The sequence below is a fragment of the Sciurus vulgaris genome (assembly GCF_902686455.1).
Source record: "Sciurus vulgaris genome assembly, chromosome: 10".
Lineage (NCBI taxonomy): Eukaryota > Metazoa > Chordata > Mammalia > Rodentia > Sciuridae > Sciurus > Sciurus vulgaris.
This window is the reverse complement of record NC_136470.1, coordinates 142,761,995-142,812,949: the sequence shown is the minus strand read 5'-3', so window position 1 is coordinate 142,812,949 and position 50,955 is coordinate 142,761,995. Positions and strand designations below refer to the sequence as shown.

The 50,955-nt window shown below is 43.1% G+C and overlaps 1 protein-coding gene and 1 long non-coding RNA gene across 2 annotated transcripts; both read left to right on the top strand.

The window, feature by feature from the left end:
* The first annotated feature begins 8,250 nt into the window (after positions 1 to 8,250).
* SELENOT (selenoprotein T) lies at positions 8,251 to 27,438 on the top strand. Its single transcript, XM_079100981.1, has 6 exons — positions 8,251 to 8,467; positions 21,244 to 21,354; positions 22,101 to 22,227; positions 24,285 to 24,372; positions 26,088 to 26,241; positions 26,715 to 27,438. The coding sequence occupies exons 1-5, from the start codon at positions 8,331 to 8,333 to the stop codon at positions 26,210 to 26,212; spliced, it is 588 nt and encodes a 195-aa protein (XP_078957107.1). The 5' UTR covers positions 8,251 to 8,330; the 3' UTR covers positions 26,213 to 26,241; positions 26,715 to 27,438.
* A 7,248-nt stretch (positions 27,439 to 34,686) lies between these two features.
* On the top strand, positions 34,687 to 36,238 carry LOC306637843. Its single transcript, XR_013757289.1, has 2 exons — positions 34,687 to 35,703; positions 35,735 to 36,238. It is a non-coding gene; the product is annotated as an uncharacterized lncRNA (long non-coding RNA).
* The last annotated feature ends 14,717 nt before the right edge of the window (positions 36,239 to 50,955 follow it).

Below are 50,955 nucleotides of genomic sequence, written 5' to 3'. Positions count from 1 at the left end.
TGAGTGACCCGGTAAGCAACACCTGCTTCTGACTCAGGTTGGACTTGTAGTGTGGAGGAGAAATGTATTTTTTATTTTTAGGCCAATGAGATTTGGAGATTTTTTTTTATCCCCAGGCTAACAGCCCAGTGAGTCCAAATTTTGTTGCACATTACAATTACTTAGGAGCTTTCATGATTCCTCATGCTTGAGTCCCCCTTGCCAGTTCAGTAAGAATATCTAGGGTTCAAGAGAGATCTGTGCTTTTCAAAGATTCCCCAGTGGATTCAAGTGTGCTAGCAAAGTTTGAGAACCTGAGTCGGAGCCTGTGCTATTCAGATTCCTGCAGTGTTGGTGCATCCTGAAAAGAAGATAAGATCAAGTGACATCTTTTCTGTTGTGGGGTATGTTTGTCCCTAGAAAGTGTAAAATACACATACATTAAAGCCTGCCTTACGGATATGTTATTCACTGTACAGAAAGTTCCTGACTTAAGATGGTTCAGCTTAAAACTTTTCAACTTCATGATGGGTTTATTGGGACATAAACGTCTTTTCAACTTACTTTATTTTCCACTTAAAATGTTCATCAGGATATGCCCCAGTCATAATTCAAGGTACCTGTGTTCCAGTATTTCCTAGCATGTTTGATCTTCGTTTCCATCTGAAACCTCGGTCCTAGGGTGCAGCTAGGACTAGTGCTGTCTGCTTTTGGTGAGCCTGATCAGTTCCCTCTTGGCTCAGGTTTGAGCTGAGCATCCTCACTCCTCTGTTCCTCGTGCAGACGCACTGTGAGTGGGTCCAGGCAGCGTCCTGGCGGCCAGAGAGCAGCACCGTTGGTTGTTCAGAATGTTCTTTGTCCTCAGGGCACGTAAACATGAAGTAGGCATAGGAAAGGCCTTGGGGCGTGTCGTGGATGGAGTGTACACTCCCAAAGTTCACGTTAAAGCCCAGCCCCAATACGATGACCTTTGGAGGTGGGGCCTATTAGGGTTTAGATGTACTTTGTCCCCCAAAAGTTCAGGTGTGAGACAGTGCCAGAAAGTCTAGATTTGAGATGTCTGGGTGATGGGAGTCTTAACCCAATCAGCGCAGCAGCCACTGACGAGGAGTAGCTGGGTGGTGGCTGCAGGCAGGCAGGCAGGGGTGCCGAGGAGAGGCTCTTGGGCGTGCTCTTGGGTTCACATTCTGACCCTTGTTGGGGGTTCTCTCTCTGCTTCCTGCCTGTCATGTCCTGAGTCCTTTCTTCCACACCTTTCCACCATGGTGTCCTGCCTCACCTCTGGCCCAGAGCTGTGGAGTTGGCCATCTAAGGATCGACCCCTCTGGAACCATGAGCTCCAAATAAACTTCCTCCACTAAAGTTGTCTCCTCAGGTCTTTGGTCTCAGCAGCAAAAAGGCTGACTAACACAGGGCCTTGGGAGATAACGGGTTAGAAGAGGTCACGTGGTGGGTTGCTGCCTCCGCGACATCAGGAGGCTTCCTCTGCCCGTGAAGACACGGCAGGAAGGCGATGGATGATCTGCAGGCCCAGGGAGCCCCCACCAGAACCCAGAGCCAGAGCTCCGGTTTCCAGCCGCCAGACCTGTGAGAAAATAAATTCCCTTTGTTTACGTCGCCGAGTCTATGGTATTTTGTTATGGCAGATTTCATACAGGGTGTATGAATTTTAGAGAGTTTAAAGATCAAGGACAACCAATTAATCAGGATACAGTTCAGTGAGAACCTGAGATGTGGCATGTGTGTTATGGGTGCTCTGAAAAGAAGAAGAGTGGCTTTTGTTTAGGGCGTCAAGTTTGTCATGAGTGGCACCTAGAAAGACTGCTGTGCAGACCACCCTCCCCGTATGGAAGTGGTGGATACTCTGCAGTCCTGTTGCCCTCCCTTCGTATGTCCTGACATTTTGATTCTGCCAATCTAAAATGTACATGCGGGTAGAGTGATCACTGTTCAGGGGTGTCAGGCTCAGGACAGAAGGGGGTACCATGGAGCCTCTAGAAAGTGATGCTGTGAACAGGGCTCGGCAGACTACAGCCCTGTGCCAAATCCTGAGGAGATGTCCACTTTAAATGGTTGAAACATGAGGACCACCTAGTGGACTTGGGATCCAGTCTGTGAGGGGTTGGGGAACACAGCGGTGCATTCCAGAACGTGCTGTCCATGCTGCTCCTGCCACTGCACAGAGTCGCACGGTTGCAACAGATCGAGTTCTTGCCAAACATGACGCAGTTGCTCTCTGGTCCTTTATGGAAAAACACCCCATTGAAGAATGAAAAATAACGTGAAAATAATCATGGTCAGGTGTTGTGCTTCGCGAGGTCTCCACCCAGCCACCCTGAAGCGAGACTGCTGGGTCCACTGGAGTTCAAGTGCTCGGCTCACGGTGTGCTCTCCGTCACTTACCTCCTCCGCCGCTATCCCCTGGTCCTGCTACCACCCTGAGGCCATTGTTTTTACTTAATGGAGGCAAAATCAAGTTATTTAATGTCAAGTCATTGGTGACTGACTCTACAAAGCAGCCTTCTAATACCTATTCTTGTTTTTATTTATTTATTTATTTTTAATAAGGCAATGGAGCCAGTGTGGCCACATGCACCTGTAATCTCAGCAACTTGGGAGGCCCAGGCAGGAGGACTGAAAGTTCCAGGCTAGCAACTTAGTGATACCCTGTGTCAAAATTAAAAATAAACGAGGGGCTGGAGTTGTAGGTCAGTGGTAGAGCACTTGCCTAGCATGTGTGAGGTATTGGCTTCGATTCGTAGGGCCACATATAAATAAATAAATAAAGACAGGTCCATTGACAATTAAAAAAATATGAGTAAATAAAAATTTAAAATGGGCAGGGGGTGTAGCTAAATGATAGAGCATTTGCCTAGCCTTCTGGAGACCCTGGGTTCAATCCCAAATACTGAAAGAAAAAATTAAAATAAGGCAGTGGCCCCATTTGATTTAGGTACAGATTGTACCGTTTAAACATCGCACAAAAGATTAATGAAATCATGGGTCACCATCCTACTTCATAAAAACTTGTGCTAACTTTATTAAAACTGAATCGAATACTTCCTTAATTTGACACCTGACAAATAAATAAAAAAAAAAGGTTTGCACAAGTCCCAAGAACAGTTCTGACAGTTCTGTATCAGAAAGTATGATGTTTGTGTTGTGATCGAAAAACATGAAAGAAGTTAGATGTTGAGTTCTCCAAATATAAATTCTAAGGTGAGCACTTTATTCTCTGCTCCTCTGCTCTCGCCTGCAGATATAACCCATTAAGAGCCATAGTCCCATTCGGACCGTAGACATCCCTCCAGAGGCCAGGGTCCATCAGCGGCCGTGGTAGGATCATGATCATGCCTGTAGGGACAGTAGCCCTGGTGTCCATGAGGGTGGGTGTCAGCCCCGGGTTGCCGCGGTGTGAGGACCCGTGCACATCAGAGGCCTCCTGGCGGGTCCTGGGACAGGCAGGGGTCCTGTCAAACGTGGTGGGGTGACACGGGACCCTCACAGTTTCCAAACTCAATGCTTCCTTCTTTCTCCGAGGAGCTTCCTTTCCCTTTTTAGAACTTTGAGAAGGTCTGCCATCGAACACTCAGTCTAGTCTTGAGAAAGCGCCTGGCAGGACTCAGGAAGTAGTGCAGCACTTTGCTCTTCACAGGGAAGGTCCGTGCCGAGCAAATCCACGGCCAGTGCTGCTCTCCCTCCACTGGGTTCTGGGAGCTCTGGAGCCTCTCTGGGCCTTGCCAGCCCTTGCCTTTTCTTTGAGGTCCCAGATACATTGCATGGCACTTTTTGTCACATCACTGAGATCTGAGAAGAGAGAGGAAAATATATGTGCTTATTGTTTTACCTTAAATTGGAAGTCAAAAACGTATATTCCTAAAGGTTTTGTTTTTTTAAAAAAAATATTTTACTGAATTTGAAAATGAAAAGCATTATATTCACACGTCCTCATCTGGCCACTAGAGGGTTCCAAAGGTTGGAGTATAGGGAAATCAACCAGGAATTAGAAATCCTAGAGCATATCTGGAAAATCTGTTCATTCACTTAAAACCTGCTGTTTTAGCAGCAGGGCTACTGGCCTTTATTTCCTCGATGTCAGGATCCTTGTATCAGCCCCTTGCCCGCCACGCTTCCCCTGAGCTTGTTCTCTCAGTGATCTCGGGGTGGCTGCGTATGAATCATGTTCCAAGAACTTTTAAGTCAAGCATTTACAAAATGAAATGTGTTTTCCCACAGAGGGAATACTATCAATGGTCACTGCTGAGGTGGACCCTTGAAAACCTTCAACAGGTGCACTTTAAAAATCCATCTTAGAGAATGAAAAGATACAAAAAATGTAAAAGCTGGAACTGATGAAGGATACACATATATTTCATCCAAAATACACATATAGCTCTTAACACTCAATAGTAAGAAAAAAAGCCTCATTAAAAAATGGGCCAAAGTGGGAGACAGGAGGATCGCAAGCCAGCCTCAGCAACTTAGCAAGGCCCTAAGCAACTCAGTGAGACCCTGTCTCTAAATAAAATACAAAATAGGCTGGGGATGTGGCTCAGAGGTTGAGTGCCTGAGTTCAATCCCCAGTGCCCCTCCACCGCCCCGCCCCCGGAAAACAACAACATACCATCCAGCCCAGAATGGGGCTTTCTGGTAATTGCCCAAAGGAGTTGAAAACCTAGGTCCACACGAAAACCTGCACATGAATGTTTATAGCACCTTTATTCATAATTGCCAAAACCTGGAGGCAATAAGGATATCCTTCAGGCGAATAGATAAATAAATGTCCAGATGATGGAATAGTATTCTGTGCTAAAAAGAAATGAGCATCAAGCCAGGGGAAGACATAGAAGAAACTTGCTAGAAAGTGAAAGAAGTCAAGCTGAAAAGCTACATGCTACAATTCTATCTATGTGCCATTCTGGAAAAGGCAGGCCAGAGACAATGGAAAGATCAGTTGTTCCCAGGGACCATACAGGAGAGAAGGAGCACAGAGGACTTTTAGATATGGTGCTGTCATGCTAAATACATGTCATTTTACATTTGCCAAAACCCACAGATTATACAACACTGAGAATGAACCCAAATATAAACTTCGAATGTTAGGTCGTCACCAGAGAAATCAGCAGAAGAGGGACTCGAAGGACTCCTGGAGAAGGTGAGAGCTCAATTCAGGACAAGTGGAGCGCTCGACCTTCTGACACACTAACTTGAGCACGTATCAGAGGAGACACGGCGCTTCACTTAGAGCAGGCACACTTTCAAGGGAGAACGTGCGCTGCTCCAGGGGAGAGATCTCGGGATAAACCAAGAAACACACACTGAAGAAGTGAATGTGGGCCATTGAAGAGTGTCGCATCTGAGGTTCCCACTTCCTTTTGTTAAAGGAAGTCAGTGAGGGCTACCATGGAAGGCTCGCAGGAATGGCATCAGTCTGGTGACCACAAGATCGCTTATGGCTTGATCATACTTGGGCTGATATGGTCTCCATTATCTGATCAGTATACACTGGAAAGTCCCCTAAATTTTAGATTTTCTTAAATTGTCCACTGTTTGCTTGATCTCTTAGTGGGCTACTTAGCAGTGCATGAAGTAATTATAAGTAAGTGAAATTATGGTTACAAGATGTTCAGATGTCCCAGAAATTTGGGCGTGACAGGTCTGGGCTAGAGCCTGGCTTCAGGAGTGACAGGCTTGGAAAGGTAGGCAGAGCCTCAGGTTAAAACTAGTTTTCCTTGCCCTTTTTGCCATGCTGGGGATGAACCCAGGGCCTTGTGCTTGCAAAGCAAATCACTCTACTGACTGAGCTACCTCCCCAGCCTCCTTACCCTTTCTTTATGATTTCTTTCTATCTGTTTTTTTCTTTCTCCCACCTGGCCTTAGGGGATAATTATGTGTCACCGTGGGTCTGTCCATGGTAACTACCATTCTAGAAGGGATTATGATAATGGGGGGCTTTGATAGTGGGGCGCTATGCATGCATGGGGACAGTGGGCTTATAGGGAACGTGGGCCTTGAGCTCAATTTTGTTGTGAACCTGAAACTGCTAAAAGAATAAAAAGTCTAATGTTTAAAAATTAATGACAGAATTGTAAGCCAAAATAACTAACATGGTTTTTGGCAACATTATGAGAACTCAGATAACCGGGAGTGCAGCAGACCTTGAACGGTCAGCAAGTTTTCCATTCTTCCACCGTGGAGTCAATCAAACACACACTAAAGCGGCTCCTTTTCTGGGTAGAAAAATGGCCGCGGTTACAGATGGGCTGAGTATTACAGCTCAGGATAAAAGTGGTTTAGTTATTGGAGACTGAAGCAGGACATATTGGTTTCCATGGCCAGGAAAGAAGTTGTAAAAAGCCCCAAATTTACTGTCACTGGGAAAAGATGAGAACTCCGTGTTCACTCACTGCTTAGCTCCTTTCTTTGGGACGCACTGTTACCTGGAGCTTCGCCATTTGCTTTTCTTCCTCCAGGATTCATCCACAATGGGAAAGGGTGAAGTCTGAGGCCCAGGTTTCAGTGCCCCCTCCTACCCTCAGGACCCACTGTGGTTGGGAAGGGGTGGATGTCTGCCTTGGTGGGGCCGCTGGGGACGTCTGTCTCGGTGGGGCCGCTGAGGACGTCTGCCTTGGTGGGGCCACTGGGGACACACCTCGGTGGGGCCGCTGGGGACAGCTGTCTTGGTGGGGCCGCTGGGGACGCACCTTGGTGGGGCCGCTGGGGAAGTCTGTGTTGGTGGGGCCGCTGGGGACGTCTGTCTTGGTGTGGCAGCTGGGGACGCACCTTGGTGGGGCCGCTGGGCCAATGGGGACGTCTGTCCTGGTGGGGCCGCTGGGGACGTCTGTCTTGGTGGGGCCGCTGGGGACGTCTGTCTTGGTGGGGCCACTGGGGACGTCTGTCTTGGTGGGGCCGCTGGGGACATCTGCCTTGGTGGGTCCGCTGGGGACGTCTGTCTTGGTGGGGCTGCTGGGGACGCACCTTGGTTGGGCCGCTGGGGACGTCTGTCTTGGTGGGGCCGCTGGGGACGTCTGTCTTGGTGGGGCCGCTGGGGACGTCTGCCTTGGTGGGGCCACTGGGGACGTCTGCCTTGGTGGGGCCGCTGGGGACATCTGCCTTGGTGGGGCCGCTGGGGACGGCTGCCTTGGTGGGGCCGCTGGGGACGGCTGCCTTGGTGGGGCCGCTGGGGACGTCTGTCTTGGTGGGGCCGCTGGGGACGGCTGCCTTGGTGGGGCCGCTGGGGACGTCTGTCTTCGTGGGGCTGCTGGGGATGCACCTTGGTGGGGCCGCTGGGGACGTCTGCCTTGGTGGGGTCGCTGGGGACGGCTGCCTTGGTGGGGCCGCTGGGGACGGCTGCCTTGGTGGGGCCGCTGGGGACGGTTGTTTTGGTGGGGCCCTTGGGGACGGCTGCCTGGTGGGGCCGCTGGGGACGTCCGTCTTGGTGGGGCAGCTGGGGACGTCTGTCTTGATGGGGCCGCTGGGGACAGCTTGTCTTGGTGGGGCCGCTGGGGACGTCTGTCTTGGTGGGGCTGCTGGGGACGCACCTTGGTGGGGCCGCTGGGGACAGCTGTCTTGGTGGGGCCGCTGGGGACGGCTGGGAAGGCATGAAGGCTTGCCTTCTTTTCCTCGGCCCATTGCTACTGGAAAGGAGGTACTGGGAGAGGGTTAATGGTCGGCTCATTTCCCTCTCTTCTCCGGAGCCACCCCCATCTTGCCCTTTTCCCGGGCTGTCTTGTAGGAATGCTATCCTCAACCCTTCAAGCATAAGAAACTCGAACACGAATTCTTTTTGAAAGTTTGCTAGGTTTTTAGAAAAACCAGATCTAAATGAAAGAAAAAGCAAAAAATAAATTTTAGGAGGTTGCTAGGGTTGCGTTGGTGTTTTTAGATACTGGTTCCTTATCACAGAAGGAAATTACTGCTCCTGTCTTTCCCGGGGTCTGAATTTTCACTGTTGGAAAACCTAACAAGGAGCGAGGAAACCGGGAGAGGGAGTCTCCTAGGTCAGTCACTAAGCAGAACCTGACGCGGGTCAAGAAAGCAAGTAGGGGCAACAGGCAGGGAAGGGGCTGGAGAGCGAGGGCGCTCCCGTCCCGGGCGGCCGGCTGCAGGGCCCGCAGCCCGCCGCACCTGCCGCCCGCTTCCGCCTCTGCGCACGTCCAAGATGGTGCGGGGAGGCGGCCGCGCGGCCCCGCGCTCCCTCCCGGGGCGCAGGCGCCGGCGCGCAGGCGCGGGGCGGCCGCCCTCCCGCCCTCGGCGGACCGCGCCTGCGCCGTGGGGAGCCGCCGGCGGCTAGGCGCTGGGCCGGCCGCAGTCTGGGTCTGACGGCGGCCGGCGCGGCTGTCTCGTCTAAGATGAGGCTTCTGCTGCTTCTCCTGGTGGCGGCGTCGGCGGTGGCCCGGGGCGAGGCCTCGGCCAACCTGGGCGGCGTGCCCAGCAAGAGGTTAAAGATGCAGTACGCCACGGGGCCGCTGCTCAAGTTCCAGATCTGGTGAGTGGGCGCGCCGCCCCGCCGCGCTGCCGCCCGCGCCGCTCCCTAGGAGAGGCCCCGGCTTCGCGGCCTAGCTGCTGCGTCTTCCTGCGCCTTCCCGGCGCCCCGCCGCAGTCGGCCCGGCTGGACGCGCGGCCGGGCGCGGGTACTCGCAGCACAACCGCTCGCTCGCCTTTTGCGGGCTGGGAGGGTGGGCTGGGGCGGGAGGGCGCGACAAGGTTAAACGCCGCGGGGGACCAGCGCGGCCGGCGGCGTCACGCGGTGCCCACGCCGGGCGGCCGAGCCGGAGCGCCGGGCCTGCGGATGACAGCGGCGGGCGTGGGGCGGGCGGCGGCGGCCGGAGCCGTTGCTCCGGCGAGCGGGGCGTTCGCGCCCGCTCGGCGCCTTGGCCTCGGGCGGCGGTGCTCGGGGCCCGGCGCCGCCCCGCGCGCGGCGGTGCGGGTCCTCGGCGGAGCCTCGGGCCGGGCTCCGGAGGCGGCGTGCTCCCCGAAGGGCGTCCGCCGCGCCTCTCGGAACCCGGGTCCTCGGAACGCTGCCGCGGCCGCCGCCCGGTGCTGCGTCAGCCGGTGTGGCTTCGCCGTCGGAAACGACATCTTTGGATTAAGAAAAGTTTGCGACGTTTAAAGCGGAGTCAGGGAGCAACTGGGGAGACCCTGGGTGAAAACGCCCTTTCTTCCTGGTGACGAGGGCGAGAACCGAGCGGTCGCTGTGCGGCCCGAGCCGTCGGCGCCGGGTCTGGCGGGTCCGTCTACGAGTAAATCGTTAGGGCCGCTCGGAAGGCCCGCGTTGGGCGCCCCGCCCCTGCCGCCGCCTCCGCGCTCTCGCCCCGGACGCCTCTCTGGCCTGCTCCGCCCGAGTCCTCGCCGCGTGCCGCAGGCGCGTCTTCCCCGAGGGTGCTCTCGGCCGGTCATGAGAGCGCGCGAGCCGGTGCAGGGCGGGCGCAGCTGGGGACTGAGCCCAGGGCTCGGTGCTTGCTGGCAGGCTCGGTACCCCGGAGCTGCATCCCCAGCGCTTCCTAAGTCTTTAAGGTGGTCTCCCCAGTAGCTCGGGCTGACCTTGAGCCTGTTTTCCCCGTTTCCTCAGCCTTCTGAGTAGGGCGAGGGGCTCCTATTAAGCTTTTTAAAAAATTCACAACTTGAAACCTTGATGCTTAGTTTTTCTTTGATTTTTTTTAAAATATAACTTTTCTCTGACATGTAAGAAGAGTTTCTTTTGCTGTCACCCTGAACATGTTACATAACAAAAGTGCTTCCATTTTTTTTTTAATATACACATAGGAAGTCACTTGTATTATGTCCTACTGAATATAGATAAATTTAGCTGCTTGTTTGTTGCTTTTCCCCGCAAAGATTAATGTGTTTTTAATAGAGTGAATATTAGGTTTCTGGTTTTGATAGACTCTTGAACATTCATTTGCAAGTTTGGGAAAGTAGAGGGTGCTAATACAGTTGAGGATAAAATGCATGAAAAATGTTTTAGGTTTCATTTGAAATCTCAGTGCTATGAAATGCAGTTTTTCTTGACATTTATGAAAGAGCTACTTTTACTTTCAGTTGATTTTGTTTAGTGTTTAGTATTAATGTACTAATTAATTGTATTAGATATGTAACTATAGTTCAACATATCTGGTAATTATACTTTTATGATTCTGGAACAAAATAGCAATGCAGTGCACAATGAAATTGAACTGGAGAGGTCACGCTTGTGACAGCATTTCCTATTCTGTATTCATAAATGCTTTTTGAATAAATTGTTATTCAGTGCCCAAAGATTTCATGGTGAATGAGACAGGTGTGATACCTAATGACAGGTGTGATACCTAATTGCAAAAATGGTCCAGTAGTATTCTTTGTATCTGAGTTTTTGGCTTTTTTGTTTGTTGATGGAACAATAGAATTTGGGAATTTTTTTGGCATTGATATCACATTTGTGAAAAATTTGTTATGGTTATTTGAATTGTTAAGCATTGAAAGGAAGTTCTTGCTCCACACAGTGGTACACACCTGTAATTCTGGCTCCTTAGAAGGCAAAAGCAGAAGGATTGCAAATTTAAGGCCAGCCTGGGCAATTTAGAGAGGTCCTATCTCAAAATAAAATAGAAAGGGCTAGGATGTAGCTCAGTGGTAGTGCACTTGCCTACCATGTGTGAGGCCCATACGGAGCACCACATCTACATAAAAAACGTTCTCTAGTGGAGCTTAAACTTTCCTTGTTACACTTTGCTTGCTTTGCTTTTAATATGTGTATTCTGGTAGAAAGGGATGATATTTGGCACGTGTGTTTATTCTTTCCTCGTATGTGATCTAGCATTATCAAATCTGTAGTTTCTGCAGTTTAAAAAGATTACTGATTACAACCTTTCACAGTTAATATTTATTTGAACATTTGACAGTTGGATTACTGCTGAGAAAAGTAGATTTTTTTTTTTTTTTTTTTTTGTGGTACTGGAGATTGAACCCTTGTATGCACAAGGCAAACACTCTACCAACTGATCTATATCCCCAGCCCGAGAAGAGTAGGTTAAATGAAGTTAAGATTTCAAAACATAAGCAGAATATGGCAGAATTGTCAAATTTAATTATCCACTGCTGTAATTATAGGACAGCCAAGTTCTAACTGCAGTTTGGGTGGTATGAGAAAGACCTAGTTGAGATCCGGAAGCAGATTTTGAACTAAGATTCAAGTGGTAAGATTTATTTGGAATGAGCTTTGCAGGTAAGGGGAGTACTGTGCAGGGGCCCTGTAGTAGGAAAGAACATAGTTTACATGAGAGGCCTGGCCGACTTCAAGGAGCAAAGGCAAGGCCCTTGAGGGTTTGGCAGGCCCTCCATGGGAGAGACCAGTGAGCTTCTTTGTGGAAAGGCACGTGGGGGTTTTGGAGTTGTCAAGGCAGAGACGTGGAGCTTGGGTCAGAGCTGGTGGGGAGCACAAAGAAGGGTTGAGAGCTCTCTAGGAGATGAATTTAGCACCTGTGGGTGATGGATTCCAGTCAGCCTCTAGCTGTGGGCACCACCTCTGAGGGCTCCACATCGTGGACTCAGCCAGCCGTGGATGAGAAATGTCTGAGAGGGAAAGTGGCGTGTGTACTGAACACAGACGTTTTCCTTGTCGTTCCCTGGAAAGTGTAACTGTTGAGGGCATTTGTACTGTTAGGTGACTCCACGCATACAGTAGGGTGTGGTAGTTGTGTGCAAATACTGTACCATTTTCTTTAAGGGCCTTGTGTGTCCACAGATTCTGGCATAGGGGGGCGAGTCTTGGAACCAGTCCCCCATGGGTATTGGGGACTGTATGTGTACTTGGAGGTAAGGAGAGACATCCTGAAACGAGAACTGTCAAAGATGACCTCTGAGTTCAGCTATGATGGTGTGCCATTTCCCAGAATAGTAAACAGTGAGAACAGACAGAGTTCTATGGGTTGTGTGGCGATGAGAAAAGGAAGGGAGGAGTCCTGATTTGTGTTTATTTGCTTATTTCTTACAGGGCCTCACGCCTGCTGAGCAAATCTCACATTCCCAGTCCTTTAAATAATTGTTTTATTTTGAGACAGGGTCTTGCTCAGTAGCCCAGGTTGGTCTCAAACTTGAGTCCTCCTGCCTCAGCCTCCCTACTAGCTGGGATTACAACCGTGCACTACTGTACCTGGCTTTGGAATCCTGAACTTTGAAAACCAAAGACATAGTAGCCAGAGCAAAAACCCCACAAAGAAATGTTAATCATTCCAGAATACCTGTAGTAAGTGAAACTTAAAAAGTTAAATTAGCAGATGCTGTATTTCACTAAACCACAGATACAATGACTTGTTGGGTGCATCGTTATTTTATATATCACTTAGAAAGAAAATATACACCATTAATAGCATAGTAAGATAAATAAGATAAATCCTGTGGGTTTTTGTTGTTGTTGTTAATGTTGTTTTGTTTCTTGTTTTTGAGATGCTGACTATGGGAAAATATGCATCTTGGAATCAATGAAATGAAGTAGCCAGAAGTTGATGCATACAGCAGACTATTAGTAAAATGTCAGAGAAAAAATAAAATGGTGGGAGCTACACCTACTGATGGTTTAGATTTTTAAAATTCTGCAAGTTTATAATGATGGAACTTACCATTTTGTTTGTGTTTTGGGGTTTTTTTTTTTGCCATTTTTTTAAAGAACAGAAAGCTGCAACATTTAATTGAATATTGTGCACATAATAGTTGTCTCTCCTTAATAATAAATGAAGAACTTAGTTCAAAGCTTTTAGATGTAAGTAAAACATGACTGAATGATTTTAAAGGTTTTATATCCTCTTGCAGAAAATTGAAACATTAGATGACTGGTAGAAAATCAAGTCATATATATAATTTAAAAATCCAAGATAACCCTATACATTTTGACTGTCTTCTTGACCAGGAACTGCTCATTTACTGGACTAGCAGTTTGGAGACCAGGTTCTTGTTCTGTCTGCCCCTTATGCTCTGAGACCGTTTGGTGAATTAGTCATCTCATTAGCACTCAGCTTGTTCATCTGCATAATGAGAATGTTGGTTGCTTTCCATTTACCTCTAATACTCTCTGTTGCACTGTTAGAGGACTTAAAGGAAAAAAGTGATAGCACATGTATTTGTTTATCTTCATTTCTCTCTTTGTCAGTCAAGACCGTGGATGAGCCCTCAGGCTTCTCTGATGGTCACCTTCCCTGCGTTCCTAAAAGGGCAGTCATGTTTTCACATTTCTTATCATGATGGGTGCAGCCTGGAATTGATGAGGAAGGATTCCCCTTTTGTAGGTGAACCACTGATAATCAGTTCTTGTAGTGATAGTGACATACTCTAAATTTTTGATATGCCCCCCCTTTCCCATGCCACTTGTTTTCCCCCTTTTTTGTTCAATTTTTAGGAAGATGTGATTTTTTCACAATAAGGTTCGAAAGCCAGTTTTCTTGTAGGAGAGACAGACATACCAGTATTTATAGTAAAGAGAATAAGTATTCTAAATGAGATGTGAAATAGAAGACTAGGGGATAGAAGGAACCCTTATTCCGGGAGCCAGAGACTTTGCAGGGGAGCAGAGGCAGGAGTGGGGAACTCCAGGAGACAGAGAGAAAGGCTTTCACCAACTGAAAGCTACTGCAGATGAAGCTGACTTAGCCGTGGGGCAAAATGGAAGCATAAAGCACCCTGTACTGTGCAGCGTGTGTGTTTAGTAGTGTCTCCTTCAAAATAACACATGCTGTGCGATGTAATTTTACATAAGTTCATGATTGTAGCTTTTAAAAACCATGCCCCCATACTTAAACCTTTTCGTGTCTGTAAATGCAGATCTCCATCCACAGGCATAACATTTCACGGAATGAGTATGCCTTTATTTAACTAGTGCCTGACTGATTGGCATTTATGTTGGCCTGAATTTATGTTACTTTGTTGAGATAAATGTCCTTAAATACCTTTGTGTACTTACTCTGTTATTTCCATAGAATAAACCCATGGAAGTATAATGTGACTAAGTCAAAGGTATCACATTTTAAAATTTGACATACTTGGATTGGTTAAAACTTGTAGAACTTCATAAAGTGGGTTTTAAAATTTTTTATTTTGTTCTAAAATGACAATTGCTTTTTCTGCTTATTGGGTTTTCTTTGTGACCTAATGGTGGTCAACAGTTGCAAATGTTTGGTGGGCTCTCAGAAAGTTTTTTGTTTTTGTTTCTGATAGGATATGTAATCTGATCAGTATATTGTGATCCATTTATTACTATTCAGATTTTTTGTGATTTTTGTTTATTGGTCTCCTGTTACTGGTTTCAGTTTTCTGCCACATCATTTTCTCCTTAGGACCTCAAGATATGTTTTTCAAACTGTTTTTTTTGTAATAGTAGTAAAAATTTTAAACATTAAATTTACATCTTAACCTTTTGAAGGGCACTGTTGATTATCATTGAGTATCTTCACATTTTGTTGTGCAGCAAATCTAGAACTTTTTCATCTTGAGCACTTTGACCCTATCCCCAGTGAATACTAACTCCCCCTCTTCCGGATTCTGAACACTTTAGACACTTTGTGCATGGAATCATACAGTGTTTGTCCTTTTGTAACTGGCTTATTTTTTTAGTGTATTCTCAGATTTTATCTATGTTGTAGCAAATGGCAGGATTTCCCTGTTTTTAAGTCAACATAATATTCCATTGTATGTAGATAAGTAAATGCATTTTCTTTATCCATTTATCAGCTGATGGACATTTTATTTCACAGTAGTCAATAATGCTGTCATCAACATGGTGTGCAATATCTCTTCAAGATCCTGCTTTGGTGAATTTTTTTTGGATATATACCTACAAGTGGGATTGCCTGTGTCTTAGCCTGTTTTATGTTACTGAAGCAATACTTGAGACTTGTCGTTAACAAAGGAAGAAGTTTGTTTTGGTGAAGGTTCTGGAGGCTGGAAGTCTTAAGAGCTTGGCTCTGCATCTGGCGAAACCCATGCTGCTTCACCGGTGGCAGAAGGGCAAGTGAGCTCGGAAGAGGGAACACAGCCAGCTCTCTTCCAGAAAAATGAACCACTCTCAAGACTGGACCACTCTTAAAGTCCACCTCCCAACACTACCACAGTGACAGTCACATTTCAGCATGCCATTCGAAGGAAACAAATCATATTCAAACCACAGTGGCTGGATCATATGGTAACTCTATTTTTAAAATGTTTAGGCACCTCCATACTGTTCTCCATCATGGCTGCACCATTTTATATTGTCACCAACCACAAACAGGGATCCCAGTCCCTCTGCACCCTCACCAACACTTGTTATTTTCTGTTTTCCTGATGGTAGCCATCCTAGTGCATGTAAGTTCACAGTTCATTATGGTTTTGATTTGCTAGATCCTCAGAATGTTTTAATTCTGTTTTTTGGTTTTGAGTTTTCCTGCAGTCCTTCCACATCTCTTTTTTTCTCCTTATTACAGATTTTGATTGTTGCTCTTATTTTTAGTCTTTTGATTACACTTCTGCTCTTTAATTTTGTGACATTTTCTCATAAACCCTCAGGTTTTTTTCTTTTCACTCTGTCCTCAAGCAAGACAAGACAAAATGAGAAACATCTTCAGATATTATGAACTAACAAAACTATAGCTTTATTCTCCATTAGAATGTTACCAGTGGCAAAAATGCATAGATTTTTATCTTATGCTTGATGCTTATCTCTGGAGCTTAGAATATCTGTCAACAGTCAATTTAAAAAAAAAAAAAAAAAAAAAAGGTACGCTGTGTTGTAGGCTGCTGTGGTTGGCCCTGTGACAACCTATCCTTCCCAATTTATAAATTGCTTAAGTTCTTCCTGGGGAAGGAATTTTTTCTCTTTGCTCTGGAAAATATTATATATTTTTTCTAATGAATGGAGTTATGTAGCCACTCGATAAAGGTGACTTGATAAAGATACTCAATAAACAGTGATTTATCTGCATTTTGAAGGAATTGTCTCTTGTCAAATTCCTACATGTATTACATACAGTTTTTATCTTTTTTAGTACACTTAAAAATTAAGATATAATTCACATGCCATAAAATTTGCACCTGTTGCATTTTAGTAAGTTATTATATTAATGAGAAAATAACATTTATTGTGTTCCCTGTTCATTCATTGGCCAAACTAGGAAGCTCTTTTGGGTGCTTTGTTTATTGTTTTCCTCTTCCTTTTGTACTTTCACCTGTTGACTGTGGACTCATTTCAGGTGACAGTTGGGTACACTGCTGCAGCAGCCAGGACTTGGAACCTCTTCAAAGCCATTCGTTTTGTTCTGGTGGTGGGCACTGGAAAGGAAGTCAGTTGGTCTTGTAACACAGTTCCTTAACCTGATAAGCTGCCACCTCTTTACTGTTGTTTTTGCAATTCTTAAAAAAAAATAAAAAATAAAAAAAGAACATGTTCAGATCTGTGGTTTTCAGTCTTGGTCTGAAGTTTGTGAGAAATCTTGCTTGCATCTTTTTTGTTTTTTAAGTTATACGTGACAGTAGAATGTACTGTGGCAAAATATACATACATAAAAGTATAAACTTACTCTATTAGGCTCCCACTCTTATGGTTGTGCCTGATGTGGGATTACCCTGGTCATGCGTACAAATACAAGGCTAGTTAGGACCAATGAATTCTGCTGCCCTTCCTGATCCCCTTCCCCCAGCCGGAATCTTTAAAAAAGTTGTTGATCAGATTAGCTTATTCCATGCTCCTTGAGCATCTTGTTCATATTTCATTGCTTAAGACGCTAAGAACAGGTGATGCAACTCATGGTGTCTGTTACTACCTCATAGTGAACAGAGCAAGGAGAAGATCACATCTAAAAATGTAGTGGTCAGTTTTCAGTAACCAGGGAGCTGCTGGGGATGATCAGTGCTGTAGACAGAAACTAGTATTTATAAAGCATCTTTCTGATTTTCTTCGGGAAGTACAAAAAATATTAAGTGAAACCTTTGGAATACAAGTAGAAGAAACCTATTTGAATGAGGGTAGACAGTGCATTGGGAATGCATTTAAAGGCAGAAGCAATAGGGCCTCAGAGACTGAAATGGGAAACTCAGAAACCTGGGCAGGCTTTGTTCACACTTCTGATTCACATTTTTACTTTACTCAGTAAAATGTATACTTCTCTGAAGTTCAGCTGGATCTCCTCTTCTTAGTCTTATGGATAGGTTGACTCCTCCACCCAGCAGGTCTAGTGTTAAATGTCACTTAGCAGTCACATTTTAAAATCCACATTCTTTTTTTCTAGAAAAGAAGCTCTGGACCACCTTCTGAAGGGTGCCTTTCTGGAACATATGCTGTGGCAAGGGTTTGGTTTCATGTAAATGGGACCCAATCCTGTAGCAGGGTAGGGGCTGGGTGGGTATTGCTCATAAAAGGGGAGGGTGAGTTAGATAATGAAAACAGAAAATCACAGGTATTTACTTCATAGCAATCAACGTCTAAGATTTTGCTAATGGTATCTTTTTATTTTTCTGTAATGTTGGGGATTGAAACCAGAGCCTGTGATGCTAGTTGCATTCCACCTCTGCACCCCACACCCAGCCCCATATTTCCTTTACTGTGGGGCTGTGAGAGGTGGGCCTATGTGACCGGCTTGGTAAAAGTAGACATGTGACTTCGATTAGCAGCAGATGTAGTAGAGAGAAGTGAACTGGTTGGTACTGTGAATGAGGAGGCTATATGCATGGTGGACTTTTAAAAGCACAGGATCTGTTTGAAATATCATGGACAAGAGATTTTTCTCTGTTTCCCAAATTTCTTTTCTGTTGGTTACATATAGATCATTTAATATGTTTGCAAAATCTTTGGGAAAAGTGCTGTGTGGAAAATATTTTAACTCGAACAATCCAATAGTTGAGTCCTTGAAGTAAGTTATCTCTGGATTACTAGATTACTAGAAAGGGTTTTGCAAAGTGATGAGGCTTAAATTTAAGATTTCTTTTCAAGAATTAGGCAGCCATTGGTGCGTTTTTAGGATGTTCACACACCTACCAGTTGGAGATGCTGGGATCAGATGTGCTCACTGAGCTGGAGAGTGGGGTACCTAGAAAGAGCTGGGTTTGACATAGGTGGCATGGTGCTAGCTCTTTACCATAAGTGACTCTAACTTAGCATTTGCCACCTCAACAAGCCCTGGGTATGTTTTATTTTGGAAAACATCTGTTTGTAGTAGTGATTAGTGCTTTCAAGACAGAAAAATTACTTTGGGTGAAAACAGTTGTACTAGAAAAAAAGTTCCTTGGTTTTTCTTGACACACCTGAAGGCAAATGTAGAGGAACTGCGTGAGTGCTTGTCTGAAGCATGTCGGGGCAGTCTGTAAGCATTTCGTTTCTCAGAAATAGAGGAGTGCAAGTTTAAGGCCCTTTGGACTGTGAGATCGTGGGCCAGTTCTGTTTGGAATTTCGCACAAGGTCCGAAACTTAACTGGATTTGGGATTAGAAAAACAAAGGGTAAATTTAGGCTTTAAGCACATTGTGGGGAAAGTGGGTCACTGTTTCGAGTCTGACCAGTAGTGCGGCCTGCACTTAGACAGCCTCTCCAGCTGAGCCTCTTTCCTTCAGCTACTGCTGGGTTCACAACGTTGACTGTCCTGTGTGGAGAGTCTAAAATCCAGCTGTAGTCCAGTCCTGACACTAAGTGCAGCCTCCGTCAGGCATTCCATAGATAATTGAACAAGTGAAATCTTACATGAATATGTAACCTTGGAAAAGTTACTTGATCTCTCTGGGCTTCATTTTTTTCCCCTTTCATCTATGAAAAAGAAGTTTCAACTAAATTAGCCAGGCTCATTCTCAAATATTGCTTTAAAAGTTAAATACTAGGCTGGGGAGATAGCTCAGTAGAGTGCACAAGCATCACAATCCCCAATCCCCAGCATCACAAAAAAAAAAAAAAAGAAATTAAATACTTTGGTCTGAAGCTGTAGCTCAGTGGCAGAGTGCTTGCCTAGCGTATGTGAGGCACTGGGTTCCATCCTTAGCACTGCATAAAAAATAAACAAAATAAAGGCATGTTGTCCATCTACATCTGCAAAAGAAAAAAAAGTTAAATACTTCGGTGTACACCTGTAATTCCAGGGGCTTAGGAAGCTGAGATGGGAGGGTTGAAAGTTTGAGGCCAGCCTTAGCAACTTAGTGAGGCCTTAAACAATATGGTGAGAACCTGTCTCAAAATTTAAGAATAGAAAAGGACCTGAGGGTAAAGGCTCAGTGGTTAAGCACCCTTGGTACAAAAAAAAAAAAAAAAAAAAAGCTTAAATACTTTTATTTTAGATAATTAGTTTTATTATAGACACTGGTGCCAACTTGGGCATTGAAGTCAAATGGCATTTCTTGGTTTTAAGGTGGTTTGACTTATTATTTTTGTAATAGCTTCAGGACAAAAGTAACATTAGACTTTTCTTATAGACAGTTATGGCAAAATACTAATCCTAGGATGTAAGGTCTTTGCACCATCCTTACAACTCTTCTATAAATTTGGAATTTCATCAGATTAATAATATGAACTCTGAAAAGCTCCGAATGTTGATTGACAAGAATAAAAAAAGTAATAATAAAATACTAAACTAGATGGATGTTAAAAAAGGCATCTGGAAATTTGTAAGTTTGTTTAAATATTTAGCTATATAGAGGTTTATTCCTGAAAAAGTTTATATGTTTTAAAGATTTACTCTTGAAAATATCTTTTTTTTTTTTTTTTTTTTTTTCTTTTTGTGGTGCTGGGGATTGAACCCAGGACCTTGTGCTTGACAGGCAAGCACTCTACGAACTGAGCTATCTCCCCAGCCTGAAAATTTCATTCTAGGGCTGGGGAGATAGCTCAGCTGGTAGAGTGCTTGCCTCGCAAGCACAAGGCCCTGAGTTTGATCCCCAGTACTGCAAAAAAACAAAAAAACAAAAAAAAAAAAAAAAGAAAAGAAAATTTCATTCTAACAGTAAAGGAAATAAATATTTTCTCTAAAGAATGACTGTCAAATTCTCTCACTCTTTTTTGATGCTGGAGATTGAACTGAGGGGCCCTCTACCACTGAGCCACACCCCCAGCCTTATTTGTTTTGTGGTGCTGGGAATCCAATCCAGGGCTTTGCACAGGATAAGCCAGCACTCTGCTACTGAGCTACATCCCTGATCTCACCCTTTTTGTTTTATTTTGAGACAGGGTGTCACTAAGTTGCCAAGGCTGACCTCGAACTTGCTATCCTCTTGCCTCAGCTTCCGAGTTGCTGGGATTTGGAATTACAAGTGTGCACCACCACACCTAGCTTTTTTTTTTTTTTAAAGCAGGTTTTCTTAAGTAGGGATCTACTAATCTAACATTTATGCTGTTTCACCCTATCTCAGTGTAAACTCTGCTTTTCCTTTGGGTTGGTACTGGTGGTTACTGGGTTATTTTTCTTTGATTGACAAAGCTGGCACCTTGTTTTACTCTACTGTAGCTTAATTACTGACCGGGCTTCCTCTGTACCAGTGTTGACTTTGTTACTTTATGATATTTATTTTCCTTAGAACCTAGTGAACTTAAGTGCTGCACAATTTTGCCTGAATTTGCAAGCTCTTCTGTTGATCCTTTTCTCTAGATGTGCTCTTGGTGGCATATTCTATTCTTGTTGGGACAGCTGAAAGTAAGTCATTTAGAGACTGTCATGGAGAAGATTGGATGCCGTTGACATAATTTCCAGAGTCATGTCATATTGCTGAGAATTACCCTTTCAATCTTTGTTTTCCTTCACAAAGTAGATTTAAATTTTAGCGTCAGAAGGGATCTAATAGTCCAGTCTAAGTTCCTATAATGATCGTGCAAACTTACCCTGGTGGAGGCAGAGTGCAATGAAAACCCATTTCACATCTCACACCTTGATATTCTTTATAAGCTTCTTGCACCCCAGATTTGGAAGTTTCTATTTCAAATGAATGAGAATTGTTTTCATATCACTGATTTTTTTTTTTTAAAGGCCAAATCAGTGTGTGAGTTCAAGATATACTGAATATGTGTGTGTGAGAGAGAGAGAGAGAATATAGGTATTTGCTGTTGTCTTACAATAGCCCAAAGCCAAAAAGGTTGATATATATATATTTTTTATAATAGGGAAGCAGTTATTTGAGGGGAAATTTGTGAAATTTGTAAAAAGGAAGGAAACTCCCTGTATGCTTCATCTGGGTTATCATTAATTTGTGATTTTGAGAAACAAATTTAATGTCGGTAATAATTTTTAGCCTTTTTCTGACTGCAGAATTAATCTATGTATCTCAACCACTTATGGAAACACTTATTTTTCTGCAGTGTTTCCTGAGGTTACAGGCGGGTGTTTGAGGAGTACATGCGGGTTATTAGTCAGCGGTACCCAGACATCCGAATCGAAGGAGAGAATTACCTCCCTCAACCAATTTATAGGTAAGTAAATTTCAGTAACTTAAAAGGGAAACAATTTATTTGACTTCACAAGCTTCTGTGAACTATATCACTTACCTTTCTTGGTTATTATAATTTAACTGGTTACAGTAATATACAGAGAATGCTACTTTATAAATAGCAAGTTTGGCTCAAATATAGACTTTTTCTCTAAAAAGGAATGAGGTTGTTTCAGAGATGACAGTCCTTTTAAAGAGGTATTTTCTTATGTAGTTTTTTTTTTTTTTTTTTTTTTTTTTTTGCGGTGCTGAGGATCGAACCCATGGCCTTGTGCTTGCAAGACAAACACTCTACCAACTGAGCTATCTCCCCAGCCCTTCTTATGTAGTTTTAATGCAGAAATAGACTAAGAACTCCCTCTCCTCACTTGATGCTAGAGATGGAACCTATTTCAGGATTTTACACATTCTAAGCATGTTCTTTAACTCTGAATTTCCCCCAGATTACCAACATTTTAGAGGATCAGTGATACTAAGTTCTGTACTGTCTTAAAGTGATAGTATTGTTAAAGGCCAGTTTATATGATTTTTAAGTTTATTTTTGGATTGATTTAAAAGATTAAACATTTTGTTTTAAAACCGTATAATAAATTTTGGTTGCTTTTTCATGATTAGTAACTTTTTTAGATTTGGTATCTAGAAAATGTTTATATACATGTACTTGAATTAGGAAACTTTAAAGTAAATGAGAAATTATGGCTTCTGATGTGTTTTTTTTTCTTTTGATAGACACATAGCATCTTTCCTGTCAATCTTCAAACTAGTATTAATAGGCTTAATAATTGTTGGCAAGGATCCTTTTGCTTTCTTTGGCATGCAAGCTCCTAGCATCTGGCAGTGGGGCCAAGAGAATAAGGTAAGTAATTTAATAACTGTGGTTACTGTAGGTTCTTAGGTTTTCAGTTAAAAGATTTTAATGTATTTTTCTTTTTGACAGAAGGTACTTGTCATTTATTAACATATTAATGCGTATTATTTCAACTTATGTCATTTTATCTCTGGGCAAGTACTTAACTTCACTTGGCTTCAGTTTCCATTATGCCTTAAAAACAATATATTTAGGGCTGGGGAGATAGCTCAGTTGGTAGAGTGCTTGCCTCGCAAGCACAAGGCCCGGAGTTCGATCCCCAGGACCGCAAAAAAAAAAAAAAAAAAAAATTGTTTAAAAAAAAAACAATATATTTAAGGGTAATGGTTTTACCCTTTTATTTAGGGGGCATAAAGGGAGATATTATTTTACTAGAACCTGGGCAGAAAATAATCTTTAACCTGATTTTGATTACATCACTTAGGTCGTGTGATAGTCATCAAAATACAATATATATAATTGAACATTTATATCAACTGATATACCACTAGTGGATTGATCCAGATTAAAAAGTGTGATTCTGTTGATTGATTCTTATTAAAACTCCTTTTTCTTTTGAATTATTTGTTTTTTGACTTCCTGTTCATAGGGATCTGTTTGGCAAATTGCCAGAAAGAATAAATGTAAATACACTTAAGAATCTTGAGTTTCTTTGCTATTTCTCTTTTGCTTTGTAGTCTTATAGCAGATATTCTTGCTAGAGTATGTTTGCTTTCATCTGTTTTGCTTAAAGTTTTTTTTTTTTTTTCTGAATCATCTACCATCACCAGAAATGGGTCTAATTTTTATTTATCTCTTGTGGGTGTTGCTTAGATGCTTTCCTCAGGGGCAAGTTCTCTTGTGGAGCCCTCTGTCCAGTTTGTCCTTTAGCTCTAGGCTGAATTCCTTTACCAGACTCCTACACAGCTATCCTTCTCCTAGGGAACCACTTGCTTCCAGGAACAGGCAGGGATCTTAACAGAGTCCTCAAGTGTTGTCTCTAATTCAGGTGTGTCTGCCCTGTCATTATCAAAACATTAATTTGCAAAGGATTAAGAATGGGAAGTAGAGTACTTACTGCTGATAATGTTTTATGCTGTACTTAATTGATTCCAGATTGTCCTTTGTGCATTTTACCTCAATAGATATACACACCATTGTTGATATACTGTGGAAAAAGAAAACACTTACAAGCTGTAGCCGTTATGACAGTTCCTTGTGTTTTATTTCTATGAAAGTAGATTTATGTTCCCAAATGTTAGGAAATCAGAACCCACCTAACTCAAGTGGGGCAGGAGGGAAAGCTCTTTCTTGTCTGCAGTGGACATTTATTTTTCTGAAACAACTTGCTGTGAATTGGCATCCTCACTATATCCAATTTTTAGTTTAGTGATTTTGCTAAATTAAAACTCTTATGTGCATAAGAAAGAGCTTCTAGACTCTTGGGGGAGCATAGATTTGTCTTCTCACAGTGAATAACTAATCTGTCTGCTTTCTGTCCTGCGTTTTCCTTACTTTGACTTAAAATGATTTGTTTTATGGAAACATAAATGGTTGTCTTGGATGCTTGAAGTTACTGATCGTGGCATCACTAGTCTCTTGGGAATTCATATGTTGCATTATAAAAGTATCAAAATGAACCCTTCTTACACTGGCATTTTTTTGTTTAACTGGTTGTTATGCCACCTCTTAGGACTTCTGTGTACCGTGTGAACATCATGTGAGTTCTTCAGCATGTGGAGGACTGTGAATTGATGCTCCAGTTTCCCTGCTCTGTGGGTGTTACCTGAACCTACGGAATAGCAGAAGTAGTCGTGCAGAAACTTTTTTTTTTTTTTTTGTAGTGCTGAGGATCGAACCCAGGGCTTTGTGCATGCAAGGCAAACACTGTACCAGCTGAACTATATCCCCAGCCCCGTGCAGAAACTCTTAAAGCAGATTTTAAAAGAGCATTGAACAAATAAAGAATGAGACCATTTATTAAAAGGATCACTGTGTCCTAAGTTGTCACATTTTAACTTTGAATGACTTTGTTGCCTATCGTACTTAATTATATTTTCTTTTAGGTCTATGCATGCATGATGGTTTTCTTCTTGAGCAACATGATTGAGAACCAGTGTATGTCAACGGGGGCATTTGAGATAACTTTAAATGGTAAGTTTTGAATAGTTCGCACATTGTGCTAAACTTTAAGTGATTTCTAATGAGCAAGAACCTTTTTTGTTTTTCATAAGATAAACTTCTCTAATGTTCATGTAAAAGGAGTTTATTTGATAAAAACTGAAGATTCAGGAAACAATTTAGAAAATTTTATCTTATTCTGTCTTTACCTTTACTTGAAATTTTAGAATTTCTTGAAGAGTTGGCCCTCCTTTTATGTTAAGTTTCTGTCTGGTCCTCATCTAAAGTCTTTGGGATGATTCCTGAACCTGAAGCTCTAGAGAATTCTAAATCTGTCTCAGTGCTGTACTCAGGAATCTTAAACATGACCTGCTCCAGAGGAGACTCTTGATCATCCCTGCTTCCTGCGATTCCTGTATGCTGTTATTTGCTTTTCCTCGCGCGTGGTTGATCCTTTTAATGGCACCGTCATTTGTCTCCCGAGTTCCTGAAAACCTAGGATCATATCAGCTTCTCCTTTACTCCCTGTGTTTAGTGAATTACCAGGTCTTCTCAGTTGTGTCTTTTAAATGGCTCAGAAATCTGTGTTCATCTTTACTGCCATCATGCTAGTTCATGCTGCAATTAACTTGTTGCCCTCCCTCTTTAAATCAGGGGTTGGCAGATAGGGCCCATTAGCTAACAGTGGTGTTTATATTGTTAAGTAGTTTTAAAAAAAGAAAAAAACAAGAATGTTTTATGACATATGGAAATCATATGAAATTCAAAGTTGTGTTCATAACTAATGTTCTTAGTTTCATCAATGAAAAATGGTGGAAATTTGTTTTTTGTAGATTTACAATTACACCTATATAATACCCTTAATTTTGTTTCTTGGTCCATAAAGCTAAAATGTTTTCTATCTTGACTTTTTACAGAAAAAAATTGCCAATATCAGCTCTAAAAAGTAGAATTTCTTTTTTTTTTTTTTTAATGCCGATTTTATCTTGTCACTTGACTATCTCAAATTCACTAAATGGCTTTATTATTTTTCCCAAGATAAAGACCAAAATATTTAATATGACCAAAAGTCTCTGCACAATCTAGTCTAAGGGTCTGCAAACTGTGGATCTGTGTTTCATATTCTTTGCTGCCTGTTTTATAAATAAAGTTTTATCTGAACAGAGTTGTACCATTCTACATATCACCTAGAACTGTTTTCAGGCTACCATGAGAGTTGAAAAGCTATGACAGAAGCGATAGTCCTAGAGAAAATGGTTGATTTCCTGTCTCATTGAAGTTTGCTGGCCCCTGTCCAGCTCTTCCTCCCCTCCCGTCTTCCTCCTCCTCCTGCATTCCAGCTGCTCTGGCTCACTCCCTGTGCCAGGTTTCTTTCCAGTTTTGACACTTCTTTGTCCCAGGTTTCCTGCTCTCATGAAGCCTCACTCTTGTCCTGGTGACTTTTCTTCATTTCTAGATCTCAGGTTAAGTGGTATTACTTCTCTGACTGGCAGCAGTGGAACCCTGTGTTCGTGCCTCTCATTGCACTCTAGCACTTCCTAGTTCTACTTTTAGTACGCACTTTTGATTTTGTAGCTATTTAGATAGTTCTTGGTCTTTCCTCTTCCAGAGTGTAAACTCCCTAAGACAAGAAACTTTTGCTCACTTTCACATCCCCAGTTGTGTACATAGACGCTTGATAAATACTTATGGAATGAATGTCTTACAGAATCTTTAATTTTGGGGTTGGGTACCATTCCTTTTTCTAGACGTACCTGTGTGGTCTAAGCTGGAATCTGGTCATCTTCCATCCATGCAACAACTTGTTCAAATTCTTGACAATGAAATGAAGCTCAATGTGCATATGGATTCAATTCCACATCATCGGTCATAGCCCCACCTATCAGCACTGAAAACTCTTTTGTAAGTAGTTAAAAATATACTAGCTTTGTATGAGTTTCTGTTAATTCTTATCATGACTGTTAGTAGATATTACATGTATTATCCCTTAAGTTTCCGATTCAAGGTTCAACAGATTGATGTGTCCTTCATTAAAATTTATATCAAGGGAGTTTGAACCTGCCAGAGTAAGGCTGTTAATAATTTTATCTTGAAGGCCTTTATGATAGTTTTTAAACTCTCAACTGCTGATAGCCAGAATTGATATATTAGCGTATACATATCTCCTCTCCTTACCTTCAGATAATCATTGTCTAAGAGTATACATATTTCCTAGCATCTTCAAGATAGGAAACTTGTAAGCAAGTGTGAATATGGAGGATGAGTTTTAATTAATTTTTTCTCAGCAGAATTATTCTTGGTTCTTTTCTGAGCTTACTTTATAGAAGAGTTTTTGCAAGATGGTAATTGGAGTGTTCTTTCTGTATATTTTTCAGACATTAAGGGATCTTTGCAAGAGCAGCGTGACTGACACTATGAAGGCCTGTACTGAAGACAGCAAGCTGTTAGTACAGACCAGATGCTTTTTTGGCAGGCTCGTTGTACCTCTTGGAAAACCTCAGTGCAAGATAGTTCTTCAGTGCTGGCACATTCTGGCATTCTGCACATTCGTGGAGTGCAATAATGCTGTATAGCTCCCCCCACCCAGATTCACCAGTTAATAGTTTCTTTTTTTTAAAATGTAGACATTACTACTTGTAACTTTTTTCTTAGTCATATTTAAGAAGTAGGAAATTGAGTTACAATTTGATTTTTTTTTTTTTTTTTCTCCAGGGTGTCTGTTAAATCTTGTGTTTTTATATGAGTTGTCTTCTTTTTTTTTTTTTTTTTTAATTAAAGTCAATCTTTTAGGGAATACAGCTGAAGTTCCCAAATATTTATGAGTTTATCAGTCATCTCTAATTTGGTCATGTCCAATTTATATAATTTTCAAAATACTGCAGATTGTGAACAAGTTTATGGGGGCATCTAATATCCAGAGTACTCTACCAATTTGTGTGTGTGTGTGTGCGTGTGTGATTACCAGAGAACTCCTACAAAACCAACTGCTTTTTAAATTCTGTTGTGTAGTTCAACTGTCTTGCCTTGACCAATCTAATGAGTTGATTAACTGGGCCTTTATACTTAACTTAATAAAAAACTAAGCAGATGTCAGTTAAATGAAGAAGTTTCAGTTTATTGCTAAATGTACTTGTTAACACTGTATTTAATCATCGTCTGCCTAATTCTGTGTTTTTAACTTAAAGATAATCTCCTAAGGGACACACTTTAGATTGACACACAAAAAAGAGTTTCATTTACCATATTTAAGGTAGTTGAAACTCACCTCACTAAATAAAAGTTCAGTTGAACCTCTTTACAACATTGATGTTAAGTGAATAGACATAACTTAACATCAGTGATATATCAGAATTCTGTTGTATTTGAAGAATAAAATTGAAAAATTTTTAAACTTAATTTTTACTGATAGTTCCAGTGTTCTAAAAAGATAGTTTTTTTTCAAAAACTGAAATTGACAAAGACTTGAAGAACAATTCAGCAGAAATAGGACCATAATGTAGAAAAAGAGTTAGCTGTATAACCGCAGAGACAGCGTGCTGCAGCTTCCACCCAGGCTGGAAATGTGAGCGCCCAGAAGAGGCGTAGGTATAAGGAAAAGTCATGAGGAAGAGTCAGCGTTGGTTTTACTAACACCTGAGGGTCACCAGACCCGACCTTCCTGTTTTGCTGTCACTGAGTGCTGCTGAAACTCCGGTCAGGTGATGACCATGATCGTCATCACTGTGGTCTCTGACTGGAAAGTCAGCCTGTGCTTCACTGTGGAAAACTGACTAGATGGTCAGCATTTTAATTCAGTGTGAATGTAACCTTCAAGTTCTTCGGGTGTTATATAGTTCATATGATTTAAGCTAAAGGTTCCTTTGAGATTGCTCTTTAGGTAAAATATAATTTTTTCTTTGGAGCTTAAAAACTTGTTAATCTGATTGCATACCACTCCAAACTCCCCATAGTCTGCAGGTTGAACATCCTTTTGGATGTGTCTGGGGGTCTTTAGCAAGTGGACATTCCACTAGTGACAGTTCCCTTTAGGGCATGAAGCTATTCAAAACTTGAGTCTGGAAAGTTCTCATGGGTTTAACAGATCAAACTATGAAGAACGCAAGCTTCAGATCCAGCTTTCTCCATGTTTGCCTTAGTTCGAATAACTTGGTTTGTAGAGAATAGCTTTAAGTGGCTTAGACACTGATAAAAGCTATTTTGTGTTCACACTCATCTGTATTTTGTTTTATACTTAGCCCTATTTAAATCTAGAATTTAATGGAGTCTAGTAAAAAAATGTGTGGGTCATGTGAATATGAAAAAAATAATATGAGGAAAGAGGAAAATAAACTATTACTGTGTAACTTTGTTATTCCTAACATTTCAAGATTTATTAGTTGCTTATAAATTGGTATGGCTGTGTAGTTTATAAATGTCTATGCACTATATTAATTAGAAGACCATAGGATGTGTTGGCAGGTTGGCTAATATTATTGGCATTTTTAACCACAGTTGCTATTTGTGGAAGAAATTATTTGTTACGTTAATAAAAAAAAAAAGTTGGTAAAACATGACTATATACTTCACTGTGTGAGCTGTACAGACAGATGAGCTTTCAGAATATAAACGCCCTTACTTGCTTGTGGCACTAACATTATCGATGATAGCAGTTGATCAGCCTGTACAGCTATTAAAATATAAGGGGATCCCAGTGGTGGTTCTTTATTACTTTCAGTGTTCGTTAGCGTGCCCTGCTGCGCTGGCCTGGATCCTGTCATCATGATGTAAAATAGTTCAGATTTTAAAAGTAGTCTACAGGATTTTTAGACATGGTCTGATATTCTAAAGCTTTTTAAAAAGAAAAGTCTCTTGAGAGAAACAGATAAAGAACTGTCAAGTTTGAGGACTTACCTCTGGTGTGTGACAATAATTAAACTGAAGTGAAGGGACCCGTGTTTTGTGGAATTAAAGCTACAGTAGAGAACTTCATTGGTAACTGTTTAGTAAGTTTTGCATTGTGAAGGTCGTCCTCCAGGGATGTGTGCTTTCTGATGGTGGGCGTGACCCCAGCGTGTCCACACGCAGCCCCACCCTTTAGCCAGCGCTCCAGTCTTATCAGTGCTGGGGCTTAAACTCCTCTTTAAGCCTGTGGCTCTCTTGTGCCTCAGTGTTGTTCAGTTATGAACAATTCTGTGATGTATCATTGCTCCCATCCTCCAGAATTCCTGAGACGTTCACACTGTAACACCCCAGATCCTTTTCCTGTGTCTCCAGTGTGATCAATTTGAGAATCTCAGAAAAAAGAACAAAGATCAGGTACTTTTAAAATAATTTAGCTGAGCCTTTCCCAGGAATTGTGACAATCCCTGGCTCAATCCCCCAGGCTTCAGGAAAGCGAATAGTAATCAATAAGTATTTATTTTATAAATATATGACCCACCTTCAGATGGTATCTTTTTGTTGTTGTTAACCCAGGGGTGCTTAACCACTGAGCAACATCGTCCGCCCTTTTTAAAAATTATTTTATTTTGAGACCAGGTCTTGCTAAGTTGCTTAAGTCCTCACTAAATTGCTGAGGCTGACTTTGAACTTGTGAACCTCCTACCTCAGCCTCTTGAGTTGCTGGGATCACAGTGTGGACCACTGTACCCAGCTTCAAACTGTATCCTGAAGAAAATTAGAAATTAGTTTCAGAATCAGTGGTGGTGATGCAAACATACTGCAGCAGGGGGTTTGAAACTTGAATGTGCCCAAGAATCCCTGGGGCAGGTTTCTGACCCTGTCCCTAGAGGTTCTTGTTCAGACAGTCTGAGAGGGAACGTGATCCTCTGTATAATGCCAGTGCTGTCTGTCAGTCTGTGGGCCACCCTGAGGAGCACCATGCCACAGAGCAGAATGCAGGACGCAGGCTCGGCCTGTGAGCGGAGTTGGCTCAGTTGCCTCACGGTTAAAAAATGATGGGGTGTAGATGCTAAGGGACAGCATAGTTGTCCCAGTTAATCCCTTGTTCTGTCTTGCTGGGTTGGCATTGAGTGTAATTTACAGTAACTGGTTTGAGTAGCTGGGTTTTCTCAGAGCACAGCAGGCGACAGCAGCCAGTGTTCGCTCACTTCACAGTGGCATCTGACCTTGATCTTCACGTTAAACAAAAATAGTTGAATTCTTAAAGTCATGACTAGACTTACTTTTGGTGTTATTAGAGTGACTTTAATACACCACTTTTGAATGGCTAGGGAAACCCAGGCCGATCTATTTTATACCCCAAAAAACACAGGAGCAGAAAAGTTCCATCTAGGCTTAGCTGTGGCCTCGGGTTCAGGGGGATTGTCAGGACACTCCTGGGAATTGGGCTTATTCTGTGCATGAGCCTTCACAGGAAGAGCAAGGGGGGAGGGGCAGGGGGTGAAGGCCCAGTGTGTTTTGACCCAGTTTGTGTCACTTTCCCTGTCTTAGTGGGTTTTGTTTTTCAGTGCTGGGGATGGGACCCAGGGCCTGGTGCATGCTGGGCACCAGCTCTACCACTGGGCTCTAGTCTCAGTCCCAACGCTTGCTGTCTGGATTCTTTCTCTACCTCACTGGGTAGTCACTCCCTGATCATTGTGACATCTGTTAATCCTCCTTTTCCTCTCATTACCGGTTATCCCTCCACCTAGCAGCCTTCCCATTCAGGGTGATTGTTTAAGACCCGTCTATGGCTTTGTAGTTATGAGCTAACCTGCCCGATTGCTTGGTTAGGAAAGAAAGAACTTAGAGCCGGGCAGGCAGGTTGCTACCAACACTCCCTTGGGCTATGTGCACCTGCGCTGTGTGCTAGCAACTTTATTAGCTGACTAGAAACAACCAAGCTCCTCTGTTTATCATGCTCGAGTTGCTAAGAGCAAGTCTATTTACAGGAAATCATGCTGTAAATTTTTCCTTAAATGCTTAAAAAAAATGCATTAATGCAGAATATTGTCTTCTAATACCAGATACTCTTACCCCCTGTAAAGTCTGGGAATAAGAGGTGGTATTGTGATATTAAAATATGTAATTCTATAAGCCATAGGTTACGTACAAATATTCTTCCAATAAAATTGTATATAATGTAGATATATAGAAATTTGGCATTATGAAAGACTTTGAATTCTACTTCAGTATTCTTAATTTTTTGAATAAGAAAGATTGATCATCTTGCCCTGGTTATATAGTTTATGACAAAAAGGAAAGCCCACCCTGGGTGGGCTTGGGGAACGCAGAGTCAGAGCCGCAGAACTTTGTCAGAAGTTACACCAGAAGGCAGGAAAGGAGATATAACAGAGCCGTCTTAAAACTGGAATCTAATTTCATTTTCTATTTACTATTTAACTAAAATGATCTGGAATTTTTAACATCAGCTTAACTGTATGAAAGGGAGGGGTACAAGTGGACCCCAGGGGACGAGAAGGCAAGTTTACATGACAATTTCTTGACCTAATGTAACTATTCCTACCACAGGTTGTCTGGGCCTTTTCCCCACCTGGAAAGATCCTTCCCCAAAAGTGCACTTGCAGATGAGTTACCAGTTGTGTGTTGTGGGCCGGGTTCTCAGACTCAGCTCATACACAAGGAGGGTGTGAAATGCCTCGCCTGCCTCTGAGCAGGAGGCTGGCTCTGGTGTTCACGCAGACTTCCGGCAGCCTTGGTCCTGTGGAAGTGCTCCGTTCAGACGTCTCAGATGTTCTGCTGCAGCACTGGCCTGCCAGGGACTGTGGCAAGGCATGATTCGGTTGGTGTCTCAATTTTAAATTCATGCAAAAAATTTTTCATTTCAAATTGTCCATTGTTGGTTCTAACATTAGAATTTTGTTGGATTGTCCTTCAATCTTTAAGAAAAATTGATCCTCTAGGCAACGTGTTTCTCTCTTACCAGGCCCCATAATCCCTGCTCCACTGCCTTGTCCCTGCATGTGGACAAGGCAGGCCGAGAGCCATTTCCTTTAACTGTGTGGACTTGGTCCATAATCTGCTGTGTAGCCTCTTGCAACCAGCCCAGCATCGTGGTTAATCCCAGCAACTGGGAGGCTGAAGCAGGAGCATCACTAGGTCTAGACCAGCCTGGGCAACCTAGTGAGGCCTTCTCAAAGTAAAACACACAAGGTGAGAGAGCACCCACTCTGGGTTCAGTCCCTGTTCCAGGAGAAAGAAATCGCAGCAGTTGAAGAGGATATGTTCCAAGGAAGGTGCACGGGAAACAACATGGGAGCACAGACTCGAGATGCAAAGCATCGTGTGAAGTTACACCAAACAGTATTGCACAAGGAAGAGTGAAGACAGACATGCTGCAGTCACTCCTGGGGCTCTTGATGAGGGCCGACAGTGTGGGGCTGTGAATGAGTGGGTCGGTCAGGGCAGTGGTTCTCAACTGGGGTGTTACTTTCCAGGGGACACTGGCAGTGACTGGGGACATTCTCATGGTTGTGACTGGGGTGAGGGGTGCATTGCTGCTGGCATCTGGTAGGTAGATACAAGTGCAGCTGAACATCCTCCAAGGGCAAGATAGAGATCCAGAACCTTGGTGGGGCTGCCTGAGAATCCCCCAAGTAAGGTCTGAAGAGGTGCAGGACAGGGCTGGAGAAGGAAGATGGAAGAGATGGAGACAGACCAGGTAGGCTCTGTCGGTGGCCTGTCAGAGCCCTGTAGTGGACCCTCTAAACTGCATCCTGCAGCGGAGAGCTGGGGTGGAATAACGGGCCTGCTCAGTCCCCAGCTGGAGTTTGGTGGGGAGGGCATCTCCTGGTTCCAGCCATCTTGATGGGGATTGGTATTAAGGAGACAGTGTACTTTCAAGGGGTCTCTGCCTCCCTGAATAGTTTTTACATATTTGTGCTTCATACCAGTTTAACCGAGGAAGCCTTTCATTCCAGTAATGAAATAAAAGACCAAAGTGAAGGTGACAGGTTGGGATTGTCAAGGACAAGGAGCTAACAATGGGAAAAGGCTTGTTAAGACCTGTTCTCTTTTTGAGTAGAGAAAAAGGCCAGAGAAGAGCTATTGGCTTGAAGTTGAGACTGGACCCCAGAGAAAAGAAAGGGGTGTACAGAGAAGAGGTTGGCTGGATTTTCTAGGGAGGTTCCTGTTTTCTTGAAACCTGTTGGGAACATGAACCTGTGTCCCAAAGCAGCTTTGAAATACGACTGGAGAGAAAGAAAGGCTGCTGGCAAGCAATCTGTCTTTTTCTTGCAAGGCATTTGTGTTAATGAGTGGATGGCAAAAAGAGATGAATGACATTCCAGAGTTCAGGGAAGCCTTCCAACCATGACAACCACCTGCGCTGGTCCTCCAGGACCCACTTTCCTTAGGCTGCCTGGGGCAGGGTGGGGTAGCTTTGGAATCTGCACTGAGGGCCAAGTAAATGCACAACTTGAGAGTCAGTCCAACTGTAGAAACGCACTTCCACTTAGCATTTTTGGAGGGATTTCTGGGTGCCGAGAACGGTGGGGTGACTGATGAAGGCCACTAAGCGGTTCCTGAGATCAAGGAGCTTGTGGTGCAGGGAGGAAGCAACCACAGAAACGTTGCCATGAAACACGAGGAGTCCTCCAGAGACCAGTTTCCAACAGAAGCTTTGTTCCAGAATTCTAGCAGCACCAGTCTCAAGACATCTCAGACCTTCAGATATGTAGCTTACAAGTAGTTTATTCAAATGGGCTTTTGTTGTTGGCATTGTTTTTGGTTTGGCTTTTTTTTTTTCTGATCAGTGTTAGCTTTTGTGGTCTCATATTTCCTTTGTATTTTCCTTGAGACTTCTTTTACTTTAAGATTCAGTGCCATACTAAGATGTGTACTCCCTTAGAATTATCCTCCTCAAATCTAAAGTCTCCTGCTTGCAGGTTAGCTTTTAACCTTTGAGTATCGTTGAAATTCCTTTTGTTGTCTATTTTCTGCTTATTGGCTAAGAAGCCTGCCTTCTTGGTCTGAGAACCTGAAATTCACTGCAATTAAAATGCCCAGTGGTTTGGCATGGTTATTCTTTCTTGCTTTTTCTGAGAAATCATCCTTGCCCTTTGTGGCCCAGTGACTCCAGACTTTAAACCCTAGGGACAGCACACTGTGTCCTGTCCTTATTTTACCAACTACATGATTTGCAGATATTTTCTCCCATTCTGTGGATTCTTTTCACTTCCTTAATGGTGTCTTGACACACGGAAGGTTTTTTTTCCCTCTCCCAGAGCTGGACATCAAACCCAGGGCCTTGTACTTGCTAGGCAAGTACTGTACCACTGAGCTACGCTCCAAGCCCCAAAGTTTTTAACTTTGATGAATTTATCTTTTACATATAACTTTTTTTTTTTTTTTTTGCAGTGCTGGGGATTGAACCCAGGGCTTTGTGCTTGCAAGGCAAGCACTCTACCAACTGAGCTATTTCCCCAGCTCTACATATAACTTTTTTCACTGGCCACACAAAGATTTATGCCAGTGTTTTTTCTAAGAGTTTTGTGGACTTTGCTCAAAGTTACGTCTTTGATTCATTTTAATATTACATTTGATATGTGTTATGAGGAGGTTTCCAATTTCATTTTTTTTGCATATGAATATTCAGTTGTACCAGCAACATGTGTTGAAAATACTGTTGTTTCCCCAACAACAGTATTGTCCTGTCACCCTTATAAAAATTTGACTGCCATAAGTGTAATAAGGGTTTATATCCAGAATTTAAATTTTTTTTCTACTTGGCAAGGTGGTGCAGGCCTATAATCCCAGTAACCCGAGAGACTGAGGCAGGAGGAACACAAGTTCAAAGCCAGCCTCGGCAACTTAGCAAGACCCTGAGCAACTCAGTGAGACATCTCAGTGAGACCCTGTCTCTAAATAAAATATAAAATAGGACTTAGGATATGGCTCAGTGTTAAGTGCCCCTGGGTTCAATCCCCTGGTACCAAAAATGTTTTTTGTAAAATAAATTTAAAAATCCCCCCCACCCCCCAAGCTGGGGATTAAACCCAGGGCTTCATGCATGCTAGGCAGGTACTGCATCACTGAGCTGAATCCCCGGCTCTGGGTTCTTAATTTCCTTCTATTTATCTGTATGCCTAGTTTTATGCCACTTTTTGGTTTCTGGATGACAGCTTTGTTCTGTGTCCTCACACGATGGAAGGGGTGAGGCTGCCCTCTGGGGTCTCTAATCCCACTCGTGAGGGCCCTGCCTGGTGACCTCATCACTTCCCCAAGGCCTCCAAACACCACCCCATTGCTGACTGGGTTTCAACACATGAATTTGGTAGTGGGCGCAATATTCACACTATACACCTGCCTAAACAAAACAGATCTCAGACCTCCCAACTTTATGTCTCAAGGGCCTAGGAAAAGCACCATGAAAGCCCAAAGTTAGTAGAAGCCATGAAATAGGCTGGAAAAAAAATAGAAAAGGTTTAAAGTGCTGGAAAAAAAAATAGAAAAGGTTTAAAGTAACAGTTGATTTATGAAAAAGTTTAAAAATTGACAAATTTTTAGCCAGATTAAGAAAAAAAGACTTAAAATCAGAAGTGAAAGAAGACACATAATACCACAGAAATACAAAGGATCAATGAAGGAGCACTCGGAACAATCACCTGCCAACAAATTGGATGACCTGGAAGAAATAAGTTCCTAGAAACACTGCCTGCCAGGGCCGAACTGTAACAAGTAGAGCACCAGACAGTGCTGCAGCGTGCAGGGGACGGACTTGGTGACCAGCAGCTGAGCCCGGGCACTCTGCTGGTGAATTTTACCACACATTCAAAGACTCCACACTGATCTTCCAAAACTCATAAAGAAGGGGAAAAAATGAAGATGAGGGAACGTTTTCAAACTCCAAGGCTAGCACTGCCCTCATACCTAAAAGAAGGATGCTGCAAGAAAATCAAGAACGTTACAAACTAATATCCCTAATGGAACATGATTCACACATCCTGAGAAACAAAACCCCGCCATCAAACCAAATTCAACAGCAAATCAAAGTGGCCATTCACCATGATCAAGTGAAATTCTCTGGGGTGCCAGGGTGGTTCAATGTGCAAATCGATGGATGTGACATGCCACGTGGGTAGAACGGAGGATGGAAGTCCTGGGGTACTCTCAATAGACGCAGGGGAAGCGTTTGACAAAACGCAACACCCTTTCAGTAATGTGGGTGCAGAAGGAGCGCACCTCACATGGTACAGGCCATACGTGACAAGCCACAGCTGACCTCATTCTCAATGGTGGAGACCTGAAAGCTTTTCCCCATCACCTCTAACCAACATAGTGTTTAGAACATCATGATAGAAGGGTATGGCACCAGGAAACCAAGAGCAAGCTCTGCTTTCTAGGGACAAAATATAAACCCCCAGGGACCCACCTACTCCAGCAGTGCAGCTACTACCCAGTTAATCCATATCAGTAGATTAATCCACTGATTAGGGCACACCTCTCATAAGCTAATCAATTATTCAAGAAAACTTTTAGAAATTGCACTGTCTCACACATAAACTTTTGGCGATACCTCATGTAAGCCATAACAATTTCATATGTAAAAACCCTTAACACCCCATCAAAAAAGAGTTACTAGAAAATTCAGTGCAGTTGCAGTATAAAGAAATCACACAAAAGTCAGTGGCATTTCTGTATGCTTACAACAAATTATTTGAAAAAAATTAAGAAACCAGTCTCAGAATAGTATCAAAAACCATAAAATAGGAATAAATTTAGTGAAGGAAGTAAAAGATCTGAAAACTGTAAGACATTAATAAAAGAAATCAAGGAAAATGCAAGGAGATGGAAAGGTTCCCAGGAGCACTTAACCACTGAGCCACGTCCCAGGCCTTTTTATATTTCATGTTGAGACAGTGTCCAACCAAGTCACTTATGGTCTTGCTAACTTGCTGAGGCAGGCCTTGAACTTGTGATCCTCCTGCCTTAACTTACCCTGAGCCACTGGGATTACAGACGTGTACCCTCATGCTGGGCTGAAAGAATTAATATTCTTAAAATGTCATACTACTCAAAGATCTGTAGATTCAATATTATCAAAAAAGTCCTTACCAAAATTTTATTGGCATTTTTCAAGGAAATAGTCCCAAAACACACGTGGAGCCATAAAAGAATCCAGAGATCCAGAGCAATCATGAAAAAGAACAGAGCTGTAGGCAGCACGTTTCCTAATTCCCGGTTGCATTTTGAAGTGTGGGCATAGAAGTGGAGCAGAACTGAGCCCAGAAGTGAACACATCCATGGCTCACTAACATCTGGCGGGCACACATGGGGAAAAGCAGGAAGCCATGTGCACAGGAGTGACAGTAGACTCCTGCCTTACACCATTCACGACCAGTAACTTGGAATGCACTGAAGGCTTTAATGTAAAACCCCCGAATCTCCAAACTCCTACAAGAAAACACAGGGAAGAAGCTCCTTGGCTGTCTTGAAAGTGATTTTCGGGTTATGACACCGAAAGCAAAGCCCACAAACATGAGCAGGTGTGTTAGGGTTTGGGATGAAAGGCTCGGGCCAGGCCATTCAGGAATGTTCAGAGGTGGGACTATTAGGTCTGGAGGGCTGTGACCTCAGTAGTGAGTCAGTATGTTTGATGGCTTCATCCTTTGAATGGATCGTGAGGTGACTGTAGGAGGTAGGGTGTGGCTGGAGGAAGTAGGTAGCTGGGGCCTTTGAGATGGTAGTTTGTCCCTGGCTCCTTGTATTTGCATTCCCTTTCTCTTTGCTTCCTCTTTGTCATTTTGGGCTCAATCGAAACTTTCCTTCTCAGTTTTTTTTTTTTTTTTTCTTTTTTGTGGGGGGTGGTACTGGGGGTTGAACCCAGGGGTACTTTACCACTAAGTTACATCCCCAGGCCCTTTAATTTTTTATTTTGAGACAGGGTTTCTGTAAGTTGTTGAGGGACTTGCTCAATTTCTGAGACTGGCCTCAACCTTGCAATCCTCCTGCCTTGACCTCCAAAGTCGCTAGGACTGCAGACGTACCTGGCTGAGTTGTTCTTGCCTTGTATTTTGGCCACGGTGACAAAGAGCTGACTAATTTAAAGTGGAACCATTAAACCAAAAGACTTATGCACAGCAAAGGAAACAGTCAACCTTAGGAAAAAGTGAGCTACGGAATGAGAGAAAGTATTTGCAAATTATACGTGTGATAACAGTTAATGTCCAAAATATGTAAGAACTCACACAACTCAATAGCAAATGCAAAACAAAACCCTATAAATAATCTGATTTTAAAATGACCAGAGGGCGGGGGATGGCTTAGTGGGAGAGAGCTTGCCCTGGGTTTGATCCCCAGCACTTGAAAAATAAAATTTGGCAAAGGTCTTCAAAAAACTTTTTTTTTTTTTTGGCAAAGAAGATGTGCAAATGACCAACAGATATGTGAAAAGTTACTGTCACTAAGCTTCACAGAAATGCAAATCAAAACCACACTCCCAATGTCACCTTACATCCTTTTGGATGGTTTAGCAACAAAGAGCTGAGCTAAGTGTTGAAGTGGATCTAGGAAAGGGATCCTTGTGCCCCACTGATGAAAATGGAAACAGTATTGAGTTTCCTTAAAAAAATTAAAATAGGGGGTTGCAAGATGGTGGACTAGAGGGTGGCTGCATTTCATGTTGCTCCAGGACTCAGGATTCAAAAGAGGAGATATTGAGAGACCTGGAACCAACTGAAAGCCTCCAGGTGAGTCTCTCTCGTTGGGGAGGCGTCCCAGATGGGGTGGTCGTCCCGAAACGCAGGGAACTTTGTGAAGTAGAGCTGCCCGGCGAGACACCCCTCCCCCCGCTGGAGCAGTGAACTCGGACAACTGGGAGCATCGGAGAGGAGGCCACTCAGCACAGCGCTGGGACTCGGAGCAACCACTGGGGCTCCGGACAGCGGCCCCGAGGAGGGGCTGCGAGGAGAGCTGGTTGGACTCAGAGCGACCACTCCTGAACACTGGGGCCTGCCCGGAGGAGGAGGAGGAGGAGGAGCACGGCAGGTCACTTGGACTTGGAGTGACTGCATCAGAGCTCCGGGTGGCTGCTCAGAGGAGGAGGCGAGTGGTGAGTTGTTTGGACTCAAAGCGACCGCTCCTGAACATCGGGGGGCTGCCTGGAGGAGGAGCGCGGTGGGTCGGTTGGTCTCGGAGCGACCGCTCCTGAACACCCGGGGGTGGGGGGGCTGCCCAGAGGAGGAGGAGGAACGGGGCGGGTCACTTCGACTCGGAGTGACTGCCCAGGGCTACGGGTGGTTGGCGGGAGGAAGAGGCATGCAGTGAGTTGCTTGGACTCCTAGTGACCGCACCGGAATACTGGGCAGCTGTCTGGAGGAAGAGGTGTGCAGCGGGTCTCTGGGACTCAGAGCGACTGTACGGGGCTCGAGGTGGCTGCTCAGAGGAGGGGCCGCATAGCCAGGCGATTAGGTGCAGAGCAGGGTCCCAGGACCTAGGAGGCTTCTTGGTGGAAGAGCCGCACAGAGACACGCTTAGGGGTGGAGCAAAGGTTCCAGGACTGCGGGCAGATTCTCTGAGGAGGGGCAGCCTAAGGAGATTCATCTGCGAAGGGTGAGGCTCCCAGGCCCAGGAGGTAGGGCCGGGCCCCTGGGAACTTTACAGAGGAAGGCAGCCCAGCCCAGATGGTAGTTGTAATTTGAGGAGAACCTCTAGGAGGGGAACTGACCAGGGAGACCTCCCCACCAGGTGAGTCTTCCCTGCCGGGTGAGGTTTTCCCACAAGGACGGTAAAACCAGAGACACAGGCCCAAACAGGCCTTGCCTCAGCCCACAGCCTAGATCCCCTTTGGATGACCATTGGTCAACAAGTGGAGGCACCTCTGCCCACTAGCAGGGAATATACCCTACCTGGAGGCCACCACCCCTAGAGAGGCAGCTTCCTTATGGAGCACCGCATTATCAACTTCCTCCAAGACTTCAGCCTACTGAAGGCTAAGGGGGGATATATATAGAAATCTTCAGGGACATTGTAAGTCGGTGGAGGAAACCTGCAATATCTCAGCGGTCCACTGATACCTGAACAATATGAGAAAAGGGAAGAAAATGCCCCAAACAAATCTAGATGTTACATCAATAAAACCCAATGACAGCATGGCAGAAGAAATGACAGAAAAGGAGTTCAGAATGTACATAATTAAAATGATCAGGGAAGCAAACGATGAGATGAAAGAGCAAATGCAGGCATTGAAGGAAGAGATGAAAGAGCAAATGCAGGCATTGAATGATCGCACCAATCGACACTTAAAAGAGCAAACACAGGAAGCAAAAGATCATTTCAATAAAGAGTTAGAGATATTGAAAAAAAAAATCCTTGAAATGAAGGAAACAATAAACCAAATTAAGAACTCCATAGAAAGCATAACCAGTTGGATAGAACACCTGGAAGACAGAACCTCAGACATTGAAGACAAAATATTTAACCTTGAAAACAAAGTTGACCAAACAGAGAAGATGGTAAGAAATCATGAACAGAATCTCCAAGAACTATGGGATATCATGAAAAGGCCAAATTTAAGAATTATTGGGATTGAGGAAGGCTTAGAGAAACAAACCAAAGGAATGAGCAATCTATTCAATGAAATAATATCAGAAAATTTCCCAAATCTGAAGAATGAAATGGAAAATCAAGTTCAAGAGGTCTCGAAATATACAAAATTACAACAGACCCACACCAAGGCACATTATAATTGAAATACCTAACATACAAAATAAAGACAGAATTTTAAAGGCTGTGAGAGAAAAGAACCAAATTACATTCAGGGGGAAACCAATACGGATATCAGCCGATTTTTCAATCCAGACCCTAAAAGCTAGAAGGGCCTGGGACAACATTTTTCAAGCCCTGAAAGAAAATGGATGCCAACCAAGAATCTTATACCCAGCAAAACTTACCTTCAAATTTGATGATGAAATAAAATCCTTCCATGATAATCAAAAGCTAAAAGAATTTACAAAAAGAAATCCAGCATTACAGAACATTCTCAGCAAAATATTCCATGAGGAAGGGATGAAAAACAAAGAAGCAAATCAGCAAAGGGAGGAATTATCCTAAAGGTATTGTCAAATAAAGGAGGAAACAAGTCGTGTCAAAAAAATAAATAAATAAATAAAATAAAATAAATGAACCAAATGACCGGGAAACCAAATCATATCTCAATAATAACCCTGAATGTTAATGGCCTGAATTCATCAATCAAAAGACATAGACTGGCAGATTGGATTAAAAAGAAAGATCCAACAATATGTTGCCTGCAAGAGACTCACCTTATAGAAAAAGATACCCATAGACTAAAGGTGAAAGGATGGGGAAAAACATACCATGCACATGCACTCAGCAAAAAAGCTGGAGTATCCATCCTCATTTCAGATAATGTGGGCTTCAAGCCAAAGTTAGTCAGAAGGGATAAAGAAGGACATTTCATACTGCTTAAGGGAAGCATAAATCAGCAAGATATAACAATCATAAACATCTATGCCCCAAACAGTGGCTCATCCATGTACGTCAAACAAATCCTTCTCAATTTCAGAAACCAAATAGACCATAGCACAATAATACTAGGTGTTTTTAACATGCCTCTCTCACCAGTGGACAGAACTTCCAAACAAAAATTGAACAAAGAAACCATAGATCTCAATAACACAATCAATAATTTAGACTTAACGGACATTTATAGAATATACCATCCAACCAAGAGCGAATACACTTTCTTCTCAGCAGCACATGGATCCTTCTCTAAAATAGACCATATATTATGCCACAAAGCTACTGTTAGCAAGTACAAGAAGATAGAGACACTACCTTGTATTCTATCAGATCATAATGGATTGAAGTTAGAAATAAATGAAAGAGTAAAAAACAGAAACTACTCCAACACCTGGAGATTAAACAATATGCTATTATATGATGAATGGATAACAGAAGATATTAGGAAGGAAATTAAAAAATTCTTAGAGGTAAATGAGAACAAAGAAACATCATATCAAAATCTCTGGGACACTAGGAAAGCAGTACATAGAGGAAAATTTATTTCATGGAGTGCATTCAATAAAAGAAGTAAAACTCAACAAATAAACGACCTAACACTACAGCTCAAAGCCCTAGAAAAAGAAGAACAGACCAACACCAAAAGTAGTAGAAGACAGGAAATAGTTAAACTCAGAGCTGAAATCAATGAAATTGAAACAAAAGAAACAATACAAAAAATTGACAAAATAAATAGTTGGTTCTTCGAAAAAATAAACAAAATTGATAAACCTTTAGCCACACTAACAAAGAGAAGACAAGAGAAAACCCAAATCACTAAAATTCGGAATGAACAAGGAAATATCACAACAGACACGAGTGAAATACAAAACAAAATTAGAAGCTATTTTGAAAATCTATACTCCAACAAAACAGAAAACCTCAAAGACATCAACAAGTTTCTAGAGACATATGAATTCCCTAACCTGACCGAGGAGGACATACACAATTTAAATAGACCAATTTCAAGTAATGAAACAGAAGAAGTCATCAAAAGCCTACTAACAAAGAAAAGTCCAGGACCAGATGGGTTCTCAGCCGAGTTCTGCAAAAAGATAGTGCACCATGATCAAGTGGGTTTCATCCCAGGGATGCAAGGTTGGTTCAACATCAGGAAATCAATAAATGTAATTCACAATATCAATAGACTTAAAGTCAAGAATCACATGATTATTTCAATAGATGCAGAAAAAGCATTTGATAAAATACAGCACCCCTTCATGCTCAAAACACTAGAAAAAATAGGGATAGTGGGAACATTCCTTAACATTGTGAAGGCCATCTATGCTAAGCCCATGACTAATATCATTCTAAATGGTGAAAAACTGAAAGCATTCCCCCTAAAACTGGAACAAGGCAGGGATGCCCTCTTTCACCACTTCTATTCAACATCGTTCTTGAGACTCTGGCCAGAGCAATTAGACAAACCAAAGAAATTAAAGGGATACGAATTGGAAAAGAAGAACTCAAACTATCCCTGTTCGCTGATGACATGATTATATATTTAGAGGAACCCAGAAATTCCACCAAAAAACTCTTAGAACTCATAAGTGAATTCAGTAAATAGCAGGTTACAAGGTCAATGCCCATAAATCCAATGCATTTTTATACATAAGTGATGAATCTTTAGAAAGAGAAGTTAGGAAAACTACCCCATTCACAATAGCCTCAAAAAAAATACAATACTTGGGAATCAATCTCACAAAAGCGGTGAAAGACCTCTACAATGAGAACTACAGAACACTAAAGAAAGAAATTAAAGAAAACCTTAGAAGATGGAAAGATCTCCCATGTTCTTGGATAGGAAGAATTAATATTGTCAAAATGGCCATACTACCAAAAGTGCTATACAGATTCAATGCAATTCCAATTAAAATCCCAATGACATACCTTACAGAAATAGAGCAAGCAATTATGAAATTCATCTGGAAGAATAAGAAACCCAGAATAGCTAAAGCAGTCCTTAGCAGGAAGAGTGAAGCAGGGGGTATCGTAATACCAGATCTTCAACTCTACTACAAAGCAATAGTAACAAAAACGGCATGGTTTTGGTACCAAATTAGACAGGTAGATCAATGGTACAGAATAGAGGACACAGACACAAACCCAAATAAACACAATTTTCTCATACTAGACAAAGGTGCCAAAAATATGCAATGGAGAAAAGATAGCCTCTTCAACAAATGGTGCTGGGAGAATTGGAAATCCATATGCAACAGAATGAAACTAAACCCATATCTCTCACCATGCACGAAACTAAACTCAAAATGGATTAAGGACCTTGGAATCAGACCAGAGACCCTGCAGATTATAGAAGAAAAAGTAGGTCCAGATCTTCAACATGTTGACTTAGGATCAGACTTCCTTAACAGGACTCCCATAGCACAAGAAATAAAAGCAAGAATCAATAACTGGGATAGATTCAAACTAAAAAGCTTTCTCTCAGCAAAGGAAACTATCAGCAATGCGAAGAGAGAGCCTACAGAGTGGGAGAATATCTTTGCCATTCATACTTCAGATAGAGCACTAATCTCCAGAATCTATAAAGAACACAAAAAGCTCTAAACCAAGAATACAAATAACCCAATCGACAAATGGGCTAAGGAAATGAACAGACACTTCACAGAAGAAGATCTACAAGCAATGAACAAACATGGAAAAATGTTCAACATCTCTAGTAATAAGAGAAATGCAAATCAAAACCACCCTAAGATTCCATCTCACCCCAATTAGAATGGCGATTATCAAGAACACAAGCAACAATAGGTGTTGGAGAGGATGTGGGAAGAAAGGTACATTCATACATTGCTGGTGGGGCTGCAAATTAGTGCAGCCACTCTGGAAAGCAGTGTGGAGATTCCTTAGAAAGCTTGGAATGGAACCACCATTTGACCCAGCTATCCCACTCCTTGGCCTATACCCAAAGACTTAAAATCAGCATACTACAGAGATACAGCCACATCAATGTTCATAGCTGCTCAATTCACAATAGCCAGACTGTGGAACCAACCTAGATGACCTTCAGTTGATGAATGGATAAAGAAACTGTGGCATATATATACAATGGAATATTACTCCGCCATGAAGAATGATAAAATTATGGCATTTGCAGGCAAATGGATGAAATTGGAGGACATCATGCTAAGTGAGATAAGCCAATCTCAAAAAACTAAAGCACGAATGATCTTGCTGATAAGCGGATGAGGACATATAAGGGGGTGTAGGAGGGGTTAGTGTTAGGGTTAGGGTTAGGTTTAGGGTTAGGGATAAGGAGGGTGGTAAGAATGGAGGAAGGAAGGACTGTATAGAGGGAAAAGAGGGGTGGGAGGGGTGGGGGAAGGGAAAAAATGACAGAATGAATCAAACAACATTACCCTATGTAAATTTATGATTACACAAATGGTATGCCTTTACACCATGTACAAACAGAAACAACATGTATCCCATTTGTTTACAATAAAAAAAGAATAAAATAAACAAAAAAGAGTAATAATAAAATAAAACAAATAAAAAAATTAAAATAGAACTCCTCTTTGATCCAGTAACCCCACATCTGGGAATATATCTGAGGGAAGGAAGTCACTATCCTGAAGAGGAGTGTTCACTGCAGCATCCTGCACAATGACCCAGACACAGACATCCTGTCTGTCAGAGGTGAGAAGATGAAGAAATCAGTATCATTCAGCTGTCAACAAGAAGGCCGCGCTGCCGTTTGCAACAAGATGGATGGAACCTCAGGGTTTTCTGCTAAGTGAAATGAGCTTTGTGTTCGATGTGGAGCCCAGAAAAGTCAAACTGGTGGGCACAGTGGGACTGGGGGGCTGGTGGGTGGGAGGTGCTCATGGAAGAATGAGACGCTCGGGTGAGGTGAAGGACGGCCAGGGTGGAGGGTATCGCACACCCTCCAGATGTGACGAGAGCTTTTAAGTGTTCTCACAAGACCGTTTAACAGTGTGGGCATGAGTGTGCTCCCTCTTGATCGTGGTTATTACACTGTGTGTGTGTGCGTGTCCATGAGTCAGGTTGCACTTCAGTGCGTACGGTGTGTTGATGTCAGCTCCCAGAGCAAGGGGGACAGAACAGCTGTGGACGCCTCTTTCCGTCCTCGCCTAGTTACACTTAGGCTCTGGTGGGGAAGCAGGCTGTGTGTGAGAGAGAGAGAGAGAGAGGGACCTGCTCCCTGATCAGAACAGTGACTGCCATGCCCTCACACTGCCGATGTTCAGCCGGAGATTTGCCCCTGAGGAGTTCTTATTCAGTGAGCTTCCTGGGGTGCCTGTGACGCAGCCTCCGGGGCCACCCAAGGGTCCCAGTGACCCTTGTGACTGGGCCTTGTTTGCGGTTAAGTGGCTGGCACGTCTTTGCTTTCAGTCACACTCCAGGAGAGTGGATTGTAAATGTTCACCAACATTTTACTTTAGATTTACTCAAAAATTTCACGTTATTTTGATCTTGTACTACTAATAACTATGTCACCTGAAAATACTGTTTTCAAATGCTTACAGTCTTGAGGTCATAGTGAAGTGTTAACCTTTCAGAGGTAAGTGTGTACCTTTGTAGTCCCCCTCTGAGATCGTCAGTGGCAAACCCTCAGGAACAGGTGACGAAACCCAAGTCGGAAGGCAGAGCAGCACCCGGCGACCGGATCAGCCATGGAGCCGGCTGCGGTGTAGCTTTTGGCAGTGGGTGATGATAGGTGTCCTGTGCTGTGGCATTCAGATCCCACTGGGTTCCTTGTAGAAGTTATGTTTTGTCTCAAAATGTCAAGGTTTACAATACCTTGGAAATTGCACTTTCTGGAACTGCTTGTGCTTAGGCTGGATCACAGATGTCAGCTGAGGCATGTGCAGGGGTGTGAGGCATGAGAAGGACAAAGTCGCGGACCACTGCTCTGGATGGATGGCTTTGCTTCCTCCTGGGGGCCAAGGACCCCCACTAGCATGTCATTTATTTTAACCCAGGTCTGCATTGAGGCAGAAACAGATCCATACTTTGCAATTTCTTCTGTTTTAAGATTAATATAGACTGCAAAACTTTAAATGTGTGCTAATAGCAGTTGTGTGGGTATGTTTTCTGTCTTCCATTGGTGAAGGGGAAGCAAACATACTTGAGTGAACAGTTGCATCCATCCTTAGTACTTACTAATACAGCTCATTGAATAGTGGCGACTCTTCTGATGTCACTTGTGTGTGTGGTGCTGCGATCCTGCATGTGAGGCAGCGCTCTACTGCGGAGCCACACGCCCAGCCCCGATGTCACTTTTTGGTTGCTATTAATCCTTTCATCTGATTATCCAGCCTGACCCTCTAGTCCGCCTGTACTTCTGGTGATCCTCAGAAGGGTCAGGCTCACACCTGCTTTCTTGAGGACTGTGTCTGCTGCTGGGGTGTCCCATGCAGGAGCTCAGTGACCGCAGGCCAGGCCCCGCACCGTGTCCTCTCAGTGGGCACTCCAGGCATTCCCCAAAAGTCATGAATTGAAACGCTTGTCCCCACTGTGATGGCATTTGGAGGTGGGCTTTCGGGGGCCATTCCTTTCCTTGTGATGGGAAGGCCCAGGGGAGGCGCCCGCTGTCCTCCCACTCAGGGAAGATGCATGAGAGGGTGGCTGTCTGCCACTCAGGAGGGGCCTGGAACCTGACCCTGCTGCCCCTCGACCTGATTTCCAGGCTTCAGGACTCGTGTAGCTAGAGCAGCTTCAACTGAGTGAGACACTGCACATGGGAGAAGCAGAAAGGACCGAGGTCCAGGAGGTCAAGCAGCTTGCCAAAGGGCAAACAGCCAGGCGGCCAAGGGCCGGGACTGGCCCCAGACTGTCTGATGGAAGGCCACATCCTCTTCAGCACACTTGCCTCTGGGTTTGGGCCCTTGGCAGAGAATGGAGGGAAGGACATTTGATGGGGTCAAGACCTGGGCTCGCTTTCTGACTCCATTTCCTGTTAGCTGGGAGACCTGAGTCCCTTACCATAACCCTGTGTGTGTGTGTTGCTGGGGTGGAATCCAGGGCCTGTGAATGCTAGACACACACTCCACCACCGAGCTACCCACCAGCCACCATCTTTCAGGCTTGGTGTCTGTTGGAAATGAGCAGGTTACAGTGAGACTGGGAGCAAACGAGGATGAAGGAGGATTATTTTGTCCTACCTCCTGACTTTTACTTTGTTATAGAATCTGCAAAACATCCTGAAATTACCTGAAGCTATGGAGTAGTCTCCAGAACTTTCTCTGATCTTGAGCAGTTGGGGACTGGGTCACGCTTTCCATCTCTGATCAATGCCTTGGAGAACGGACTGTCCAGACTTGGAGTGTGGAGGTGTGTGCGGAGGAAATGGAACAAGGAATGATCAGGATAAAAACTGCTTGGCTTGAAGTCACATCTACTTTTTTGTTGCCCATAATGTACTGTAGAGACATGTTTAAATAGCTCTAAGATGGCGGCTGGCGTTGAGCCAAGAGGTGGCGCATAATTAGTGTTAATACAGCGTGATCTCTTATGGCCTTTTGCCTAATTAGTTAATGTCTCATTTGTGCTAGTGGTCAACAGATGTTCCTCATTCTTTCTTGATTGGTACAGTGGGGTGTGCTTCAATTGTACTAATCCTAAGCTGATTGCTTGCCTTAGGTATATAAGACATTCTCTTCACGTGGGCGGGGGTTGCAGGTTGCCGCTTGCCGCACCCCACACCCCGCACCTCTAAGAAGAAGCAGTAGAACTCTAAGAAATAGCTCCTCTGAAAGCGTAGGCTCTCTGAAAGTGTAACACCTCTAAAATTCAGCAAAGCCTCTCTTCCTCTAAGCAAAGCCTCTTTTCCTTTATAAACTAGCGGACAAGCAAATAAGCAAGGAAGCAGCCCAGATAAAGATAATAGAAGTAGTTTATTCCCAGTCCACCTTTGATAAATTCCCGCGGGATTATTGCGGCAACAATGTACTTTCTAATATGCCTGGAGGAAAAATGCAGTGCATTTCATGATTTAAAAAAAAAATTATTATTAGCCAGGCGTGGTGGCACACGCCTGTCATCCCAGCAGCTTGGGAGGCTGAGGCAGATGGACCTCGAGTTCAAAGCCAGCCTCAGCAACTTAGCGAGGCACTAAGCAACTCGGTGAGACCCTGTCTCTAAATAAAAAGTACAAAATAGGTCTGGGAATGTGGCTCAGTGGTCAAGTGCCCCTGAGTTCAATCCCTGGTACAGAAAAAAAAAAAAAAAAAGAGAGAGAGAGAGAAATTATTAGTAAAGTGTAACATTTGCTTCTGAATTCATAATTGGCATTCCACATCTACCAGTTATTTAAATATATCTATTCAAACAACTTAGACTATAAAAGCCTTTTCTGAATTAACTTGTTCATTCATTTTTAATAAACTGGTAGTAAATTTATCAGTGAAATGGAAATTCTAACAATTTCACAATACATTTGTTTCTAGTTTACCAATGAACTGTGGGCTTTTCACTCAGTTGGCCTGTTCTGTAATTCTATAGTAGTGTAATTTTCTAGGGTCTTTATTTGGGAGCAGAAATTCATTTTACTTTTTATCTTTCAAAATTTTTATTGGCAATGACTAATTCTCCTGCTTGAAATTAGAAACCTCACATTTTCTACAATGAGCTGGCAGTACTTTTGTTAGTGGAAAAAGCTACCAACAATGTGTACTCTAAAACATTTTGCTTGTCTATTCTGAGAGTTGCGTAGGCTAATCCACTAGAGGTGTTTTCTATGTCTCAGTCCCCACAGGGCCTTGCAAAACACACTGTGCTGCTGGGTTTACCTGGAACAAAACGTTTCTATTGCTCTGCCCATCAGTTCCACTGAAGGGCATTTATGCACACTCAAAAGACCATCACTTTGTACAAAAAAAGCACAAATTAAATCTACTGTAGATGAACGAAATGATGATGAAATCATAATCCTGAGATCAGGAGACAGTGGTTCCATATCACTAAGCTTAAGAACATTAGTAACTTCTTTAACATTTACATCTGGAAAAACCTACCTAGTTAAAATGTTTCTTTACCCTCAGTTAATGCAGTGTTACCGTATGGCAACTTTATAGCCGTATATCAGGACATACAGAAAAGCAGATTTTTCTATATAAAATTAAAGGCATACCCAATGCACTTTTGGTATAGATAGGTGCTCAGCCTAAGACGTATCATCATTATTTTTAATAATTAAGTCCTCAAATAAATAGAACTGCTTTGAAATATGACACCAATAGGCAGATACAGGTGTATGAGACCTTTTGACCTGTGATGTTTCCAGCCCTGCGTCCTGCCTTCAACCGTCCAGCCCAGCAGACAGCCTCACTCAGCCAGTGAGCTGCAGCGTGCTCGGGATGCTTGCGAAATCACCTGCACAAGGCCCATTACGGTCAGGTGCTGGTAGCGCGTGTGTGCCCGCAGAGGGGGGCGTGCAGGCCTGACAGGACCTGAACACACAAGACCCAGCAGCAGCCCAGTCCGTCCTGGAGAGCGGCCGTTTCCCCTCAAGGTCACGCTGAGGGACCGTGGGAGGGCTTCATGCTGCCTGCTGCAGCCCAAGGAAGGAGCAACCCCAAGGGCTGAAGTGCAGCTTCTACAGAACGCGCGTGGCTCCTGTGTCCTCACAAGGCTGAGATCTCCAGTAGGGCCACTGTGAGTCGGGGCTGTCCCTAAGTGCTTATCACTTAGGGAACCTTTCATTTTTAATAGATTTAAAGAAGCAACATGATTCCCTTTATGATATGCAGCGTTGTTGACTTACAAAAGGTAAGTTTAATTCAAAACAACACACTAGCTTTAAGTGTGAAGTAACTGGGTGAAAGATGATGTCCGTTATTCTGCTAACCCCGTTAATCCCGACCTTGTGCGGCATCTTCTGTGGTTCTGGCACCCTTAAAGTCGTTTTTAATGATGTACAAAATCAGATCTCAGTGAGGGCTTTGATACAACGTGCTGTGCAATACATTCCAGCTTAATTAATATTTGTTTCACTTAATGTAAACTAAAAGTTCACTCGGCAATCACAAGGAAGCATCTGAAGGCAAAAACATCAAGGACGTGTAGCATCAATTAAGAGATGAGTCTAGCAACTTGTTTTTCACAAAGACAGCAATGGGGATTCCAAGCGTAGGAATTTTAAAATAATCCGCAATCTTCACTGTTAACCAGGTT